The sequence below is a fragment of the Diadema setosum genome, chromosome 17 (assembly GCF_964275005.1).
Source record: "Diadema setosum chromosome 17, eeDiaSeto1, whole genome shotgun sequence".
Taxonomy (NCBI): Eukaryota; Metazoa; Echinodermata; class Echinoidea; order Diadematoida; family Diadematidae; genus Diadema; species Diadema setosum.
The window spans coordinates 36,933,791-37,005,879 of record NC_092701.1 but is presented as its reverse complement, the minus strand read 5'-3'; the positions used below and the strand labels follow the sequence as shown (position 1 = coordinate 37,005,879).

General features: G+C 40.1%; 6 protein-coding genes across 6 annotated transcripts; 5 read left to right on the top strand and 1 right to left on the bottom strand.

Moving 5' to 3' along the window:
- The first annotated feature begins 6,596 nt into the window (after nt 1-6,596).
- LOC140240666 (retinol dehydrogenase 11-like) lies at nt 6,597-18,699 on the top strand. Its single transcript, XM_072320420.1, has 7 exons — nt 6,597-6,837; nt 7,935-8,137; nt 8,867-9,038; nt 11,522-11,638; nt 15,978-16,142; nt 17,115-17,273; nt 18,112-18,699. Exons 1-7 carry the CDS (start codon nt 6,597-6,599, stop codon nt 18,258-18,260), a joined length of 1,206 nt encoding a protein of 401 aa, XP_072176521.1. The 3' UTR covers nt 18,261-18,699.
- An 11,027-nt stretch (nt 18,700-29,726) lies between these two features.
- On the bottom strand, nt 29,727-71,741 carry LOC140240665 (uncharacterized). The gene is made up of 25 exons (XM_072320419.1): nt 71,514-71,741; nt 66,688-67,319; nt 65,847-66,028; nt 65,045-65,212; nt 63,639-63,824; nt 62,972-63,120; nt 62,206-62,357; nt 61,380-61,529; nt 59,878-60,203; nt 59,389-59,520; nt 58,576-58,719; nt 57,524-57,845; nt 56,586-56,828; nt 55,741-56,111; nt 54,570-54,746; nt 53,552-53,812; nt 38,910-39,053; nt 37,044-37,219; nt 36,529-36,748; nt 35,855-36,036; nt 34,278-34,547; nt 33,530-33,767; nt 32,427-32,605; nt 31,519-31,718; nt 29,727-30,006 (listed from the first exon to the last, which is right to left on the bottom strand). The coding sequence occupies exons 1-25, from the start codon at nt 71,739-71,741 to the stop codon at nt 29,727-29,729; spliced, it is 5,712 nt and encodes a 1,903-aa protein (XP_072176520.1).
- Nucleotides 40,369-41,316, top strand: LOC140241080 (uncharacterized). The gene has a single exon (XM_072320847.1). The coding sequence runs from the start codon at nt 40,369-40,371 to the stop codon at nt 41,314-41,316; it is 948 nt and encodes a 315-aa protein (XP_072176948.1).
- Nucleotides 41,461-44,847, top strand: LOC140241079 (uncharacterized). The gene has a single exon (XM_072320846.1). It carries the CDS (start codon nt 41,461-41,463, stop codon nt 44,845-44,847), a length of 3,387 nt encoding a protein of 1,128 aa, XP_072176947.1.
- Nucleotides 46,973-47,920, top strand: LOC140241078 (uncharacterized). Its single transcript, XM_072320845.1, has one exon. The coding sequence runs from the start codon at nt 46,973-46,975 to the stop codon at nt 47,918-47,920; it is 948 nt and encodes a 315-aa protein (XP_072176946.1).
- Nucleotides 48,065-51,451, top strand: LOC140241077 (uncharacterized). The gene has a single exon (XM_072320843.1). The coding sequence runs from the start codon at nt 48,065-48,067 to the stop codon at nt 51,449-51,451; it is 3,387 nt and encodes a 1,128-aa protein (XP_072176944.1).
- Nucleotides 71,742-72,089: the final 348 nt, after the last annotated feature.

The following is a 72,089-nucleotide window of genomic DNA, read 5'->3' as shown; positions in this document are numbered from 1 at the left end:
TTCCTTTTTTTTTCATCAGTTAATGTCAGTGCTGGTGTATTATTCTTGAAAAGTTGGCATCTAAATGTCCTCCAAACCAAGTACTTTTTACACTGTATAAAATTATATTCCTGTGAGTTACGTTTCTTATGAGCATGACAGATCTGTAGACACGTGTCATAGTGGTTACAAACACTAAGTTTCCTTTGCTTTCATCGTTATCAAGAAGCGATTTTGAACAATTTCAGATGTTCTGTTTTTTTTTCTATTTCGTTACGAAAAGGCAATAATGATTTCATGTAAAACATGTTAAGGAAAGTTGATAGTTTGGTTATTTTATCATTACTCATCTTCGTCTTCTCAACAAGAAGATGATACACATGAGCTCATTTGCTAAAGAAGTTGAAGGATGTTTAATTGCTGGTAGCCACGTAGGGGCTTTTGTCATAACATTTTGCATCTTAATCCCTCGAAACTAAGTACATGCAGTATTAGTTTATAGATAACATAGTATTTTTGTTGTTGCTGTGAGCTTATTCATATGAATTTTAGACATGTTTTTCATATGTTTCTGTCATATGCTTTACTGAAGAACAGCAAATGTTGAGTTTATTGGCAAGAGAGGTTGATCATTACTTTACATTTAAGTTCATTGAAGTGCCGGAGCATAAACTTGTCTTGAAATAGCATCCAAAACCCTCCAAACCAAAAAACGTGCAATACTAGACACGACAGAAATTCCTTGTTGTTGTGAGTTATGTTTCTTAAAAACACTGAGTTTTTCTGCTTTTGCAATGTACTATGTTCAAAAACACTCTTGAACAATTTTCAGATTTCGTTTCTTTCTTAAGAGAAGAAAACGGTGAGGTCATGTGAAGCATGTTCCTATAAGTTTTATTTCGTTAATAATTTTTCTTTAACCATCTCCTCAACCGTAAGGTGATACGGTACCTAAAAAAGTCATAGGCCAAAGGTGTTGAGCTTTACTTCCCCTTTTTAAAGTAAATTTAAGAGCTGGGGCATTATTTTTAAAAAGTTGGCATTTTAAGCTATGTACACCGAGGACGAGTCTTACTGAATGGATTTATTGTTGCAGTAGAATTGTATTCTTTTATGAGCTTGATGGAGTATTAGACAATTGTATAAAGTGTTTGCAAAAACTGTTAATGCATTCCCTTTTGCTAATGTCCAAAGAGTTCATTTTCCAAGTTTTGATTGTCTTTTGTTTCAATCATCAGGGGTTTGTTTTATCATGGTCATAGAGGAAAGAAACTTACTTATAAAAAAAAAAAGCCTTCATAATATAAGAAGATATACTGTAGGAGACAATTTCATCAAAAGTTGTGATTTCCAACATTTCCAAAATGCAATTGATGAATATTTCTCCCCAGGGCACAGAAAGAAAGTAGTTTTTGGTCTTGTTTTTTTTTTTTCACGTCAGTATGTTATAATACCCGCGGGTTTACGCCCATCCCACCAATTTCCATCCGGATACTGTACCCTGCCCTGTTTTTTTTTTTTTTTTTTTTTTTTTTTTTTTTTTTTTTTTTATACTGCAAAGAAAATGAGAACACTGATGTTTGAGAAAAATCCCGACATGTTTGATTGGGCAATTCTTTTTTGATGTCTATTATTCTTTCCAAATAAGTTTTTTGGTTATCACTGAGGACAAATACAGATATCCTACTTCTTCTACCAAAACCACAGCACTGTATATTCTCATATTTCTACAGTATTTCGTCTCAACACTTGCCCTATTGATATTTCAAAGCATGTTTCCCTGTGAGCTCAAGAAACTCCCCCATTAAAGGAGACCTCCGGGTGATTCTCAGATTTTAACATTTGTACAACTAGGAATTAGTTATACTGAGGACAGAGTTTCAGAATTTGTGATAATTGGGATGAAGAATAAGAATATTTTCAAAAAATAGAACAAATTGCAATGAACAAGGATGATGACATGGGAGAGTCACCATAAGAATGCATGAGTTGGGGCTCAAGGAAGCATAACAAAAGAATAAGGCATGCATAGACAGGTGAACTCGCAAGCAAGCGGTATAGTTATGGAATTACACTGCTATCATTTCTGAAATATGTGAACCTTATAGCTGGTAAAATTGGGTCTTTGAGAGCGTCTGGGGGCTACGCCCCACCACTTAAAGCGTCTGGCAACGGTCATGCATTTATTCTGTAAGTGTAAGAACAAGTTCCAGTGGGTTTCATGGGGTTACTTTCCTAATTTTCAGCTAGGCTAGCCTAGCTGGTAAGAGTTTGGTCTTTGGGGCGTCTGGCGGCTATTGTCTGGCAACAATCATTCAATTATCCTTTGAGTGTATCACAAGAACAAGTTCCAGTGGGTTTCAGGAGGTTATTTTTTCCAGCTATATATAGGCTAGTATAGCTGGTAAAATTGGGTCTTTAAGGGCGTCTGGCGGCTACCCTCCCCCCCCCCCCCCCACCACCACCACCATTTAAAACGTCTGGCAACGGCCATGCATATATCCTGTAAGTGTAAATAACAAGTTCCAGTGGGTTTCACAAGGTTACTTGTTCAGCTAGGCAAGCCTAGCTGGAAAAAGTTGGGTCTTTAAGGGCGTCTGGCGGCTACCCCCCACCACTTAAAACGTCTGGCAATGGTCATTCATTTATCCTGTAAGTGTAACGAACAAGTTCCAGTGGGTTACATTAGGTTACTTTTTCAGCTAGGCTAGCCTAGCTGGAAAAATTTGGGTCTTTAAGGGCGTCTGGCGGCTACCCCCCACCACTTAAAACGTCTGGCAATGGTCATTCATTTATCCTGTAAGTGTAACGAACAAGTTCCAGTGGTTTTCATGAGGTTACTTTTTCAGCTAGGCTAGCCTAGCTGGAAAAATTTGGGTCTTTAAGGGCGTCTGGCGGCTACCCCCCACCACTTAAAACGTCTGGCAATGGTCATTCATTTATCCTGTAAGTGTAACGAACAAGTTCCAGTGGTTTTCATGAGGTTACTTTTTCAGCTAGGCTAGCCTAGCTGGAGTTGGGCCTTTAAGAGCGTCTGGCGGCTACCCCCCACCACTTAAAACGTCTGGCAATGGTCATTCATTTATCCTGTAAGTGTAACGAACAAGTTCCAGTTGTTTTCATGGGGTTACTTTTCCAGCTAGGCTAGCCTAATTTTGGGGGGGTCCTTTTTGTGGCCCTCCTGGCCACACCCACCACCGATGACCAGCCAGACGTGCATTTCCATACTCAGGGGCATATGTACTAAATTGCTATACACATAAAAATTGGTAACCTTTTCAGCTAGGCTGACCCCCGCTGGCTCCCGGACTATTATGTAAACAACTTGCCCACTGATGGAAAGGCATGCGTGTAAGGTACAGTACAATGTACATGTACTGAAAATCGTGTTCTAGTTCGGAGGATCGAGGACTGACCATCTCAACCACACTCTACCGTTCGCCAGCAGCATAGAGGGGTCAGCAGTACGTGTATCAGGGAATTTGCAAGTTGTATGAAGAAGTGTAAATTCAGTCTTGTGGCTTGCTAAAACGCCACGGACGATCACAGCTCTGGTGAGAAAGTGAGGGAGACGTACAGTTCGGAGGTCCTACTCGAGGGTGCAAGGGTGGGTGTAACCATTATTAGCATTAACCATGTTAACCATGGTCGAGTCTAGTACAAGTACAACAAAGGTCCATGGACATGGTGTAACTGCGACCAGCCTCAACGCTCCCACAGTATAACTGTGTACAGCATACTACAAGGAGCGCCCCGGGGTTAGGGTGGGTGTAGATGTAGCAGATTAGATGCTAGATGCAATGTCAATGATGTTGATGTTGGATGATTTGTAGAATCTCACCCGCAGGATCTCGAGTTCTTGCCCCCCACGTCCACTGCCTCCCACCATGTGTGTATTTTAATGTGCACATTTGGGGTGTGGGGGCATATCCGGGCGAGGATTTGTTGAGTAGTACGTATCTATATACCTCATTGTATAGATTCCTCTCATCTGATAGTGATTGGTTAAATGTGGAGTCATGAAAATAGTTCGTGCCCCATTTTTGATCAAAATGACGTCATGATTTACTGTGCCCGGGGCATAGAATCAACTGTGCCCTGTAAATTGGTTTGGAGACAGTCGCAACCCGGCCCGTACACATAGATCACTCATATGTACGCACAAATGATATGACCGTTGGCTGTCGATCAGCGTTGATTATGAGTGCTGTAAAAGAGACTAGAATCTATATTTTCGGTATCTATATTTCGGAATCTATATTTCGGAATCTATATTTTCGGGATATATAACACAAATAATGACAGCTTGATAATCGGGGCACAGTTAAAATTATGTAGGCCCTCGGTGATGTGAAAACCATAACTATGCCCTCACCTTCGCTTCGGGCATAGTTACAATATGGTTTTCACATCACCTTGGGCCCATAATTTTAACTGTGCCCCTCATAGCAGTCATTTATACATTATTTGTATATCATGTAGGATTTCCTTCTTCATGTCATACTCATAGAGGACAGTTGGTTCTATGTGGAAATGCCAGAATGTGTTCATATGAGTGGTGCAGGCCTATGCACCCATACGCCATGTACGCTGACAACATCATCAACATGTTCAACTGTATAGCTGTACAGGTGCCTACTACTGGTGACTGTGTAATTTTTGACAATGTATTTTAGCATTGTTGGTCTCGGCATCCTGTAACTACTATAGTAGTAAATTTAGTAGATCACCCCATGGCCATAGAGATGGGTTTTGGCAGGAACACTGATATTTAGTATTTGTGCCTCACAGAATTCATCTTTATCCATATGAGACCATGACATAGTCACATAGTCTATTTATTTCATCCTTTGATCTGCCGCAGAAAAACAATTTCAAATCTAACCCCGGGGCGCTCCTTGTGCACAGTTATACTGTGGGAGCTTCACATTCGGGCTGGTCGCAGTTACTTCAAATCCACACTAAAGCTACCTCTCTAAAGCCAGGTTCAGTGTTTTCATGTTGTAGCAAAGTCTTTGGGACCAGTGATTTAAATTCTTTTGTGATATCGAAATTTCGTTATATTGTACCGAACAGTAGGCCCTGTAGTGTAAACATTATACAGATGATAACTTTGGGACCTGAATTTTGAACCCGTTGTTATGGGAATTTTGTTATACAGTATCGTGTAACCATGTTCGTTTTAACAGGATAGCATTGTGTATGAGTTTAAATGAGGAGACAGTTTGCCTCAGTGATGTGCTGTAGTACAGGGATTGTTGGATTGTAGGGGGCTGCAGCCCCTCCCAACATATTTGGCTCATAAGCACACACACACACACACACGGACACACTCTCACACTCACAAAACAAAACAAAACAGGTAAATAATTGACCAAAGAAAAGGAAAAATTCTAAGGGTAGGCTCCTACTGCCCAACTCCCCTGAGATTTTCCCAAGCTGGGGGTGGGGCAAGGAATTACACCTCAATAGCCACACACAGAACTTTACCCCGCAGTCCATGCTGTATCCTTATCGGCATAAATTTTTTCTGTGAAGATATCACCAAGAAATGGGTTTAGGTACCGTAAATAATTATGTATCAAGACGAGGGCAATGAGTTTTAGCTCAGTCGGTAGCGTGTCTGCCTCACGATCCAAAAGACTTGGGCTCAATTCCCGAGTCTCACTGAGCAATGATGTTGTTTATGTAATCATACCGTCCCCTCCAATAAGAGGCAAAAACACTCTGTCCCTCGGATAGGACATAAAATGGAGATCCTGTGTGTGAGAGAGTCGCAACTCACGCACTTAAAAGATCCCACTTCATTTATTCATCGAAAAGAGCAGGGTGTTTAACCTGGTGAAGTGGTCCAGCTTAACATCCAACTAGACCCTATGGAAGACCAGCTATTGCAGTTAAATATGGGCTATCCAGCCATCTTCTCAGATGGAAATGAAACAAACATTGTGTCAGGCAAGATGGGGAGATGAAAGCTGGGTATTGTGCAAGGACACTATGCAGAGAGGCACCATGTTCGATTTATATGCATAATCATTAGAAGAAACACTAAAGAATTCATAGGTTTATGGATTGTATTTAGGTATTGTTTTCATGTGTTGTGTGTATAAGAGCTACTCACATGTGTTTGTTTGTACAGTGTTATTATCTCAATACAATTTTTAGTACTTAGGAAAAGAAAATGAACACTGAGCAATGCCCTTGGGAACCTCAGATGGACTGCAGGTACATAAAGCCACACCTTGACATCATCACGAGACCAATATATCAAGCATGTTTCTGCACAAAGATTTGAGTATGATTTCTTTTACTCGTGATTGTGTTGTGCCAATTTTCAGTCTATTATGAGGTAAGGCTTAAAAGGAAATTAAACAGGATTTGCAACAAATTGAAAACAAATACACTTAAAAACATGTATGCTAAGAAGTAAATTCCCATGTACAGATGAGATGTTAACATCTAAAGAGATCATGAGAGGGATATTTACGATGTACATTAAATAAGGAAAAACAAGTTTGCATTTCTCTTATTATAAGTTTGAAGTATGTTATTTGTTGACAAAATCATACCTGCCTGCCAAATTATCATCTTCCACAGCAGGGATATAGGAGTCAACAATGTCTGCCGCTGAGCAAGTGAACACTTCCTTGGAAGTGTCAGACCAAGAACCAACCACAAAGGATGAAAACTCTGCTGCTAGCCCAGCTGGACCTGGCCCAGAGACAGCAGAGGAAACTAAGGGGACGAAAGTGAAAGAGGAGGATCCACCTTCTGGCACAGCGGAAGATAAGACTGCTGTATCAGGTTCCACTCCTACAGGGGCAGAAGAAACACAGCAAGGTCCCAACAAATCAAAAGGTGAAAGGTCAAAACAAATCTTCAATACTGATGAAACTGTCTTGTGCTGCTTCCAATGATTCACCAGCTGTTTTCACAATATCAACAGGTCTGAGAAATGTTCAAGTGACAGACGTTCACGTCTTGATTGCATGTGCTCCAGGGTAAAAGTGCGTCTGTGTACATACATTAATCAATATTAACATTTGAACAAGCAAATACAATTAACATTCACAATTTGTAAAGTAAATATAGACTTAGCATTATGATATCATTACACAGAGATAAATTGAAGTAAAGACTGTGCTTTGCTGGAAGGTCTTACCTTTAAAAAAAAGGGGGGGGGGGACTAAAAATGCGAGTAGGCAGAACAAATGGAAGAATTTTGAAGAACATGTGTCCATTTTATCTGGCCTCTAATGTTTTTTATTCAGAAAACTGACGGAGTGGCAATTAGTGTAAATGGAGACTCCATTCTATGTTCAGATGATGAGAATAGATACTCAGAACAAAAGGCAGTAGTTGGAGGAAAGGTCAAGTTTTGAAATTCTAGAATTTCATACTGATATCTACATATTGAAGCAAGCAGGAATTGTTAGCCATGGGGAATGTGAGATTGTAACTTCACTTTTTGTAAATTGCATTGGGATAATTACAAGGCCCTCTGTTCTATGAGAACACAAACCTTTTAAACTGTGGTAACTTTGACTATTTTTTTTTTGTCTCGTGATGAACTCACTTTTCTGATTTGTCATGTAGGTAAAAAATGAAAAAAAGAAGGAAATATAAAACATTTGTATGTATTCCAGTAGGAAAGTAGTAAGGTGAAGAATTCATTACCTCATTCAGTTTGATTGTCTAGCAAAACATGAGACTTGCTATGGTAACATTCTTGTTGAAAACAAGCAATTGTTAAACAGAGGGGTGAAGATAGAGGTGTGATTTGTCTATAAGTTTAAAAATTTCAATCGTAGAGGGAGAGAAAATGAAGAAAAATCACACCTCAACATTCTTATTGTACGTCTCGAGATAAAACTTGTACCATGCTGTTTGGTTGGTTTTACTCTATTAAAGTTAGCATTTTGTGGAGGAGATTTGCTCTTTTGATCCATGTACAGAGGAAGAACCCCAAACTGTATTTGAAGGAGAGAAAGTCGTCATCATCACTGGGGCAAACTCAGGGATTGGTCTGATAGCAGCACAATTGTTTGCTACGAATGGCTGCGACACCATCATTGCATGCAGAAGTGAGGAAAAGGCCACTGCAGCTATTGCACAAATCAAACAGAAGGTGCCCAGTGGAAAGGTCACATTCATGAAGGTATTCTATTTCATTTTTTATTTTCCATATGATATCTTGCCCAAGGTTTCTCATTACTATTCTTCATAATGCACCCATTTTGTGTTATGGGGGTCCTTCATTTTCATAGGTTTCATAAACTATTCTCAGTTAACTAATCCAATGAGGACGGACTGATTTTGCTACAACACACATTTCCCGTATGTAGACACTTGCTCAAGTAAACTCGAGACTTGTCCTCAATGGGTTAAGCAAGCAAATCTCATTGTGATAAATGGACTTTGATCAGCTTTGATAAGAGATTAAGAAAGACGATATCCTGAGTGGGTTTTGATAGAGAAGTGGAGTCAAAGGATCTTTGAAATCACTGCCCATTATGATTTTTTTTTAAAAGCCTGTAAGATACAGACAAGGTATGGTTTTACATCAACAAGGAATGGATGTCACTTTGAGGAGATATTTGGCCAGATGTGAGATTGAAAAAATGTTAGCGGTGACAGTCACATTCAAATGTTCTGCTATGAAAGTATTATCTATTTCATCTCTTTGCAGGAGAAAAATCAGTGATTTCTCACCTTTGAGTATGATACACAGTACATTTGTGTTACAGAAGGGAATGTTGTTACATTTTGTGAATATGAGTCAACTTGTGAAATTTGTGAGAGTAAAAAAAAAGCATTTATAAATGTGCATTGCTTTGAAGTGAGGAGAAGATGACAGATACGTTTTTGTGTATCCTGCCCTTCTTAGCTTGACCTCGGTTCACTGCAGTCAGTCCGGGAGTTTGTAGACGCATTCCATGCCATGGAAAAACCCCTCCACATTCTCTGCAATAATGCCGGACTTACGACAGGATTTTCTGTGAAGCAGAGAAGTGAAACGGAGGACAAGTTTGAAATGACATTTGGTGTCAATCATCTTGGTGAGGATTCCATATGATTTTTTAATATCTGGTCCCAGTGTGCTGCAGCCCTTGGGTCAAAGGTCAGGGGCAGATCCAGGAATTCTGTTAAGGGGGGGCGTGACTAATTATTTCTGGTGCCACTTCCGGGTTTCATTTCATTTTTTTCTTTTTATTTCTTTTGTATTTAACGAAAAATAAAGGGGGGGGGGGCGTGCGCTGGTTGCGCCCCCCTCTGGATCCGTCACTGAAGGTCACTATACTTTCTCTATTATGGCATATTTTTTTTCTGAAAAGGCAGTTAAGATGAAGGTCAGTGACATATCTATTTGCAGGTTTTACCATGTCAAGTCAAGTGAGTGAGTGAGCATGCTATAAAGATTATTGTGGCCATGTATGACCCCGTTTACAGTGCGAGGCTCGCCTTCATTTCAGTGTAAATGCGCAAAAGGCCAAATGCGGGGCCAAAATTGGCTGCGCATTTGACCACGCTATGGAGGTGGTCTCGGGAGCCGCGGCCGACCCCCGCTTTTTCTCAGTGTAAACGCAAACTGGGCCAAATGCGCGGCCAATTTTAGTCTGGCTTCCAAACCCTCTGCCCGTACTATTTCGCTATTCAGGATATTAACCCCCTCAACGTCGAAAACTAGTATAGTTTAAGGTGGTTTTTTTCCTGCAAAGGATTTTTCCTTCGGCAAAGGCCTTGTCGCCACAGAATTCAGTTGGCAAAGGGTCTGAAAACCAGACCATACCAAATTGTGTTTGTTTACAAGCAGAGCGCCACTACGACAAAATATTGAAAGGTTTGAATTAACAGCGCGGCCGAGCCTGGCAGTGTAAACGGACAAAATTGCGGGGCTCGGCCTCGCAATTGAGGCTGGGCTCAGCCGCGGCTCGGCCCAGCCCCGCACTGTAGACGGAGTCATAGTCTATTCAATTGTAGAATGTATCAAGGTTAAGACTTTGTGTGATTGTAGATCTATTTGTCCTGACGTTGGTTTGATTAAGTAATCATGAAAGTATGGACCGTAAAAACTCAGATTGCATGGAGTATTGCAAGAGATTAAGAATTTCATGACTTTATTCTCAGGTGTAAAACTGATTCTTCAATAACATTTTACAGTTGTATTCTATGTCTGCATAGTTGAAATATCATGTATTTTGGCATGTTGGCAGAACTCTACGCTGTCATGATATACAGCTCTGTATCTTGGATAGACACGCACATGCATGTGACCTGGCTTTAGGTGTGGCAGTATGGAAGCCCTACATAATGTATGATTGAAATCTGCTGAAACTAGTTAGAGAAGGAAAATGAAGACATTGAATGTTGCTGACGTGGGCTTGAATTCTCTTCTGCTGAGCATTTTCCTGCTGAGCATTATGTTTTCGGGTCGTCCGTCCGTCCGTCCTGTTTTGTTTTTGTCGATATCTCAAGAACCGTGTGGTGGTTTTACATAAAACTTGGTATGAGGGTAAAGCCTGGGGGGATAATACTTTGTTTGGATTGTAGGGTCACGGGGTCAAAGGTCAAAGGTCACAGATTATTTTGTGAAAAAAAAGGTTGAAAATTCATGTTTTTCTCCATATCTCGCAAATGGTTCAAGGTATCTTCATGGAAGTTAGTATATATGCTTGTTCCAATGGGCAGTGATTATCTAGGGAAGTTGGGGGTCGTGGTTCAAAGGTCAGGGGGTCAAAGGTCAAGGTCAACTCCTCAAAATATCACTACTTTCCTTATATTTATGCAATGCCTGAAGGTGTTTTTTTTTTTTTTTTTTAACTTGATGTATGCATGTATTACCCGTATTACCCGATATATATTCTGTGGGAGGTTTCTTGCCAAAAGGTCAAAGGTCAAAAGGTCAAAGGTCAAGTGAAAGTGAAAATGGTTCAAGATATCATCATGAAACTTACATATTTATGCATGTTCAACCTAACAGTGATTCTCTTTGGAACTGTGAGGTCAAAGGTCAAAGGCCAGGTTTAGATAATGCTATTTTCCCATTTGATACTGAAATTATACTTTTTCTTAATACCTTAAAAATTACTCAATGCATAAACTTATAAAAGGGTCAAAAGTCAAGTAAAAATCATCAGTTCCCCAAATACCTGCACTCTGACATTTTTAATCATTCATCCAATTGAACCTAGTTCCAGGAAAGTGAACATTCAGCACATTTGTGGCAAACCTGTCATTTTAATATTTTGCCAATTGTGTGAAACTGTCATCACATATTGTCAAGACATTGTACTATAGACCTAATAGGAGAACCATGCATTATGGCGGAGGCATATCAGTCGCTGTAGCGATATATCTAGTTTTTCCATCAATCCAAACCATCTGCAATAAATTTGTGGAAGTAGATTTTTTTTCCCCAAAGAATTTTCATGTAGGCAAGTTGCTAGTATAGCAGTTTTGATTATGCAGGAATGTTATGAATCATGACCATGCAGAAACCTTAGTGTTGATGATGGATTATTTTTTTTTTTCATGTGAACAGGGCACTTTCTATTGACCAACCTCCTCATGGAAGACCTGAAGAAGACGGCTCGTTGCCATGGAGAGGCCAGGATCATCTCCACCTCATCCCTCTTGCATGATCCTGATAGAGCAAGAGGTAAGCAGAGTAGTCTCTCTCTTTAGGTGTTTCATTGATATTAGGCATGGCTATGGAAGATGCTTTTCTTATTATATGGAGACTTAACCCTAATCCCACCGGGTTTTTTGAGGGACTTGAAACCACGGGGGGGGGGGGGGGGGGGGGGGGGAGCTTTTTTGACCCCCCTTCAGATCTCAGTTGTGAATAGCGCGATCCTCATGAAAATTTGCACTACTATATAAGGTAGAGGCCAATGTAATCTACAAACTGTATAGTTAGATTTTTCACATTTTAATTTATGTATTTTATATTAATTTATGCTAATTTATGCAAAATATATATATTTTTTTTGCCTATTAATCAAAAAATACAGCTCCAAGACTTCTAATTTTTGGTGAACATATTCTTTTCAATATCCTTGGCAATAATATTGTAGCAAAAATTCGGCTTCATAATTATTTCTTATATATTTTATTGTTTATTGAATGTCTTATGTATTCCTATGTTTTTTCACTTTTTGTTTTTGTTGTAAAACAAATCTATGATTGCTTTTCTTTCAAATGCCTTGTAGCTACATTACTGTAAGTGCATGAATTTTGCAGAGTTTACACGCAAATCCAGTAGGGAACACTGCTTGCTGGTCAGTCACCTCAATGCTACCTTTATGTGAGATGAGCGGAATCTCAAGAAACGCTTTCATTATGTAGCATTTGGCGACTTATCGATAGGTTTGGGTGGGTTTGTGCGTTTCAGCAGAATATGCGAAGTTGGCACATCGTTGTCTTAGTCAGGCATGCGAACGTGGCACATAAAGAGTTAATGCATTAACCACACTGCCATTTTAGCTGCCCTCACTGGTTATGGTCAGTTTGTAACAGTAAGCAGAAGTGTTTGAAATCAAATATTGACTAGATATGATTGAAGATATTTGATTCACAAAAAAAAAAAAAAAATGGGAAGATATGTAATGCTAGCAAAGAAAGTGTTAGCACTGTTGTCAAGTACTGAACACAGTCAAGTTCCATTGATAGTTGATGAACCAATTCCCCAATGTGACTTGAATTTGTGCCCTCGTGTTTGCAGTCTAACAGCCCCTACCACTAGGCCACATAGAATATCAGTGGCATATCACATATTTGTCTGTATACATTTCTGAATACACCACAAATATTCATTACTGGTGTGTAAATGGGTATTGAATGTTATTGTTTTTATGTGTGTTAGTTTTGTGTGTTTACAGGGAGAAAAATATGTCAAACTTGATGAAGTACAGTTTTGTGATATGGCTTTATCAGGCACTCAATGAAAAGTGGATGAGAATCACACTGTTAAATTTTAGTATCTGATGACCTTGTATACTGCGTTGACCTACAATACTACACAAATCAGGTCTTTATTTCCACCATCGTAGCTTGAAGAACTTTTGCAAAGAATAGAATGCATGAACCCTTGCAAAAAACATAATTTTCTGCACTAGCTTTAATGTAAACCCTACAAGGACTCTGGCGTATGTTCTGGAAATTTCTTCTTCTTTTTGGCAGTGATTTTCTGTGTGTCAATCTTTGTTCTCTACACTTTGATTCCAGCTGTGTGGAGTTCAGACATACCAAATTATGTCAGATTACTCTTTGTAGATTGCATACATATCCTTTAACTCACTGAGGATGGTTTGATTTTGCTACAACACACATTTCCCATAGACGCTTGTCCGAGTATACTCGGGACTTGTCCTTCATGGGTTAAGATGACGATGTGCATAACAGGCATTTACTCAGTTTTTTTCTTCCTCTCAAGTCAATGTTATGTTATAATACCCTGTACCATTTCCACAGATTATTCACATGCCACAGCAGATTTTGAGATAAATGTATGTTTAACAGTATGACCAAGTTAATGCCCCAAAGGCCCACTTATTATGTAACAAGCATTTCACTGTAATAAATAAAAGAACATATCAGAACCATACATCTCCAAAATCAATCCATAAATGAGCCAATTTTCATACATGGAAGTCCAACTTGCTTGCAAGATCCATTAGGAGTCCTGTGGCTGTGAGGAACTACGAACTCACTCAATGCCCAAGCCCCATTAGTGTTAAGCTTCCCTAGGTTGTTCCTTGAAGTTTGTCTGTAATTCAAAGATTGATGTCTGATGAAGGACAACTAGAAAAGAGATTCACATCAGGTTTCCTATGTCTGAGACTGGAAACACTATGGCCTTAACATGAGAAGAAGCTCTATCACCCACCAGGTCTTCCCAATCTATGTAAAATATTGGCAATTTCCATGCTAAATGTCAATGCTTACTGAAAAAAATAATGATTGTAATTTGAACAGTTTTGAACACTAATGAGGGACTTACTGTCATAATGGAACATTTAACTGGAAGAGGGAGGGAGAGAGAGAGAGAGAGAGAGATGAAGACATGGGATATTCTGAGAAATAAGGACACACCAGTTCCATCAACCAAAGTGTGTTCATGTTTCTTGCTTGTGAAGTTGTTGGAGGAGTCAATTTGTTTTTAGACTGCTATCTGCCCTACATGTTGTCGTTGTGTGAGAAAGTAGAGGTATCCAAGTCGGTGATGCACTGCAGTTGAGTGGCTCATAATAAACTAGTTTTCATCGGTGCATATTTTTTCACTGGGCTAGCAGCGATAGAGGTGCATAAATTCTGCCTGTACTGCCCTAGTTAGCATGTATGAGACACTCTTGTGATGAACCAGCAGTGGGGAAAAGACTTTGTTCAAGTGCTGGTCATCTTTAACAGATAAGCTTGTTTGCCCATAGGCTACTCATGGTGACATGCATGGGGCTAGGTACTGAATGTAAATTGATGTTGTAGTCAGACCTTTCAGTATGTGTACACTCGAAGATTACTGGGATGATTGCTCATTTAGCTTGATAACAATGTCTGCGTGCACCTTTAGCCCTAACCTAAGAAAGGTTAAATCAAATTGTTTAGCAATAATGTGCATTTGACCTGTAAATCGTTAGCCGATTGAGAACCGGAAGGATGGTTTCACGTTTTAAGATTTGAACACATACAATGTATATAGAATGAAACAATCAGTTCTCATGAAATAACGAGTTAATTCAATCAAATGTGGATAGATTATAAGCACACTGTTCCAAATATCAGGTGAAGAAGTGCCCTTGTAAATAAATGATTGTTAACATTTTACTAGAAATGAAAATAATATAAAATTGACGCCATAGTTTAGAGGAGATTGAGCTCTACAACATGATGCCAATAACTCAATACCCCCCCCCCCCCCAAAAAAAAAAAAAAATATATATATATATATTGTGATAATGCCCTTTTGGTTCTCAGCCAATAGTATGATGGAATGACCCAGTCCATTTTCAGACACTAGGACTGCTCCTTCAAAAGCAGCCTTTAATTGTTCCTGAATGAAGAATTTATTGTGTGGACTCTTTTAATATGCCATGGTTTCTTGTAATGGTTGAATAAAAGTTGACCTCTGTTGAGTTGTATTTTATGGAATTTTATTATTTTAGATACATGATGATTGGAGAGGTTAGGAGAGTTAACATCTGGAATACTATCAGTTTATTTAAAAGTGAATGAAATACATTAACAAAGCATAAAGGAAAAAAAAGCCATTAGACTAATCTGCCCTACTTTGGCAAAAGGCAGCAAGTGACAAAAGTGACATTTCTCGTAAAAGAGCAAAATGTGTCTGTCATATACACTGATATCAATGGACCATCATGATGTCTTATCTAACATATCTCTTAGTAGGATGAGTGTTTCTGCATGAAATTTGGCCTGGAAGAAGAGCTCATTATGTGAATTATGAAAACATCAATAACTTAAATTCGGATGGTATGTCACCTGCTTCCTTTTGCCAAAGTAGGGCAGTAATGCTCACATGTGATGTGATCCTTGTGATTTCCAGTGGCTCTCTCTCTATTTCTTTTGGTTGATAATTGTCATACTATGATATACAATGTATTATATTAAATGGGTTAGTCAAATACCAGTTAGTGATTGGCTAAACACAGTCATGTGATGGAGGAACATTCGTTATGTTCGCCCATGGGAAAACATTTTCATGTACCGGTAACAAATGACAGAAGGCCTAGGACCCCTCAGGGTTTGAAATGCTATTTCGGGAGGCTATAAGTCCCTCGACTTCGTCTTGGGACTTATAACCTCCCTCAGTAGCATTTCAAACCCTTCGGGTGGAACATTCATTATGTTCCCTCCCCCGCCAGTCATCATCTATATAATAATATGTATTGAAGCTAGAGACGGTATTTTTCTGAGCTGTTTGTTTGTCTTAAGTGTCATCAAGCCTCATGCAGGACCAATTATTATTTAAATTTCTTCAGGAAAGAAAGCACATCTGGACTTTGACAATTTGATGATGGACAAGCCTGGCACGTTTGATGGAGAGGTGGCGTACTGTAACTCAAAGCTGGCAAATTGTGCTTTCTCTGTTGAACTCTCAAGGAGGCTTGACGGCACCAATGTCACCACAAACACAATCTGCCCAGGTATTCTGTTTTCAAATTCTGTTGTCATTTTGTTTGAATCATTAAGCTATAAGATTCTGATTTTGTACCTAAATTCTTAAATTTGATAATGTATGAGAAAAGAGATGACTGGATTACACTAAGAAGAGTTGGCTTACTCCATTAGAAGTTATATCTACTTCTTAATCTGTAGTGCTTTTCCTCTGAATGCTAATGCTAGTACAGTGAACTCCCATTATAACGAAGTTCTCTGGAACGGCAGTTTTCTTTCATTTTATCGAAATTTTGTTATATCCAAACCATTAAATTGCATGAAGATATATATACATGATAATAATTTTGGGAACTGAATTTTTGCTTCATTATAACAAGAATTTCATTGTAACAGTGCTTGTTATAACAGGAGTGCACTGTATTCGTTATTCTGTCATTGTCTTGGCTGTTATATCAAATATACGAAAGAGCAGCATTTGAAGTAGGAGACCACATTCGAAATAAAAAAAAAAGAATTTTATGAAAAATAGGGGTAGGGGAGGAGACTATTAGTCCATTATGTCCAGAAATGATGATTCATTGGATAGTTGGTGTCAGATAGAATTCACTGTAAGGTCCTATTAAACTTCTCATTCAATTGTTAAAAGGACCTTTCAATCTTGAGGAGTTAGCAGATTCAAAACTGTCACTGAAAATGAAACGCAAAAGATTAAAGAAACATTCGATTCTAATTTTTCATTCTCATTAGTGTGTAGATGGTTGGAACAAATTTGGGAAAGTTTGGAACTGATATGTGGAAAAGTTCTTTTATCACTCAGCTTCTTATAGGGAATAGTTCTGATTACCGAAAACATGTAGCATGGTTTCGATGAAGGAATGCTGTAGGACTTATATCCATTGATGTTGACTGCAGAAGGGCTTGAATTCTTTGCCCTCAGCATTCACAGGTCAGTACTTTTTTATTTATTACTTTATATTTCTTTGACCACTCTTTCAAAGGTTTTATTCCATCCACTGGGCTTAGCCGCAATGAGTCACTAGGTACCAGGATAAAGCTGACCATTGTCATCCCACTGCTGAAGTTGTTTGGTGTCACTCGCACGGTGCAGCATGGGGGCAGTCTTCTGTATGATGTGGCCACTAATCAGCAGTGGAAAGGTAAGAAGTGAGAATTGAAAGGGTGATCAAGTGGTGGTACCCAGCTGGAATGGAGAGCAGACAGATAATCATTGTGATATTATCAATATCATCATTATTAGTTGTAGTACTGTAGTACATTACTACTACTACTAGCAGTAGTAAATATTGTAGTAGTAGTAGTAGTATAGTAGTAGTGGTAGTAGTAGTTGCAGCAGTAACAGTAGGAGCAGTAGTAAGTAGTAGTAATAGAAGTTGTTGTAGAAGTAGTAGTAGTAGTAGTAGTAGTAGTAGTAGTAGTAGTAGTAGTAGTAGTAGTAGTAGTAGTAGTAGTAGTAGTAGTAGTAGTAGTAGTAGTGGTAGTAGTGGTAGTAGTGGTAGTAGTAGTAGTAGTAAAAGTAGTTGTAGCAGTAGTAGTAGTAGTAGTAGTGCATGGTAAAAGTAATAGTAAAAGTAATACTTCCAGTAGTAATATTAAAATACTGCTATGGCTATTGCTACTGTGGTAAAGACAGAGCAAACTAAACTCTGTCTTTATTGCCGTATGATACTATAAAAGTGGATATTTTTTGCTCGAGTAATTTTTCTCGCTCAGCCGGGTAAGATGAATTTGGCATGTTTTTGATTCTTTTTTTTTTTTTTTGGACACAGGACATTAACTACTGGAACATAAGGCATGTAAAAATATTTGTGTGCTTTTATTTTTGTGCTAGCTTCTTGTTGTGCAAGATGCGTGAAAATTTCCACACCTCAAAAATGTCCACTTTTACAGTAGAGATGTACTAAAGAAACTTTTTTTTACCTTGCTCTTGAGGTATAATTAGTTTAACCTGTTTTCTTCATGCATGTTTTCTTCCAGGTGTGACTGGCAAACATTTCTCAGACTTCAAAGAGATGTTGAGCTCTGAGGAATCCAGGGAGGTGGAAGTAGGAAAGAGGTTGTGGGATGTCTCTGCTGACCTCACCAACTGCCCAGAGGCCAAGACTTTGGGAGTCCAAGGTTCATAGGGTCATTCTGAAAGGTTTGCTCCAACTTGTGACAAGTCAGATCTAGAGAGAAAAAAAAAAAGAATGCGTTCCATTTCTGCCCAGGTAGTTGTTTGATAAGGTCATCATTATCATTTTAAGCCAAACCATTTCTATTTCTACTATGGTATACTGACTTTGTGATATATTAAGCCTAGAGATGTCTATTTTGATGTTGTTTAATAAGTGGGCCTATGTAGTATGATCCTGTTATAAAAATAACAACAACAAATGAATCTTTATAAGACAAAAGTAACCTGCGAGAAGGTAACCACTATAAACAAGCACATGTGTCAATTTATTCCAGGCTTGAACGTTTTGAGTGCTTAAAATATTTTATATCTATTGTTTCATTCACCAAAATGAAATGAACAAACAAGAAAACAAAATTACTTGCAAAATGGGGCATTTTCTTCTCTGTGTGGCAATGCAATGGGCCGAATGCATAAAACAAGCAATTGCTTGTAAGCAATTGCTTCAAGCAAAAGCACAAGCTCGTCTAGCAAAAGGTCTAGCTCAAGCAATTGCTTAAATCCATATGCATAATCTTTTGCTTATGCCAATACCTTTTGCTTGCCCCGCACAAGCAATTGCTTGCATTTTCAACAAAAGGGATGTCACGCCTGTGCGAACACAAGAACAAAGGCGAGTGTGGCAGCATGTATTTGAAAGGGCATGTGTGTGTGGAAACATTTCCTGACATAGCAGAAGAGCTATGAAATGCACACACAGACACACACACACGTATTACTGGCTGATTCCCATCACTGCAGCTTACAGCAGCCCGGATCTGCCAGATCGCACGTGGAGAGAGGTCTCCTCGCTCTTCACCGAAGTCAGACATCCTACCTGTTTTTCATCACATTTTGCGTACTAACCACTGGACATTTCCGTTGTTGAAATGAAAAAGTTTCTTACACTACTTATGAGTAATTTCTTGTAGATTTATACCACTCCTTCACAAGTGTGGTCTTTCTTTTATAAATATGAAAATGATACTTAAAAGGGAACGTTCCGGTTAAGCAAAAGCTCAAGCTCATTTTACAGCGCTTGGAAAATCGTAAGCAATTGCTAGCAAGAACTAGCAAATGGTATGTTTTATGCATACGTTTTTCAGCAAATGCTTGGTCTCTAAGCAATTGCTTGCGGGCAGCAAGCAATAGCTTGTGCTTGCTAGCAAAAGCTTCTGCTTGCAAGCAATTGCTTGTTTTTATGCATACGGATTCAAGTAAAAGGCTAGCACAAGCAATTGGTAGCATTTATGCATTCGGCCCAATGGATTGACCAAAGTAATTCCTTTGTGCTTATGAGACCCAAATGTCTCAAGTAAACTCTTGCATTCATTCACCGTCCAGCATGTGTCGATGTGCATAAACTGTTTAGATTTGCAGGGTTTTCTTCTTGAAAATCCCGTGAGAGATTTTCACCAAACTTTACATATGACTACAAGTGCTCAACTGCCATTTCTATACAAATTATCAGGGCTATTTTTTATAAGGTGAGTGTGCTATACCGCTGGCAGGGCTGTGCTGAGACGTATGTGTGCTTATTGATGTATACAGTAAACATACAGATTTTCATGCAAATTGCAACTTACCTTGTGTGTAAAGACGGGCCAGTCGAGTGTGGTGTCCTTGTGTTTTGGTCATCCATTTCATCATACTCTAAACCTCACAAAGGCTCATAATGAATTGATGTAGAGTCTTGGATTAGATTCAAGAAATTAATGTTACCTTTGCACAGTAGGCCTGCATTTTCTATGGTTTAATTGGGACTCTCATGATTAACAGGAAGACTGTGGTTCATATGAGAGACATCAGCATTTCTGAGGAATTTTCTCTGAATATTCAGGGATTTTATAGGGTATTGCATCATAAAACAATTTGCAATAAGCTTGTCAGTGATAGATCATGTGTATGAATGATTCAGAGTGCAGTAGGGTCTCTTGTATTGTGCTTTGTGTAATATACTGTAAAATATTCGCGGCATGAATTTTTCGCGAATTGGAGCCAACGGCCTTTTTTGCGGCATGAAATTTTCGGGAACTGCCGCTGGCATTCAATGCATAAAGTGTAGATAAGAACTTTCGCGTGCATTTTAATTTCGCGAATCTTGACGCTCGCGAAATTAAAATGCACGCAAAAATTACTCGTTTTACAGTATGTGTCTTACTAGAGAGGATGGTGTGATTACACACAACATAAAAGAATGGAGATAAAATGTACCCAGACTTTTGACTGGGTGTGTAAATGTTACTGAGACAAACAAAAACCAAGAAATGTTTGGTTGTTAGAAAGCAAAATATAAAGTTGTAACACATAGGCCTACAACTCAAAGCTTCAGGCAGTTTATCTTTACAACTATTTACTAGTCCTTCAACACTCATGTAAGTGGTATAGTTGTTTTTATTCTCTTTATGAAGATGTGAGCACCTAAGTTAGTTTTATATTCATATGTAACTGAATGCATTTAGTAAAGCATATGAACTGTCTCATAGTTATTGTAGAAGACGAAAAAACACATGTACAACTGCACAAAGCTTAATGCCATTTATTCTTAAACTCCTCACTTGTCAAACACTCCTTTAATTGTAACAGATGTCTTTATTTACCTAATTTGTTTGTGTGTATGTATATACATACACCCACATTCATACATTTCATGTATTTTAAGGGGTTTAATTCTTTTTTAATGAAATTATTGTATTAAGTGTTGTAAAATGTTTTCTTTTTTTAGACAAAACACAGTAATGGAATACTGTGTACTTGCCTCACATACAATCTTCATTTTGCAGTATCTCAATTCATGGGTTTATTTGGAGATCTGGTTTATAATTACTGATTGTTGGAATTTGAATGATAAAACACTGTAAAAGCAAGCACATATTTGGCAGTTTAGATCCTGTGCTGCACTTTATGTCTTGAAAATTATTTTTATACCCCCGCCAAACGAAGTTTGAAGGGGGTATATAGGAATCAGCGGACGGTCGGGCGGTCGGTCGAGCGGTCGGTCGGCCGGTCGGGCGGTCGGGCGGTCGGTCCGTTGCAAATCTTGCGTCGCGAACTACTTCCTCAGTTTTCGACCGATTCCCATAAAACTTGGCACAGATGTGTGCCTTGGGTTGTAGATGTGCAAGACGTATTTTTTGACAGTACCCAAAAGTACGTTGCCATGGTAACGGCATATTATGGGCAAAAATGGGTACAAATCTTGCGTCGCGAACTCCTCCCACAGTTTTTGATCAATTTTTATGAAATTAGGTACAGATGTTCATCTGAATATGTTAATGTGCAAGACACATATTTCCGCAGTGGCAAAAAGTGTGTTGCCATGGTAACGGCATGTTATTGGTAAAATATAGGGCAAAATGCTTCATGGCAAAACTGCTTCATCAGTGTTCTTCCAATTCTCATGGAATTCATATTGAATGTTTGTCTTAGGATAAAGGTCAGCATGACACATTTCTTGACAGTGACAAAAAGTATGTTGCCATGGTAACAGCTCACATATTATGAGCCAAAATGATGGAAAATTTTGTGTTGCAAACGACTTCCTCAGTTTTTGCCCAATTTCCATGAAACTTGGTACAGATGTGTGCCTTTGGTTGTAGATGTGCAAGACGCATTTTTTGACAGTACTCGAAAGTACGTTGCCATGGTAACGGCATATTAATGGCAGAAGATCAAGGAAAGATCTTGTGGATTTAAGTACTTCCTCAGTTTTTTGACCAAAGCTTATAAAATGTGGCACACACCTTGATCTTGGTGGGAAGATGTGGAAGACATATTTTTCGGAGCTGCGTTGCCATGGTAACGGCATATAAATGGCAGAAGATCAAGGAAAGATCTTGCGGATTGAACTACTTCCTCTGTATTCGACTGAAGCTCATGAAATGTGGCACACACATTGGTCTTGGTGGGAAGATGCGCAAAACATATTTTTTGGACATGTCGGAAGCTGCGTTGCCATGGTAACGGCATATTAATGGCGGAAGATCAAGGAAAGATCTTGTGGATTGAACTACTTCCTCAGTTTTTGACAAAAGCTTATGAAATGTGGCACACACAATAGTCTTGGTGGGAAGATGTGCAAGACATATTTTTCGGACGTGTCGGAAGCTGCGTTGCCATGGTAACGGCATTTAAATGGCAGAAGATCAAGGAAAGATCATTCCTTGGGTAAGACTGTCGTCACGGGGCGGGGGTATTAATCACCTTAAGTGATATTTCTAGTTTATCATGATATTTCATCAAGGATACATGTAGCACTCAATACTGGACACATGTCATAATGGAGAGTTCCAGACAGGTCAGAAAAAAATGTTTATCTCTGCATGTACTTATAAATCATTAAGAGTTGTTTAGAAGGAAAATGTGATTCCAGTTGATATGCTAAGGTCTAATTTGGAAAGAGCAAATCATGTGAATTATAACTTGTGTGTAGGCTACATGAGCTTGAGTGCACTCTTGGCTATAAGATGATCAGTTTCCTTTACACATTTTATCAATTTTATGCTGTGTGTATGTATTCATGCATCATGGGAGAAATGTATTACAGTCTCTACTTATCAAATTCTTAATAAGAAGCAATACATGCAATAACAGACATTAAAGATAGTGACTTCTGCTACAAGCCTGAATTCACCAGATGATTGATTACATGTATTGGAAAAGTATGAAATTGAAATTTTGCAATAATTGCTTTTATATTTGTTACCGACAGCCATTTTGATGAAATTTATAATAAATATATAAAAGGAGGTACTTTAATGCATTTGTAATGTGTTAGACTGTCTTATTTTTATTGTTACCTTTGTTCTGAAGGAGTCTGGTGTGTTTGCTTGTAACTGTGAAATAGTGTTGTTTGAATATGTCACCCAAGTAAAATTGAGAAATATGTCCCCAAGGTTCATCAATATTGTCCAAGTTTAAACAAATATTTTGTGAATGTGAGTAAATATACAGGATAGAATAGTACAGTCGACTCCCATTATAATGAAGTTCTTCATAGGACTGGCAATTTCTTTCATTGTATGGAAAATTTGTTGTAACCAAACAAATAACATATATAAAGATAGTAGCTGATAGAGTGTAATTTGGGGACCTCAGTTTTTACTTCCTTGTAACCAAAGTTTCATTATAACCATGTTCGTAATATTAAATGGGGATGCACTGTATTTTGTCCTTGAAGTGTATTTGAATAGCTGTTATGTGTTTACATGATTGAGATGTTGCGTCAGTCTGTCTATTTGCTCTATGTCAATAATGGTTTCTTTTTTCTTCATTCTACTCAAGATGAAGTCAGGACGTATGTCTTATGTACCTTGTTACCATAACTTCCGGCAACAAAAGAAGCTGAAACCTTGATGCAAAACCAAGTGTATTCAGGAAAACAAACTTAAGAAATCAATTTTCTTTTGGTATAGCATAGGCTACAAGGTTCCTTCAAGGAAAGTTTGAAAATCATACAAACAACAAAGTGAAACAAAATGACTGCAATTCTCTTCATCATTTTATTTCATTTAATATTTTGCAAAGCAACTAAACTATACACTGTATCCAACTTCCTGGTAGGTGTTGCCACGTGTACCCACACTAATACATGTATGATCTACATATATACTTTAACATACAGCAGAAGATACATGTAGACCCATTTAAAGGGTTTCATGGATGGCAGATTTATATTGTACATTGTACACAATGGTTTGGTTTACTATACACTGAACAGGGGCATTCACAATGACAACATGACAAGATGATATATCGTTTGGTCTACTCCCACTTCATCTAATAGGCAACCCATGTGGTATAATCCCATTTTGTCTACAACCAGTTCGTCTAATGACCATTTTGTTCAATTGCTACTTATAGCCTCATTACCAGTTGGCCTACTTCCATATGGGCTATGCCCATTTCATCTAATACCCACAGTTTATTAGACAAAACAACGCCTCAATAGAGCCAGCACGGCCTTCAGAATGTTGAACAACGTATGGAGGTCAAAACAGTATAGCACAAGAACAAAGCTGAGGCTATACCAAAGCTGTGTCCTCTCCACTTTGTTGTATGGATCAGAGTGCTGGAGAATAACAGAGAGAGACGTCAGAAAACTGTCAGTCTTCCATACACGAAGCCTCAGAAGAATCCTTCAAATTTTCTGGCCCAATAAGATATCTAATGAAGAACTGCTCTCCAAATGCAACCAAGAAGACATGAGTACTATTGTTCTGAGACGACGATGGAAATGGATTGGGCATGTACTCAGGATGGATGCTCAAAATATCACTCGTGTGGCACTTCACTGGACACCCGAAGGGAAGAGAAAGCGGGGACGTCCCAAGACCACCTGGAGAAGAACAGTGGAAGGAGAATTAAAGGCCCTAAAACATACTTGGGGATCTATCCAGAAAATTGCCCAGGACCGTCAGAAGTGGAGGATGTTCGTTGCTGCCCTACATGCCAATAGAGGCATAATGGGCAGTAAGTAAGTAAGTAAGTATTAGACAAAACGGCAAAAAATTCAATGATACAACAATTGTAATTACACCATCTGGTTATTAGACTAAACGATGATTAGCCAAACTGGGCATTAGGCCAAGTGAGAATTGGATCAAATGGGCATTAGACGAAATTGATAGTAGACCAAATGAGTTTAGCCGTAGTGGTGTTAGATGAACTGGAAAGCAGACCATCTGATATCAAACCAAGCGGCAATGAACCGGTGACAATATCAAGTTGAAGGAGCAAAAACATGACTTTATACGGTGTGCTTTGATAGTCAGTTCCAATTACAGTTTACCTACTGCAAAACAAACAAACATGACAACACAAAAAACAATTTGAGAGAACCGATTCCAAGGGTCGGCTGAGAGAGCAAGATTCGTGATATGTATTGAAAGAGCAGGCTTGGTTTGTGATATATGATACAAAAATGCTTGGGCTTTAGTTTCATAATTCAAGAAAGTTATGTTTGATGACTTCACATGTACATGTATAAAGATTCAGGTCTTACAATAATGTTAAAGTAGGAGTATGAAGAACAAAACTCTGTTTTAGGAATGCCAATTTCCATCTCAGCAACACACACATAGCATCTTTGTGGTTTTTGCCACAGGCCTATGAGCAATAATGCCAAACTGAAAAATAATACCAGGTAATTATCCAAAATGCTATTAATTAGTGCCTTAGACATACAAGATTAGGAATACGTCATTTCACATTTTCGCCCTACAGAAGTATTGACACAGTACGTTCATATGCAAATCAATGCATAGACATTATTCTGATCAAACTTTGAAAGACCCAACAGGCCAAGGCTACAGTACACGGCACAAAACATTTTCTACAGTGTTTTTCAAAAGTATATTGTACACTATATCTGCACTTCTGTAGTGAATAAGGTCTGTAGTCAACAAGGAAGACATGTCATTCAGTATTTCAAATTTAGCTGCCAAAATTGCTAAGATTTCAGATGACCCTCAATGATTGCATTTCAGTTTATTCTAGCTCTCTTGAATAAGAGAAGATGCTAAATAGTGTCTATATCAATGGCAATAGGAGTGAGTTCATCATGTAAGAGCTGTTCCTGGCATTGTGCACATTTAGGTGTATTTTGAATTCTTGCCTTCTGAATTGTCTTTATGACATACATGTAGTAGTCTTGAAAGAGTGGACAAAAAGTGAATAAAATGTGCTGCAGTGGGTATGACATTTGACAGAGCTCTGTAAGATCAGAATTGACTTATACCACTAACCATTAATTTTTATGTACCAGTGATATCTGTATGCATTTCTATTGCAGTATGAAAAGACAATCTTATAAATTGATGCTGGCAAGTTTCTTTGTGAAGAAAGCCTCATAGTGCGAAGGAGAGAACAATATATTGAATGTAAAAGAAAGCATAAACTTCTGTGAAAATATGTGAGCAGTCACAATCAGTGGGAAATGAATGGCGATATCAATTCAGTGACAATTGACATGCAATATACAGCCATTTTAGTCTGGTCTAATGTAGGAATGTAAGAATAAGCCTAGGAACCGGAAATCTTGGTCAAAGTAAACATTAGGAACATGTATGTCTATATCATGATGAAACAAAACTATCTAGACCATGACTTTCTGTTTCCATAAAGTAAGTACAGTTTCTGCTTATATTACTATTGGAATGTGGTTTAAAATGACTTCATTGTTGACAATGGATTAATTACTTTCTGTTGCTCACTGTCACACCACTGATTGAAAGCAGCAAGGGTTTTAAAAAGTGTAACAAGTCTGGAGAATAAATGTCCTGGATTAAGCAGTAACCCAGAACAGTAATGGTTGTCATGGCAAAAAGTACTCATTAAACAGTAATCCTTCGCATTCTGCATCTAGAATCAACAAGGGCAAATTTTCACATTTCTACACAGTATATATTGAATAGCTATACAGTTCTTGCGTATACACTGCACCCACATGTCTAATATACAATAAATAACTGGTCTAAAAAGACTTTCAATAAATTATGTGTACCTAAAAACAAAAGCAGGTAAACAATATATGCTGTGCACAAAATGTAACTAATGTCAACTAAGAATGTCAAACATACTCATGAGGGACTAGGAATAAGGAATGTACCAAAATTACCTACAATCATGATATGACAAGACAATACATTCTTCAAACTTTTTATAAAACTTCTCATAGAATTACAATATGTAGTACGTCAGATCATTAATCACATCAAAATAAGAAAAGAAATACCACATATGAATGCTGATTTCTTCGTAAAATCTGGCAAAAACTTATTTCAGTTCAAAAGGCAGTCTGCTCCTTCAATTGTGTATGCATTTGTTCATTTACATGGACTATACAATCATGTACCAAAGTTACAAAAGTTACACATTATTGTAAGATATAAAATTACAAATTGCCAAATTTCACTGTAACTATTATCATATGTTGTACAGTAAATCATTCCATTATTTTTTTTTCTTTTTTCTATAAAGCAATTGTAATCACATATCATTTTTGTTTTTCCTGTAAAAATAGATCATTCATAGAAAAATCATTGCCTGTTAGCCTAAACTTGCTAACATACCCTCAACATGTGAATTATGTAGACATTGATACAGGCATACCTACCTCAGAGCTATTTTTCAAAACATAAATCACGTCAGAAATACTGAAATGAAGTATTCATGTCTAACTTGGTAATTTACACACCACTCTGTTTAATTTGACACACAATAAAACAATTGAGCATACATAACATTTTTCATCTTTTCCCTCACTGCACAAATATTAGCACACAAAATGTTTGATAAAAGCAAAACACATGACACAGTGGTATGTAATATAATGCACTTAAATACTATACATACAAAGAAAAAGTAGTAAGAAAACATCTTGGGCTCCATGAAATATAGCAAAACATGCAATTTCGCTGTGCTGTATTCCTGCACAATCTACACGATAATATCACAGTCATAATTATTTGAAAGTACACTCAGTACAAGCCTCATGAAATGTTTCTAAAAGCCTTTGGTTGCGCGTAGATGTTCTTTATACACCTAAACTGCATTGCATCAATGTCCAATGAAAACATAAAGGTGTATTAAATATCCCAAATAATCAATTTCAACAACACAATAACACAGGAATTCTCATACGCATGATTTTTCAAAACATGTCTTTGAAAAACAGAAATACAGTGTACTGTACCACAGGCACAATCTCACTGGAACGATAAGTTTGGAAACATCAGGCTGATGAAACTAAAGCCTCCTTGTTTTCATACGATGTAAATTCTGTTTTCTTTTTATTGTACAATATAAATTCAGCCCTCTTTAAAATTTTCAGATTGTTACTACAAGATAAAGTCAGTCCTGTTGTTATCATAAGACACAAATTCAGACCTCTTCTTCAGTGTAAGATATGAATTCAGCCCTCTTGTTATCATATGATCTATAAAACTTTACTGTGGTTAAGAAAACCACTACTGCTAACATCATTGCCCTCTTTTTGAACACTTCCCACAATAATGGCACATTTACAAAATTTGAATATTTACACATCCATAGATGAAAGTTGCACATTTTAGAACTTGATGAATATTGTGGGTTTTTGGTTTTTGGTTTTTGGTTGTTGTTTTTGTTGTGTGTGTGTGTGTGTTTTTTTTTTTTTTGGTGGGGGGTAACTAGAATGGAAAAGCAAAACACAAATCATATTGACATTTGGTAAAAAAAAAAAAAATGCAAGAATTGGACTTTTATTTAAAGCAGCCATTCGATCATACTTAGAAACCACCAAATGAAACTACCCATGGAATTTGAGGAATTTGAAAGGTGTAATGATGGAAAATCCTGTCCCGTAAAAACTACTCCAAAATTATGCTGTGAAACCAGAGGGAATTGTAAATGTAGCCCTGCAGATATTTCAATCTCAATCATCTGTTCTACTAGTTCCCCTCCTTCAATTTCTCTGGTATCTGATAACAATCAAAGTAAAGAGAATGCCAGGGAAGAGTAAAATTCACAGCACATGAGGATGTCCATGGTGGTACCATTTTGCTCGTTCACCCTTACATGATTATCCATGCACACCTACACACTAATGCAGTTTGTTTTATTCAGAAAAACAAATTCAACAACATAACAATAATAGCTTTAATCAATTGACTTTTTACTCTTGGTTGAATGGTCAATAACAATATTCATACTTAGTCCAATGATAAGAGACTATAACTTTCAATCTGATCATAAAATCAGAAACTACAGACAGCAAGCAGGCCTGATACAGCCATGGCACTTTAATCATATTTTCATATTGCTTTGAGAATGCAGCATGTCATATCATGATGCCTTCAGTTCTGTTCATGGGAGAGAATAATTTCTCCAAGATCTGCTAAGATCTATTCACTGGCAAATCATTCCTTTGAGAAGCAATATGAGATCTATCCCTTATGACATTGTTCTGTCTCAATAGGATACATTAGACAGGGCTCGACACTAGCCTTTTTCTCTGATGGGCCATTCAGGCCACTAAATCCTTAAAACTTAAAATCTTGGTGGTCCCAAAAAGTACTGTAAAACACAATATTTTCACGGCATGAAATTTTAGCAAATTGGAGCCGATGGCCTTTTTCGCGGCATGAAATTTTTGCAAGTTGCCTCTAACATTCAATGTGTATAGTGTAGACAAGAACTTTCACATGTATTTCAATATCGCGAATCTTGGCTCTTGCGAAATTCATGAAATTAAAATGCACACGAATATTCCTCGTTTTAAAGTAATGTATTGGCCCCGAATAAAAGGAAACGTAGCAATCCACTTTGAATCCTCACTGCCTGATCGGGCCACCAAAAAATAACCTTTTTGGCAATTTGGTGGTCTGACATCAAATTTTAGTGGCCTTGGGCCACTGCTGATGTCGAGCCCTACATGACAGCTTCTTGCTGTACTTGTTCAAGGACCCACATTAAAGCTCTCCAACCCATCCAGCTGTTCCTGTAGGGATGTGATGGTTGCCTGTGTCTCTGTCAACCAGGCCGACTGCTCCTCGATCCCTTGCTGCAGCGAGGCAACGATGGCGGCGTAGTCCCGCTGCGTCAACAGCGCCCTCGCCTGCTGGATACGGACCTGGAGATCTGGCAGCTGGCTGGTGTCCACCTGTTGAATACTGGCGAGGATTTGCATCAAATTGGACACTCTGGTCTGGGTGTCCGTCACGGTGGAGGAAGAGACTCTGTTTGACTCTGAGAAGAAAATTGGAGGAAAAACAGGGAGTGAGTGATAATCTCACTTTTAAATCTATTCTGGTGAAGCTAGCACCACCTACATTCACATATTCACATACATTCATTCAAAATCATATCTGAAGTTGAACCTGGATTCACAAGATTCAAACAGCTAGGTACATACAGTGTTTTAACTTCACCCTATATAAATCAACATTAAAGGGAAGATAAACCCCAAGAGCAATGTGGATTGAGTGAAAGCAGCAACATTAGTAGAACACATCAGTGAAAGTTTGAAGAAAATCGGACAATCGTTGCAAAAGTTATGATTTTTTAAAGTTTTGGTGTTGGAACCGCTGGATGAGGAGACTACTAAAGGTTATGACGTATGAGTGGACAACAATACCAAGAAAATATAAAGAAAATTCTACAAAAATCCATTTTTCATGAAAATTACAAATTCCATCAACTTCATATTGACATATGTTAAGGGTAGCAATTATTCCCCCTGCTTTCTGAAAGAGGTTGGTCCATTGCTCTTTCATGATTCTAGAAAAGTGAATTTTTGTTGAATTTCCTTTATATTTTCTTTGTATTGTTGTCCACTCATACGTCATATCCTCTAGTAGTCTCCTCATCCAGCGGTTCCAACACCAAAACTTTAAAAATTCATAACTTTTGCATCGATTGTCCGATTTTCCTCAAACTTTCACTGATGTGTTCTATTAATGTTGCTGCTTTCACTCAATCCACATTGCTCTTGGGGTTTATCTTCCCTTTAACATTGAACAGCCTCCCACTAGGAACCTGTTTATACATCTGAGTAAAAATGATATATTATGACGGCAGAAACTTTCACTTCTCGTTGGGGTAATTTGAGTTAAATTCAAAAGCTTTTAATTTCAAAGATGAGAGTATTTCTGCATTTGTGTCGGTCTCCGAAAAAGAAATCAGTATGTTCTTATTTTGGTGTTAATTTGCCAAAACATGAAATTAGGGCAAATTTCCCCTTTACAAAACATTCCATATTTACAGTAGTAGTCTTTTGCTCAACAAGAGGACACTAGGACATCAGTTTGTCACGGTGGCTCTTGTCACGTGTCACTCACAACTGATTATTTATTTAGGACTTTCAAAAGCATCTTTATTTGGTGATGATTTTATAGTTACTATGTAGTGTGCACACTGGGCGATGATTTAAATACAGTATCTTGCATGATTCCTTGATTGTAGAAACTAAAGCAAGAGAGCAATGTAATTGTCTTCTTTTGTCTATTAAGTCCTAAAAATAGACCAAAGTCTCTGGTGTGATTTGATCTGGTTTTAAATGTTTTGCCAACTTTCTTCCATGTTTTCCTCTGGAGGGTTTGCTGTATAAATCCATAACATTACTACCATGGTGAAAATATGTCTCTTATAAAGTTAAATGCATGATTCCACCTACTGGTAGTCACACATCTACTGAATTACCCATTCATACTCTCTTTCTCTCTCCTAACTCTCCCTGGATCACACATCACGATTGCCTACCTGTTGCCATAGAGACAGCAGCCTCTAGGGCATCAATATCCGATTGGAAGGCATCACAGGCTGCCAGGGAAGGCACGATCATTTGATCATTGAGGGCGTCGACAGAGGCAGTGATTTGGTCTGCTTCTGTCAGACCATTGGCTGCCTCCATGGACAGCTCCTCAGCTCTATCATTGATTGGCTGAACTGCCTAGATGGTTATAAATAGCAATGACATCATTGAAGGGGTTATATTTTTTGTATACTCACAATATCGGGTTAATGTGAGACTCATAATGCATGGAAACACAATGGAGAGAATTGTTTGACTGCTAAGGTTTGCATACACACAGGAAAAAAGGAGTTCTCATTTGAGTATTCAATTGAGTAATTAACATGTATGTTACATGTGAACATAAATGTGACTGCTTTTCTAAAGGTGACCTAATATCAATCACATTTCCAACAAATTCTACTCCCTTCCACTTCATAAATCGGTAAAGAATAGACATTCTGTTGTCTAACATTGAGCACTTGCAACAACTTGATACTCCAAACATTCACAACAAAAAAAAGAACACAAAACCCCATCTGAAACAACAAAGATATATTCATTGATTATTGTCCTACTGTAGACTGAGTCAGCTAGCAATTTTACTATTTCCATGGTGCTGCCGTTACAAAGACATTTGGACAATTTCCATCAACCTTCATCATACCAAGACAAATCTCCTCAACTTTCTATTCTCCTCTTCATGTTACACTCGGACAGGACATAAACCACATATTGACTGAATATCTATGCTTCTTCCTATACCCCAGTGCCAAGGTCTTGAATAACAAGCTGTTACTTGCACCTAATGAGATGGTGACAAAGACAGAATATAATTGAAAGAACAAAGTTTGCATGCTGCCATACCTGTCTCTCACTGTCAGCTATGCTATAGGCTTGACTGGCCACACTCAATCCTTCTTGGGCGGCAGCAGCAATTGGTGTGAGCTGCGCCCTCAGCTGTCCAGATTGTGCCAGGTCATCGTTAGCCTCCTGTCTGATGGCGTCTGCTCCATCCAGGGCGCTGAGAGCAGCCCTCTGAGAAGCTGGGAGAGAAGAAACACTTAATGCATAATCTTATTGCAGAACCTCCTAAGTTTATCAGCTGCCATTTTTCTGACGATATCATGTCTTTTACCTTCGCTGCACATTTGTCACACATCAAGATACACTGTATGTTATTTCCTGATTATCATTATCTGTACATCTACAATACACAACCAGGATTCCACAACACATATAAAATTCTCTTATAAAGTGGGAGTACGTGTACACGTATGTACAACATACCGTAACCACAACACTTTTTTTTTAATGCATATAGTGTAGACAAGAACTTTTGTGTGCATTTTACCTTTGAGAATCTTGGCTCTCGCAAAATTCATGAAATTAAAATGCATGCTATCATTTCTTGTTTTACAGTAACTTCATATAAAAAAGTAAAACATTCAGAATAATGCACTGCCCCCTAACACTTCTATTAAAACAAAGGATATGGGCAAGATTCTTTCTAACATCTTTTTTTTTTTCTTCTTCTCATAGACACACACAAACAAAAAATAATTCAATGGAAGTCAGTTATCAAAAACCAGCTTTCATATCAGATCCAGCTGGTGTACTCTGTTTTGACCAAAGACATAATTTGGCCTGTTCAAGATTACTGCGAGCAGAGTTGGTTATCTTATGAAAATATCCTCTGTCCAACATATACAATGCACATCCGTTATAACAAACACAGTTATAACAAAATTCTTGCTACACCAAAGTAAAATTCCAGGTCCCGAAATTATCATCTGTATCTCATTGCATACTTCACTCTTCAGCTTAAGCAGAATCTCAATGTTAATGAAAGCAAACTTTCTGTCCCAAGGACTTTGTTATAACATGAGTCACCTGTAATATAATCACTATGCATCATAGCTCCCTGTAAGGGGAGCTTTGAAAATATATTTGTTGAAAGATGATCTTACCATCAACTTGATTATCAAAGTCTGTGGCAATGGCCAGCATCTCCTCCGCAGCATCGAAGGCATCTTGTGAGAGAAGAAGTGCATTGGCTGCTCCCTCATTGGCCGCTGCTGACCGGTCTCTACGGTCATTAACTTCTTGAATGGTAGCGTCCACCTCTTGGCGAGTCTGCGCTGTCTGACTGACCGCACCACTGACTGTATTGACAATGCTCTGAGCGCTGGATATCCGGTTTTCAGCCTGAAGTTTGTGAAGGTTTGTATACAACGGAAACACTTCCACTATAATGATTTTGTATTGACTGAAGAGTGCTCTCTAACCATGTCATGGGTGGATCTCTACTGAAATTTGCCACTCTTTATTCCATAACCTCAAATCTAGGGTTTGCTAAAAAATCTTGTAATCTGGTAATTATACTACCATATTAACAACTACATATTTAACATGATTTTTCAGTCTATTTTCTTCAAAGAATGAAATAAAGATATAAAACAGAATTGATATTGTTCACCAATCATAGCATATATATGGCAGAAAATGAACTCTTACTCAAAATATATCTTCGACAGTGAAAGAGTTTTACTCTGCCATATAACTTTCCATAAAACAACCAGGGAATTGGGCAAGAAGAAGTCTTTATTTCTGGTGTCCAACAAACTTGGTGATGAACACAGTGACAATCGGGAGGACAGTCATGAAAACAAAACTTAAAATTTGCCTCTTTATAGAGCACAGTTTAATCATGCTTACCGAGGCTTGAACATTTCCTGCCTCAGTAGTCTTTTCCGCAGCCTGTTGTATGATGTCATCAATCCTACTCTCATCCACTGCGGATTGTGTAGCTTCAACGTCAGCTAGCTTTCTCCTGGCAGCAGAGTCTACTTCTCTAGCCCTGCTGGCCAGGTCAGTGACCTCTTGAACAGTGACCTGACCCAGTTGCTCCACACTGGTCGCCCGGACAACCTCAGCGGCGGTCCTAGAGGTTGTATTGTCATGAACAACCTGTGCACTCTGTGCAGTCTGAAAACAAACAAAAGCAGTAAACCAGATAAATCTTTGGGAACTTGACAAACTTCCTACACGTAGATTGCATGTGTCAAATAGCAGAAAGAAATGCATTTGTTTGTTTGTTTATTTTATTTTATTTAATCACTGGATAAAATGGCCAAAATTGACAGAATTGTTTCATGTGATAATGCATGCAGTGTTGTCTACTTAAACTTCTCTAGTACGCATCAGTTCTACCTAAATCTTTTAAAAGCACAAGGCTGGACTGACACTATAACTGTTGTTAATATTCTGTGGGATAGGAGCTATAAGCACACACAGCATACTGGACATCATTGGTCTATCTGTATAAGCTTGTATTGGACTTCTTTCAAACTTTGTGGATCTATGGGTGGCTTTATCATGGATTAGTGTTCCTCCAGCCTAGTAGATAGCTTTTATATTTGGGACACACAAAAGATCCCTCCAGCTATTCTCAAAAGGTCATGTCCACATGCAACATGTGTGACTGTGCCTTCCATTCTCCTTAATATGCTTCATGTTGTCCAACATACAGAACATCAGTGTGAGGTGAAATATCTGGGAATGCCACGATACATGAATCAAATGGTACATTTTCAGAGCTGGGTTAAGAGAGTAAAGCAGGTACTGTAGCACAAACACACAAACACACACACACACACTCAAAAATACAGAATGGAAGGCTAACATAAAATATCAAAATCACACAGAATCCCCAGTTGACAAGCAACAGTTCACATACATGGTAATGAAGTCATAGTACCAAAGACAAAGCAACAACAACAACAACAACAACAAAATAGTTAAACAAACAACAACAACAAGCATCCCCTCTCCCTCAAACAAAACACACTGAAGGAACTGATAAAACATACTGGGTGATGCTTGTCATTCTGAAGGTTTGTTAATCTGAAAATAAAATAAGGTTTGATATTCCAAAGGTTTGTTATTCCAAAACACACAAAGTTCCTGAACCTAAATGTTCATTAATCCGAAAATAAAATAGGGCTTGTTAATCAAAACATTTGTGGTGTTATTTCAAAGGTTCATTCATCTGAAAATGAAATAAGGTTCATTATTCTTTAAGGTTAGTTAATCTGAAAATGAAATAATTCATTATTCCAAAGGTTAGTTAATTAAAAAAAGAATTAATGTTCCTTATTCCACAGGTTTACTATAATTCAACAAAATGAAATAAGGTTCGTTTATGCGAACCTTTGGAAAAACAAACCTTTGGACTAATATACTGTAACCAATGTAGTTGTATCAATGAAGTTAACCCAGCATCTTTAAATTACCTGAAGAGCCTCACTAGCTGAATCCATCGTGTCCTGAGTGATGTTCCTGATCTCTGATACCTGTTGCTCCAGCGAGGAAACATCACTGGCTGTTTGACCTCTGACCTCCTCAATATGTCCAGCCTGTTCTGCCAGGCTGTCCCTCAGGTCTTCCAGAATGCTCTGTGCAACTTGGAAAGAACCTGGAGTTGAGAGGGAGATCAAGTATGGTACAGTGTAAACTCTACTTACACAGTAGGCCTATCTGACTTATGCCACCACAAAACAAACTGATAAATCAGAAATGTATGAAAGTTCAATTTTGACCTCGGCTGGACACTTTTTTGGGTGATCCTAACTCTTGAATTATACTTTAGGTCATGCTGTGATCTTAGCACGAACAAATAAATCCATAAAGATACTCTATAAATTGTATGCAGATGGTGGTATGCTTGACCTTTTAGCTATGCACACGGCACAAGTACTGTCACCATTTATCATTGCATCATTTGAAAGAAATGAATACAGGTCTAGACTTAATACAATTATTCCTAATTCAATTCGTCAGTTTGTTGGTAAACCAGCTGCTACCTTGTACACTCAGCAACTTTGTCTGTGGATACATTACAGCAGACGATAGATTAATGACACCACAAAACTCAGTCCAGGATTACATTATGGTCACAAGGTCTCACCACTTGTAAGTACTCCATAAGCCTCTGTCAGCTCCTGGTTCACCAGTTCAACAGTTTCCATGGCAACACGTGCATTCTCCTCAGCTCTGGTAGCATTCTCCTGCGCTGTAGTGATCATTTCCCGAACGCCATCAAGTGTTTCCAGAAGAGATTCCACAACCATGTTAAGAGCAACGATGGTGCTCTGCAAATTGGCACCATCTTGGACAGCTGCACTTGTCTGTGAAGCACAAAAAATACTTGAAGTTACACACTATTTAAGGCTGGTACCAAGAAAAAGAATGGTAAGATGTCTCAAGTTTGACAGTGTAGCACTGTACACAATACAGATGACTAATACTAGTCTTCACATTTCACACGAGATACACTGTCTCCTCAGAGGACTTGAATGCTCCAAATGCGGAACACTCTAGCCTAGCACAGTACTGACACAGTACAGTATGATTCGGTTTGCTTTGAATGCTTGGAACACAGCCTTAAGAGTCTGCTTGTGCATAAGAGATATTCATACTCACCGCATCTAAAAGTTGTGTGAGTTCTGAGTTGGTTTCCTGAAGACGCTCATAAAATGGCGATGGAATGGAGGAGTTGTCCCTGTCTTCCAAGAATCTCACAAAAGCTGACAGGTTTGCAACAGAGATCTGAAGCTCCAAGTGGGCAGTCTCGATACCATCGTAGCAAACATCACATTCTACACAGAATCAGAAATGGATGATAGTCAACCCAATTTGCAGTCACAGGCAGTATAAGATATTACAGGCATAGTACAATATATATATATATATATATATATATATATACAGTATTCATCGCATAATCGGGACATGTTGGGAGTAGCAAACACGGCCCCTTTAAGTGGGGTGCCCCATTTCGCGATGAGCACTCACCGTACACTAACGGCATACGACATGTACATGTAGTGCACACACACACACACACACACACATGCATACTGACGTACTGTACATGTACATGAATAAACAACCATGCTACCCCTCGGCGCGACCCTCAAGCTCTCCCTGCATTCTCGCAATGATGTAGAGTAATCGCAACCGAGTTCTTCTTCTGTCACCTCTCTTCGAACACAAAATATGTGGATTAAAAGCTAGCACTTTCTTAAACATTCGTAGAATTCTTGGACACGTAGGGCCTTCCGTATAAATACATATCCACAACCATGGGAAATGATTACCCAGAACTAATGTGGGAATGTCAATGAAAAGTCTTTCAATCATTCAATCATCACGGCTTGATTGTTTACTTGCCGCGATCACTGCACTGTACATGTGTTGTCAATATGTAGCGATCTAGCTCGCCATATATACACATGTACAGAAAAGCGAAGGCGGGCAGCGAGCTGAAATGAACGTGTACTGGATGGACGGAGGTCAAAACACACCAGTCCGAAGCTTGCTTTGTAAGTTCGATGTAAACGACAACTGATAGGGAATCTTTGAAATATTGTTGTGGTATTTTGGTAGATTTTTTGTGTAAAATATCAACAAAGTCAAAGATCGCTTGAAGAAAAAATGTCCCGTTTATCAGAGGTCCCCACCCGATTATCCAGTGAAAATAACGTGCATTGGAAATGTTTCTGGGAAGCGTATGTCATTTAAGCGAGGTTCCTGATTATCAGATGCCCGATTATGCAATTTACTGTATATATATATATATATATATATATATATATATATATATATATACACTTGTACATCTGGCTGTTTTGAGTTTAATCATGAACATTGATGGTATATTTCTTTCTTATTTAACTCCAGAGAGACAGTCTATGTATGGTTTGACTAAAAAACAAAGACAATAACAATTTACAAAAAACATCACAAAATAAACAAGAAGAAAAATGTCTGAATTAAATGGCTCTACACGACTCTAAAGGCACAGGACTATGACTCACCAAATTAACTCTTTACCTGATTCACACGCATGTATCCCTTTCTTGTTCCTACTTTACCATTGGTCTTTAATAACAGTGTATCACTTTGTGCCTAAAACTTCGACATATTGCTATAGACAAACTGCATGATTTATATTCACATACACATATATACCCATATAACATGGTCATATTTACTAAGGATGGTCTCTTCCAACTCCCAGAGTTCTGCCACAATTACCCCAGCACTGCCAGGAGACTAGTTCTGCAGGCCTATGATATTGACTAAAGCTGGACCCTTAACACAAACTTATGGTAGACGAGCCACAATTTTCGATATTCCTGTAAAAAATACATCCTTGTTTCCCTTGGGGTAATAATAACTGAGCCTGACACTGGAATATGCACACACCCTGTTTTATAGCAACAAGACAAAGAGGCTATCAGTGGATAGCTTTCATAGTGGAATACAAGCCAATACATTACTTACTGAGGCAGCCAAGGTCATAGTTGTAGTAGTTGTAGGCACAGCCATCACACAGCCTGCCACCAAAGTTGCCCACACAAGGACACTGGCCACTGTTGTTATCACACTGAGTTGCACCTCCTGTTCCAGTTGTATTACAGTTGCACGCTTTGGGGCAAAGTTCAAAAGAAAACATTCATGAAGAGTTGGCAAAGCCGGCTACAACAGAGTAAGACAGGATCGTACATTTTAAAAGTCAAAATGGTGACCTTGCCCAAAATGGGTTTGTACACTCAGACTATCACACATTTAGACTGTTATCTAAATAAGATGTGAGCTCAGAGCTGAGAGGTGAACTCACATAAACAAATTAGGATGAACATTTGGGTAACCTGTCTCAGACAGAGCACAGTGTACTGTAAAACCAGAAATTTTCGTGTGCATGAAACTCTTTCGTGAGGAGCCAAGATTCGCAAAAGTAAAAAGCGTGCAAAAGTTCAATAAACACCTGTATCACTTGTGCATGTAGTATACTCATAACTTTTCAATGGTCAGCAATTCACAATTATAGTTTCATGCCACGAGAAAAGTAATTGGCTCCAATTTGCAAAAGTATCATGCCATGAATGTCACTTGATCTACAATATTCTCCTTTATTTGGCTGTTCAAGGCATGGTATACTTCAAAAAATGGATCAGGCTGTAAGTGATCTGAATATTTTAATATTTGAAGGGTTTCCGGGTTTCCCGAAGGGTCAAGGACCCACTGGTACTGCAAGAGGCAGGTGCATAAGGGCGTAGACTGTCGACCAGCTCCGAGGCAGTAAGGGAGCATAGACTGTCGACCGGACTTCATTCCTGGATGCTGAGGAGACACCGCTAAGACGTCCGTCGGGAGAGCGACCACGCGAACGGCAATCGCGAAGAGTTGCTACGACAGACCACGCGACAGTCCATCCCAGCACCATCGTAACGGGGCCCCGTCGTCGACCGACATCGTCATCGACTGACATTGTCACCGTCGTACGTCATCGTCATACGTCGTCTTCATAAGCCATCGTCAAACAACTTACATCCGTGACAGCGAGTTGCATAATCGAGGTGAAATAAGTCCAATTTAAGTTAAACATAATAAAGTCCTAAGAGCCAGAAAGCCACTGAATAGAAAGAATTTTATGTTCGTTTTTTCCTTTTTATAATTTGCTGTAAAACCAATAGTCAGTTATAGACAATTAAAATATTTGAGTTAACTGAATGCACATTGTTTCCTCCGTTTCATCTTGTATGAGTTACAGCCTGCCAACAGTTCTCAGAGGTTATGAACATTTCTTTGTTCCGTTTATTTCCATATAAAAGGATGGAAATCGGGCAAATTCTGTGACAATTGGGGGCTCGTCCGCTGGAGAGAACTTGGCAGGGTTTATTCATACAAGAATTTGAGACGTGATTTGTGTAACCTCATGCTGTGTGTATAAGATATCACAATGGAGTTAGAGAAGTACGTACAATTAGGTAAAGATTGTGGACTGCAAGGTGCAGAACTAGTGGAGTTTGCCCGCACAGAAAGAGACAAGTATCTCGAAGAAAAGAGACGAGATGAAAAGTTAGAAAGAGATGAAAGACAGGTACAAAGGGAAGAAATAACCAAGCAAAAGAGGATTGAGTTAGAAATAGCTCAATACAAGAGTGTCAATGTGAAGGCAACAAATAGTGTAAGGAGTAGCTTACCAAGCTTGCCGGCGTTTCGCGCTGACTCTGACGATTTGGACGCTTATCTGTTGCGCTTTGAGAGATATGCAAAACAAAGTCAGTGGCCAGAGGAATGCTGGGCTCCTGCATTGGGGAACCTTTTGACCGGGCGCGCTTTGGAGGTTTATTCTCTTTTACCGGCAAATGAAGCTGATGACTATGAAAGTCTGAAAGATACACTCTTGCGGCAGTTTGCGCTAACTGAAGAAGGCTTTCGCAAACGTTTTCGAGAGGCGCGGCAAAAAATGGGCGAATCATTTGGGCAATTTGCAACACGCATAACCGGATATGCTACTAGATGGGTAGAGATGTCGGGTACAAGTAAGTCCTATGAAGGGCTACTAGAGCTAACGGTGCGTGAACAGCTGCTCGAATGTTGTGATCGTGGATTATCTGTTTTCATTCGTGAGAGAAACCCACGATCGGTGAAGGAGATGGCAGATATTGCAGATCGGTATCGGGACGCACACGGGCATGGCGGCTCCGGTAAACGCGCACGCGACGATAATAAGTCTCGTAACCAGGGCAACGAAGCAAGCCAAGCAAAGAAAGGGGGCGCTACGTCACGTGACAACCAGGGTTGCTTTGTCTGTGGTAAGCAAGGACATTTTGCTTCTAAGTGTCCAGACCGTAAAACTGACCAGTCGAAAGTTACTAACAAGCAGTATGTGCCAAAGTCATAACAGACGGGGGCAACATGTGTGGTAGGAGTATGCCCTACTCATGATGCTCACGAGAGAGGGAATGTTAGTGGCACACCTTCTGTCAAACTGATGTGTGGTCACGAGTTACCCCTTCTTAGCGGTGGGTGTAACGTAGGCACAGACATGCCGACATGTGAAGGTATGGTGAATGGTAAAAGAGTTAAGGTGCTGAGAGACACTGGTTGCAACACCGTAGTGGTGAAACGTCAACTGATAGAGGAATCACAGCTGACTGGTGAGATTCAAACTTGTGTGCTCATAGATGGTACTGTGAGAAAAGTGCCATTAGCAAAAGTTGAAATCGACTCACCATACTTTGTTGGAACAACACATGCTTTATGTATGACGAATCCTATCTACGATCTAATCATCGGTAATGTTAGTGGTGCTAGGCAGCCTGGTGACGAGGACATCGGATGGAGCGGAGAGGATGCTAGGGAGAAGCCGTCAGCTGAGGAGATGACGACCTCCGGATCAGAGGCAGAGTCCGCGGAAGCAGAGTCTTCGAAAGGGACAACGCAGAACGGCATCACAACGACCTCCGACAGTCGTGATCGTCCCCACACTGACGAGAGGGTGAAGCAGTCACCGACACCCCTACCTACAACCAACGAAAGTGCAGCAGTAGAGACAAGAGGCATGAGGAAATCGAAGGAACGGCCTTGGAAGAGACTAGGATCAGCAGACCAGCCGACGATCACTGCAACCAGGGAGGAGATGATCAGAGAGCAGGCACGAGATGCTACACTGGAGAAACTTCGAAAGTTGGCGGAGAAAGGTGAGGCTAAGGCTGTAGGGAAAGGAAGTGAGGTCAGATATTTTTGTCGCGACAATCTTCTCTCCCGTGAATACAGGTCTCCCTACGTCGAGAGAGGAAAGACATTCACGCAGCTAGTGGTGCCCCAGCCGTATCGCAGTGAAGTACTCCGACTAGCTCACGACTCCCCTCTAGCAGGTCACCTGCAGACGAAGAAGACGGCTGACCGCATTCTCGCCCACTTCTATTGGCCAGGGATTCACGCCGATGTCAAGCGTTACTGTGCATCATGCGATTCATGTCAACGCACTACGCCAAAGGGTAAGATAGGGAAAGTACCCCTGACCATCCCCCCGTTGATTGATACATGTTTCCGTAGAGTGGCGGTCGATTTGATCGGACCACTTGAACCGATCACTGAGAGAGGGAATCGATATATCTTGACGATAATCGATCTTGCAACTAGATACCCAGAGGCGGTAGCGTTACCACGAATCGAAGCAGAACGAGTAGCAGAGGCGTTAGTTGAAGTGTTCTCGAGGTTAGGCATTCCTAATGAGATACTCTCTGATAACGGCACTCAATTTGTTTCAGGTGTGATGAAAGAAGCAGCTCAACTCCTGGGAGTGAAACAATTTCACACGACACCATACCACCCGATGGCGAACGGCGCCTGCGAGAGATTCAACGGCACGTTGAAACAGATGCTGAGGAGAATGTGCCAGGAGCGACCTCGTGATTGGGACCGCTTCCTGCCAGCTCTTCTCTTCGCATATCGAGAGGTGCCTCACGAAAGCCTTGGCTTTTCTTCTTTCGAACTCATGTACGGCAGAGTGGTGAGAGGACCCATGACTGTACTAAAAGAGCTGTGGACTAAGGAGATCCCTGAGGAGGAAACGAAGACTACGTACCAGTACGTCATCGACCTCCAAAACCGACTCGAACAGACGTGTGAACTCGCCAAAGAGGAGCTGTCCAAAGCATCAAGGAAGTACAAGAAACACTTCGACGTGAAGACGAAGGAGAGACGCTTCGAGTGCGGTGACAAAGTGCTACTCCTGTTACCGACGACGAGGAATAAGCTGCAAATGCAATGGCGAGGTCCATTCGAAGTCGTGCAGCGAATCGCCAGAGACGATTACCGACTGCTAGTGAACGGCAAGGAAAGGACCTACCACGCCAATCTTATGAAACGGTACATTGGGAGAGAAGAAGAGAAAGTCAACGATGCCGAAAGCGAAAACCAGGGACAACTGGAGGCGAACTACGTCAGCGTCGTGGACGACCAAGTAGATGATGATGGATCGGTGCCCCTCTCATTTCCCTCCATCGAAGCGTCGGAAAGCGTGCATGACGTGAAGTGCAGTGACGAGCTAGACGAGGAGAAGATGAAGGAGGTAAAATCCCTCTTGCTGGAGTTCTCGGATGTCATGACCGATGTCCCAGGACGGACCGACATCGTCGAGCACGCCATCGAACTGAAAACGAACGAGCCGATACGTTCTCGCCCATACCCAGTCCCCCGGTCACTGAAGGAGACCATCAGAGAGGAGGTCAACACCATGTTGAGGATGGGAGTGATCGAAAGGTCGACATCGCCATACGCATCCCCCGTGGTCCTTGTAAAGAAAAAGGACGGGAAGAATCGCTTCTGCGTCGACTATAGGAAGTTGAACGCCAAGACAGTTGTCGACAACGAACCAATCCCAAACATCGAAGAACCGATGGCAGAGATAGGAAATGCAAAGTTCTTCACCAAGATCGATTTGGCCAAAGGCTATTGGCAGATACCCGTGGTCGAAGAAGACCGGAAGAAGACCGCGTTTGTCACGCCAGACGGCCAGTACGAGTTCAAGGTACTACCATTCGGGTTAGTAAATGCCCCAGCAGTGTTCACTCGAATGATGAGAGCTCTGCTGGAAGGCCTGCCCCATGTCGTCCATTACATCGACGACATTCTGATCTACAGTTCCTCATGGCAGGAGCACCTGAATGACATCCGACAAGTCTGCCTCCGACTACGACAGGCTCACCTTACAGCGAGACCGACAAAGTGTCATGTCGCGTGTAAGTCCGTGGAGTTCTTGGGACACATCGTAGGACAAGGAAAGATGAAACCTACCCCAGAACAGATCCAGAAGGTGATGGCAACAACGCGACCGACCACCAAGAAGGAGGTGAGAGCATTCTTAGGGCTCGTGGGATATTATCGGAAGTTTATTCCAAACATGTCCACGATCGCCGCTCCCCTCACAGACGCGACGAAGAAGAATGAGCCTGACAAGATAAGATGGGACGAATCCCATGAGCAAGCATTCTGTACACTACGAGACAGACTAGTCGACTTCCCAATTCTAAGACTACCCGATGACGACAAGGAGTTCGTTCTACGGACCGATGCATCCGATGTGGGACTCGGCGCTGTGCTGATGCAGGAAAGCGAGGGGAAATACTTCCCCATCAGCTACGCTTCTCGAAAACTGCTGAAACGCGAGCGCGTGTACCCAATCGTAGAGCGCGAGTGTCTAGCTCTTGCGTGGGCGGTCAGAAAGTTCTCGTACTTTTTGTATGGCCGAGCATTCCAGCTGCAAACTGACCACTACCCGCTTGCTCATCTAACACACGCGCGAATGCAAAATCCAAGAGTCATGCGCTGGGCGCTTGCACTGCAGGCATATCAGTATCGTGTACAGGTAATCAAAGGCTCAGAGAATGTTGGGGCTGATTACCTCAGCAGATGCCCTACTGAGTAGAAATAGAGGTGTAAACAGCCCATGTTATCTCTATTATATGTGGGTTAATCAGAATGTAATTTTGCAATGAATTCATCGTTATATACATTGTATGCTAGGAGGTATATTGGAAAGCTACAGTATTACACACATTATGTATGCTGAGTATGAGGTAAGATATGCAGTTGACGCATACATCTCTGAAATTATTTGACTGCTCTGCATCAGACACCCCGGTATAAAACCGTGCATAAGAAGGTTTTGCACAGTACAATTTATTTTGTAGCAACAGCTAATGCACACAATATACGATTAGCACAGGTATCATAATGTTCTCCAATATTATACTGGCCAACAAGAAGAGTCTGTTGAAATTGTGCCGAAAGTGTCAATTTTGTATTGTGCGGTGCAAAAAAGGTAATTTTATTATTGAACTGTGGCTGGTATAATAATGCAACAGAGTGTTAAAAGAGATATGATGAAGTTTATATGTTATCTAATTGATTGAGTAAATCAGATTGTATAGTATACCATGGAGTTTGTTGGTTCGATAGAATACACATATAAACTGTCTCCATGGACAGCAGCCGATATTTGGAACAGTAGTCTGTCATGTATCACGACAAGTGAAGTTATGAAGCAGTGAATTGTTATTAGGAGTATAATGCTTTTGATTTAGAAGAGTAATGGTGAGAAAGTACTTACCTGCTACAGACATTGGATTTTTATTAGACAGATGAGGCTATTGTTTCAGAGCGACTGTCATCTTAAATGGGGGGTTATTTGTCACGAGTGGAGTGACAGACGCTCTCCTCCACTGAGGTCAATTTGCATAGAATTTGTAAATAAGCACTTAAGCATGTAAATTGATGCAAACTGTTTAGCATTTCAATAGAAGAAATTCCAGACCGCTCTCGGTAGAGCCACGGTAGTGCTATGTATGGCAAGGAGCGGCAGTATGACATCAGGCCTTGAAGAGGACATCACGCTGTGGTGCTGTCTCCGGGACACCATTGTATGAGAATGGCCACTCGGTAACGGTGACAGGGGCCGCCACCCCAGTCAGTACTAACTAGAGATACCCACAGATAGTGGTAAGTGCATTAATTCTGAAATGTTTATGTATTCAATTGGTATAATTCGTTTGTGTAACGGATATCCGAATTGAGAGTGAATTGTGATAAAGGTTTCAGTTAATATGTGATGTAGATACAATGGTTACTGTTAAACGCTCAAGTTAATATGTGATATAGAATATAGAATGGTTATTTATGGTTGCATGAGCTGAGATACATTTGTATATTTATAATGAGGTAATTGGAACGTTGATTAGGATAATATGAATGTGCTCAAGTGCTCTGGCTGTAAGTGATCTGAATATTTTAATATTTGAAGGGTTTCCGGGTTTCCCGAAGGGTCAAGGACCCACTGGTACTGCAAGAGGCAGGTGCATAAGGGCGTAGACTGTCGACCAGCTCCGAGGCAGTAAGGGAGCATAGACTGTCGACCGGACTTCATTCCTGGATGCTGAGGAGACACCGCTAAGACGTCCGTCGGGAGAGCGACCACGCGAACGGCAATCGCGAAGAGTTGCTACGACAGACCACGCGACAGTCCATCCCAGCACCATCGTAACGGGGCCCCGTCGTCGACCGACATCGTCATCGACTGACATTGTCACCGTCGTACGTCATCGTCATACGTCGTCTTCATAAGCCATCGTCAAACAACTTACATCCGTGACAGCGAGTTGCATAATCGAGGTGAAATAAGTCCAATTTAAGTTAAACATAATAAAGTCCTAAGAGCCAGAAAGCCACTGAATAGAAAGAATTTTATGTTCGTTTTTTCCTTTTTATAATTTGCTGTAAAACCAATAGTCAGTTATAGACAATTAAAATATTTGAGTTAACTGAATGCACATTGTTTCCTCCGTTTCATCTTGTATGAGTTACAGCCTGCCAACAGTTCTCAGAGGTTATGAACATTTCTTTGTTCCGTTTATTTCCATATAAAAGGATGGAAATCGGGCAAATTCTGTGACAATTGGGGGCTCGTCCGCTGGAGAGAACTTGGCAGGGTTTATTCATACAAGAATTTGAGACGTGATTTGTGTAACCTCATGCTGTGTGTATAAGATATCACAATGGAGTTAGAGAAGTACGTACAATTAGGTAAAGATTGTGGACTGCAAGGTGCAGAACTAGTGGAGTTTGCCCGCACAGAAAGAGACAAGTATCTCGAAGAAAAGAGACGAGATGAAAAGTTAGAAAGAGATGAAAGACAGGTACAAAGGGAAGAAATAACCAAGCAAAAGAGGATTGAGTTAGAAATAGCTCAATACAAGAGTGTCAATGTGAAGGCAACAAATAGTGTAAGGAGTAGCTTACCAAGCTTGCCGGCGTTTCGCGCTGACTCTGACGATTTGGACGCTTATCTGTTGCGCTTTGAGAGATATGCAAAACAAAGTCAGTGGCCAGAGGAATGCTGGGCTCCTGCATTGGGGAACCTTTTGACCGGGCGCGCTTTGGAGGTTTATTCTCTTTTACCGGCAAATGAAGCTGATGACTATGAAAGTCTGAAAGATACACTCTTGCGGCAGTTTGCGCTAACTGAAGAAGGCTTTCGCAAACGTTTTCGAGAGGCGCGGCAAAAAATGGGCGAATCATTTGGGCAATTTGCAACACGCATAACCGGATATGCTACTAGATGGGTAGAGATGTCGGGTACAAGTAAGTCCTATGAAGGGCTACTAGAGCTAACGGTGCGTGAACAGCTGCTCGAATGTTGTGATCGTGGATTATCTGTTTTCATTCGTGAGAGAAACCCACGATCGGTGAAGGAGATGGCAGATATTGCAGATCGGTATCGGGACGCACACGGGCATGGCGGCTCCGGTAAACGCGCACGCGACGATAATAAGTCTCGTAACCAGGGCAACGAAGCAAGCCAAGCAAAGAAAGGGGGCGCTACGTCACGTGACAACCAGGGTTGCTTTGTCTGTGGTAAGCAAGGACATTTTGCTTCTAAGTGTCCAGACCGTAAAACTGACCAGTCGAAAGTTACTAACAAGCAGTATGTGCCAAAGTCATAACAGACGGGGGCAACATGTGTGGTAGGAGTATGCCCTACTCATGATGCTCACGAGAGAGGGAATGTTAGTGGCACACCTTCTGTCAAACTGATGTGTGGTCACGAGTTACCCCTTCTTAGCGGTGGGTGTAACGTAGGCACAGACATGCCGACATGTGAAGGTATGGTGAATGGTAAAAGAGTTAAGGTGCTGAGAGACACTGGTTGCAACACCGTAGTGGTGAAACGTCAACTGATAGAGGAATCACAGCTGACTGGTGAGATTCAAACTTGTGTGCTCATAGATGGTACTGTGAGAAAAGTGCCATTAGCAAAAGTTGAAATCGACTCACCATACTTTGTTGGAACAACACATGCTTTATGTATGACGAATCCTATCTACGATCTAATCATCGGTAATGTTAGTGGTGCTAGGCAGCCTGGTGACGAGGACATCGGATGGAGCGGAGAGGATGCTAGGGAGAAGCCGTCAGCTGAGGAGATGACGACCTCCGGATCAGAGGCAGAGTCCGCGGAAGCAGAGTCTTCGAAAGGGACAACGCAGAACGGCATCACAACGACCTCCGACAGTCGTGATCGTCCCCACACTGACGAGAGGGTGAAGCAGTCACCGACACCCCTACCTACAACCAACGAAAGTGCAGCAGTAGAGACAAGAGGCATGAGGAAATCGAAGGAACGGCCTTGGAAGAGACTAGGATCAGCAGACCAGCCGACGATCACTGCAACCAGGGAGGAGATGATCAGAGAGCAGGCACGAGATGCTACACTGGAGAAACTTCGAAAGTTGGCGGAGAAAGGTGAGGCTAAGGCTGTAGGGAAAGGAAGTGAGGTCAGATATTTTTGTCGCGACAATCTTCTCTCCCGTGAATACAGGTCTCCCTACGTCGAGAGAGGAAAGACATTCACGCAGCTAGTGGTGCCCCAGCCGTATCGCAGTGAAGTACTCCGACTAGCTCACGACTCCCCTCTAGCAGGTCACCTGCAGACGAAGAAGACGGCTGACCGCATTCTCGCCCACTTCTATTGGCCAGGGATTCACGCCGATGTCAAGCGTTACTGTGCATCATGCGATTCATGTCAACGCACTACGCCAAAGGGTAAGATAGGGAAAGTACCCCTGACCATCCCCCCGTTGATTGATACATGTTTCCGTAGAGTGGCGGTCGATTTGATCGGACCACTTGAACCGATCACTGAGAGAGGGAATCGATATATCTTGACGATAATCGATCTTGCAACTAGATACCCAGAGGCGGTAGCGTTACCACGAATCGAAGCAGAACGAGTAGCAGAGGCGTTAGTTGAAGTGTTCTCGAGGTTAGGCATTCCTAATGAGATACTCTCTGATAACGGCACTCAATTTGTTTCAGGTGTGATGAAAGAAGCAGCTCAACTCCTGGGAGTGAAACAATTTCACACGACACCATACCACCCGATGGCGAACGGCGCCTGCGAGAGATTCAACGGCACGTTGAAACAGATGCTGAGGAGAATGTGCCAGGAGCGACCTCGTGATTGGGACCGCTTCCTGCCAGCTCTTCTCTTCGCATATCGAGAGGTGCCTCACGAAAGCCTTGGCTTTTCTTCTTTCGAACTCATGTACGGCAGAGTGGTGAGAGGACCCATGACTGTACTAAAAGAGCTGTGGACTAAGGAGATCCCTGAGGAGGAAACGAAGACTACGTACCAGTACGTCATCGACCTCCAAAACCGACTCGAACAGACGTGTGAACTCGCCAAAGAGGAGCTGTCCAAAGCATCAAGGAAGTACAAGAAACACTTCGACGTGAAGACGAAGGAGAGACGCTTCGAGTGCGGTGACAAAGTGCTACTCCTGTTACCGACGACGAGGAATAAGCTGCAAATGCAATGGCGAGGTCCATTCGAAGTCGTGCAGCGAATCGCCAGAGACGATTACCGACTGCTAGTGAACGGCAAGGAAAGGACCTACCACGCCAATCTTATGAAACGGTACATTGGGAGAGAAGAAGAGAAAGTCAACGATGCCGAAAGCGAAAACCAGGGACAACTGGAGGCGAACTACGTCAGCGTCGTGGACGACCAAGTAGATGATGATGGATCGGTGCCCCTCTCATTTCCCTCCATCGAAGCGTCGGAAAGCGTGCATGACGTGAAGTGCAGTGACGAGCTAGACGAGGAGAAGATGAAGGAGGTAAAATCCCTCTTGCTGGAGTTCTCGGATGTCATGACCGATGTCCCAGGACGGACCGACATCGTCGAGCACGCCATCGAACTGAAAACGAACGAGCCGATACGTTCTCGCCCATACCCAGTCCCCCGGTCACTGAAGGAGACCATCAGAGAGGAGGTCAACACCATGTTGAGGATGGGAGTGATCGAAAGGTCGACATCGCCATACGCATCCCCCGTGGTCCTTGTAAAGAAAAAGGACGGGAAGAATCGCTTCTGCGTCGACTATAGGAAGTTGAACGCCAAGACAGTTGTCGACAACGAACCAATCCCAAACATCGAAGAACCGATGGCAGAGATAGGAAATGCAAAGTTCTTCACCAAGATCGATTTGGCCAAAGGCTATTGGCAGATACCCGTGGTCGAAGAAGACCGGAAGAAGACCGCGTTTGTCACGCCAGACGGCCAGTACGAGTTCAAGGTACTACCATTCGGGTTAGTAAATGCCCCAGCAGTGTTCACTCGAATGATGAGAGCTCTGCTGGAAGGCCTGCCCCATGTCGTCCATTACATCGACGACATTCTGATCTACAGTTCCTCATGGCAGGAGCACCTGAATGACATCCGACAAGTCTGCCTCCGACTACGACAGGCTCACCTTACAGCGAGACCGACAAAGTGTCATGTCGCGTGTAAGTCCGTGGAGTTCTTGGGACACATCGTAGGACAAGGAAAGATGAAACCTACCCCAGAACAGATCCAGAAGGTGATGGCAACAACGCGACCGACCACCAAGAAGGAGGTGAGAGCATTCTTAGGGCTCGTGGGATATTATCGGAAGTTTATTCCAAACATGTCCACGATCGCCGCTCCCCTCACAGACGCGACGAAGAAGAATGAGCCTGACAAGATAAGATGGGACGAATCCCATGAGCAAGCATTCTGTACACTACGAGACAGACTAGTCGACTTCCCAATTCTAAGACTACCCGATGACGACAAGGAGTTCGTTCTACGGACCGATGCATCCGATGTGGGACTCGGCGCTGTGCTGATGCAGGAAAGCGAGGGGAAATACTTCCCCATCAGCTACGCTTCTCGAAAACTGCTGAAACGCGAGCGCGTGTACCCAATCGTAGAGCGCGAGTGTCTAGCTCTTGCGTGGGCGGTCAGAAAGTTCTCGTACTTTTTGTATGGCCGAGCATTCCAGCTGCAAACTGACCACTACCCGCTTGCTCATCTAACACACGCGCGAATGCAAAATCCAAGAGTCATGCGCTGGGCGCTTGCACTGCAGGCATATCAGTATCGTGTACAGGTAATCAAAGGCTCAGAGAATGTTGGGGCTGATTACCTCAGCAGATGCCCTACTGAGTAGAAATAGAGGTGTAAACAGCCCATGTTATCTCTATTATATGTGGGTTAATCAGAATGTAATTTTGCAATGAATTCATCGTTATATACATTGTATGCTAGGAGGTATATTGGAAAGCTACAGTATTACACACATTATGTATGCTGAGTATGAGGTAAGATATGCAGTTGACGCATACATCTCTGAAATTATTTGACTGCTCTGCATCAGACACCCCGGTATAAAACCGTGCATAAGAAGGTTTTGCACAGTACAATTTATTTTGTAGCAACAGCTAATGCACACAATATACGATTAGCACAGGTATCATAATGTTCTCCAATATTATACTGGCCAACAAGAAGAGTCTGTTGAAATTATGCCGAAAGTGTCAATTTTGTATTGTGCGGTGCAAAAAAGGTAATTTTATTATTGAACTGTGGCTGGTATAATAATGCAACAGAGTGTTAAAAGAGATATGATGAAGTTTATATGTTATCTAATTGATTGAGTAAATCAGATTGTATAGTATACCATGGAGTTTGTTGGTTCGATAGAATACACATATAAACTGTCTCCATGGACAGCAGCCGATATTTGGAACAGTAGTCTGTCATGTATCACGACAAGTGAAGTTATGAAGCAGTGAATTGTTATTAGGAGTATAATGCTTTTGATTTAGAAGAGTAATGGTGAGAAAGTACTTACCTGCTACAGACATTGGATTTTTATTAGACAGATGAGGCTATTGTTTCAGAGCGACTGTCATCTTAAATGGGGGGTTATTTGTCACGAGTGGAGTGACAGACGCTCTCCTCCACTGAGGTCAATTTGCATAGAATTTGTAAATAAGCACTTAAGCATGTAAATTGATGCAAACTGTTTAGCATTTCAATAGAAGAAATTCCAGACCGCTCTCGGTAGAGCCACGGTAGTGCTATGTATGGCAAGGAGCGGCAGTATGACATCAGGCCTTGAAGAGGACATCACGCTGTGGTGCTGTCTCCGGGACACCATTGTATGAGAATGGCCACTCGGTAACGGTGACAGGGGCCGCCACCCCAGTCAGTACTAACTAGAGATACCCACAGATAGTGGTAAGTGCATTAATTCTGAAATGTTTATGTATTCAATTGGTATAATTCGTTTGTGTAACGGATATCCGAATTGAGAGTGAATTGTGATAAAGGTTTCAGTTAATATGTGATGTAGATACAATGGTTACTGTTAAACGCTCAAGTTAATATGTGATATAGAATATAGAATGGTTATTTATGGTTGCATGAGCTGAGATACATTTGTATATTTATAATGAGGTAATTGGAACGTTGATTAGGATAATATGAATGTGCTCAAGTGCTCTGGCTGTAAGTGATCTGAATATTTTAATATTTGAAGGGTTTCCGGGTTTCCCGAAGGGTCAAGGACCCACTGGTACTGCAAGAGGCAGGTGCATAAGGGCGTAGACTGTCGACCAGCTCCGAGGCAGTAAGGGAGCATAGACTGTCGACCGGACTTCATTCCTGGATGCTGAGGAGACACCGCTAAGACGTCCGTCGGGAGAGCGACCACGCGAACGGCAATCGCGAAGAGTTGCTACGACAGACCACGCGACAGTCCATCCCAGCACCATCGTAACGGGGCCCCGTCGTCGACCGACATCGTCATCGACTGACATTGTCACCGTCGTACGTCATCGTCATACGTCGTCTTCATAAGCCATCGTCAAACAACTTACATCCGTGACAGCGAGTTGCATAATCGAGGTGAAATAAGTCCAATTTAAGTTAAACATAATAAAGTCCTAAGAGCCAGAAAGCCACTGAATAGAAAGAATTTTATGTTCGTTTTTTCCTTTTTATAATTTGCTGTAAAACCAATAGTCAGTTATAGACAATTAAAATATTTGAGTTAACTGAATGCACATTGTTTCCTCCGTTTCATCTTGTATGAGTTACAGCCTGCCAACAGTTCTCAGAGGTTATGAACATTTCTTTGTTCCGTTTATTTCCATATAAAAGGATGGAAATCGGGCAAATTCTGTGACAATCAGCCCCAACTCATAGGTAAAACAAACAAACAAACAAATAAAAAGGACAACAAACACAAGAAAATAAACTCTACCTTCACAGCCCCCACCAAAGAGGTCAGTCCCAAAGCCATAGTAGTCAGGGATACAGCTGTCACAGGCGGGTTCCTGGACGTTTGCAGCACAGCTCTCGCACAAGTCTCCCACCGTCCCCAGACGACAGTCTATACATACTCCAGAGTCAGGATCACAAGACGACGACCGACCGGTGCAATAACAAGGAACGCACGGCTCCGTGGGCGGGCCAAACGGATTCTGGCGCTTGGTTCTCGCAAGGCACATGTCACATGACAAACCTGTGTGAGGAAGCATCACATGACTATGGATGAATCTTTTTCAGGGTTTGATAAAATTCCTTGACTATAAGTGAACACCTACAAGTATGATGAATTCAAGGGCTTGGTCTCACAGATTCTATCTCATAGTGGGTGTGTAAAACAAACTATTAGTACCTTAACAGGTTTTCACCTTTTTCCTCATGAAAAGTTAATTGGTTCAGTTTGAGTGGTGAATCTCTATGACATGGGGATTCCATTTCATATCTTATGCAAGGGTTATATCTCTAAATACAGAGGGAATGGTATGATCACACACAACACTTATCATTGGGACTCACAGCAGTTAAGATCCTGGACCTCTTAATCAAGAGGGAATAATGCTATTGACTGATCCAACCTGCTGCTTTTATGAGAAGAGTATATGATGGTGATGTAGAAAATGTGCAAGACAGGTTTTTTTTTTTTTTTTTTTTCTGTTTGTCATGTAAGAGGTTAGTGGAAATCAAAGCCTGTGTCAAAAGATACAATAATGTGGCAGCATTTTGTTTTCTTTTTCATTATTCATTTTTGCTATCATATCATGAGTGCTACAGAAGAGTATCTCCACATACTATTGCATAAAATCAGAAACAAGCTATTTCCCTCATCTTCAAAAAATTTCATATATACTTGAAATTGGCATTGCAAAACCTAGAAAAATGGTGTGCAAACTATACATGAAACCTGAAACTTCAGTCAATGTCAGCATAGTATTAATAGAAAGAAAAAAATGTACCCATGGTGTTTGAGGAGATGTCACACACGCATTGTTCAACGTTTGTTGTAGTCACTGCCTCAGTTGCAGGGTTTGCATCATAGGTTGATGTTGCCATGGAAACTGAGTAGAAGGTGCTTGCAGTGCCAGCACCAAATGAGGCTCGAATCTGGATGCTTGTGACATCTGCCAAGATAGCTGTGTGAGATAAGTAGAAACAAAAACCATTTATGCCTACTACATCAACAATATTTTAATCTTTTCTGTGTCCAGGAACCTTGCTACAACATGCTAAGTTTTCTCATCAGCAGTTAGCTAATCTGTCTTCACTTGACCTCATAATAAGCTATAGCAAGCCCACTCAGGTAAAACAGTGTGTCTCATTCCAACTGAAAGGCTATGGTGGAAAATAAGATTATGGGTATTAGGAAATGCTCTGGCAATTATTTTCCAGACGTCTGTGCCAACCAGCGAATAAATCACACCAGTACACTTGTCAAGAAGACAATAAGATACATTAAGCTTCATGATTGCCAATATGAAAGTAGAAGTGAGAAAAGGACTATGACTACGTATTTGATATCTACATCCATCAGTTAATGTGGTGGATTTTTGCATATTCATCCAGTGATGATTTGCTCTCATCTAATCAGTATCAAAGAATGTTATTGTATTCTCACAACAGATAATACACCAATGTTTTATCCAATTCTGCTTTTCCTGTATGCTTATATGCCATAAACTTGCCAAGCAAAACCAGACATTGCTAATCTTAAGTTTAATGCACAAAGAAATTTGATGACTAGACTTCACTGTTGGCTTTTCCTTGAGTGTGTGTGTGTGTTGTGAGAGAGAAGGAAAGAATGTTTCTCCCTAGAAAGTGTAGTATTCAGTGTCCATGCATACAGCCATAATTTGTCAAGTGTTTTAACTGGCAGACAGTTAAATCCATTCAACCAAAGTTGGCCATAATGACACACAATTCAACCCATTCAGGTGTAAATGGGATAGTGCCACACTAACAAGGTCATTGTAATATAAGTACACCGTAGAGTCAGGATAACTTAATCTCTGTTCACTAACAATCGCTTGCAAGATATATGTGCAGCATGGGGTTAAAGACAGGCCAATATACACGTATTTCACAACTTCGTCCAAAGACTCATTAATGCAAATTCAATCAGTTTCATACCTAGGAAGTCCTGATCAGAAATCTCGCTGTCCCCTTCCACCTCTCGCCAGAAGCTTTCATAAAAGGTGGCAGTGAATGTTGCTGTCTGTAGGGTTGGCACAAAGGCCTCTTCGGTGTAGTAGATGCTGGTGTTCTGTGGACCTCCGGTCATAATGAGATACTGACCTACAGAGAGGTCAACTGTCCCTATGTCCAGTTTGGCCGAGTAGGAGAATGTTTGACCATACGAGCTGAGCTTGAAACCCAAATAGGATGATGGAGCGAAGAGATAGACTGATTCTCCACTCAGTAGGAAGGGTGGATGAGAGACACGGATGTTAGCAGCGTTGACATCCAAGGAGGATGCTTCAGAAGATCGCCAACCATCGGAACTGAAGATCAAACAACAGTGACAACAGCCAGTAATATACATGATTCTTGCTACTTGTAAACACTCATAACATCCTTTTGTAACGTATGGCAAGTTACAATGGCAGTTCAGAAGCATTCAAAGGCAGCCTTGAAATGAGCCCTAATGTGCTCCTTTAATAGTTTGTGAATAGATATCTAATTAGTTTGAGATAGGTTTGGAACACATAAAAGATGATTTCCGAGACTTTGTTCATCTTGTTATTTGTTCAGTTTTAAGATAAATCCTCTACCTGCATCAGTCTTCACAAGATCCATTATACAATGTAAAATGTCTTTCCTCTGTGCGCATAACAGCAATTAACAATACTAATAGTAATTTAGAATTGCATTCTGCACAAACATACTAACAAAAGGAACAAATTCAGTTAAACTATGAATCCACGAAAATCAACTGGAGTGTGGTCCAAAATTAGGAAATTCTACCCAGGACATACCTTCCATCTGTGAAGTCTGAGGTGATGTAATCCTGGACGTAATTTGGAGCAGCGTTGCACGCTGTCCCATGGCCATAGCAGAAGCAGGGCTGACAGCCAGCTGGGTTGGACATGGCAAGGTTGAAGGAGCCTGGTGCACACTGGTCACACTTTGTGCCCTGGACACTGGTCTTACAGGAACACACACCCAGGATGGGATCACAGCTGACTGCTAGAGACCCAGCCGGGTTGCATTCACACTCACTGATGAGGACAGGATAAAGAATACTGTCATCTACAAACACGTTAACTGATATCATAATGACAATTTGAATGATGTCTTTAATACTGCATTTCCAATGGTTAAGGCTCCCTCTGAGATAAAGACTTGTTACAAGGAGATAAAGTAACATGATTGTTCTAACTTCAAATGATTCTTTGCATTTTTTCCTTGCAACAAGAGATTTGGTCAGACATTACTCAGTCTTATTCCTTGTGCCTGTCTGAATACTTGAACCATTTCCTGTTAGTATCCAAGTACAACTGCCGGTGTCAAGAGCAAATAAATTGATGAAAATCAGAAGGAAGGCAATATTTGAAATATTTTTTGCAAGCCTTCCATGTAGCAAAGTTGATTAGAATTTCTAGCAAATTACTGTTTGCAAACAATTCTTTCCATAGCAAGTTTAGCACACATATCATGAAATCAATTCAGATGCTTAGACCTGATTTCTACCCTTTTTTGTACATAATCTGTCACCACTCTGCCTGCATCCTCATCACCCCCCTCCCCCCCCCAAAAAAACCCAACAACAACAAACAAACACTCACACCAAAAAACCAAAAACAAACAATGTGAAAAACCCATGATTGTGCCAAGGTTCCGAAGTAATTGCTGCCATTGTTTCAAACCTCTTTTTCTGAAATAAAGACAGATACATCCAGTAGTCTCTTCATACCTGCAACCATTGGCAGTGAGGTTGAAGAAGCCATCCAGACACCTGTCACACTTTTCTCCTCCCACAGTCTCCATACAGCTACACACCCCTTCCTCGTCACACTGGGGTGACAGTGACCCCACTTCCAGGCAGCCACAGTCCAGGCAGCCTTCCTCACCACCGAAACCATAGAAGCCCCTCAGACACACACTGCACTGTCTGCTGCTCTCCACCCCAAGGGAGTTCAGCTGACCCATGAGAGCCACACCGTCCTTGCATGGACACTGACCAGTCTGGAAGTCACAGGCCAAGGTGATTGACCCCTCTGAACTGCACCCACAGGCTGTCGAGCAAACAGTCAATCATTCATTTGGATATGAAGATTTTCTTCAACATACAAATGGTGTATACATGCAATACCTACATTGTCAAGCTGTGTGTTCTAGACATGCCATACAATTTCTGAGTTCAAAGTCTTCATTCAACTCAAGCATGAATTAGAATCGAGGATTAGATTCACTGGTTTTCATCAACACAAATCAATGATTATGTAATTTGTTAGCAATATTCTTACCCATACGCCTCTGTAAGTCACAGGATAAGTGTAATTCTTGTAACAAAAAAAGAAGAGTTGAACATGGTTTCATAACATGCCATTTTTCAGAAATATCATGAAAGGTTTAAGGAAAAATAGTACGATGTATAAAATATGATTACTTTTAACCAATGAAAATTTTGTCAAATACAGCAAGTGTTTGTGGATGGCCTGTAGTCATATAGAACACATCCTCTTTTGGTTTATCAACAAAGAAAGAAATACTCTATACTTTCCATTAATTCTCCTAGGATTTGAAATTATTCAAGCATTTTAATGCTCTTCCCTCCAAAGACATTCAGATATGACGGCAAAATTTCATATTTCAGTTATTACTATTGACAGGAATACCACGGATCACTTTTGGACACATGCACTCATGTTTCTATATATTTCTTATTGTGCTGTCAGCAGTTTACATCAGTACCAAAACTGTAGATCAAAGCTATGTAATGTCAGCTACATGTTTATACCCTACCTTGGCATCCTTCTGCTGTGAAGTTGAAGAATCCTGGCAAGCACTGGTCACATCTCTGACCTCCGACCCCTGGCTTGCACAGACAAGCGCCCCCATAGGTTGAACAGGTTGTCTGCAGAGATCCCTCTGGATCACAGCTACATGCTGAATGAAGAAAGAATTTATAAGCATATCACAGAAAGACTTTATAAGATATATTAATATAGGAGCAGAAAATGATCATAGTTCTCCCCATACAATAGCATATCCATGCTTTGATATTTTATCTTAAATCATTCCAATTTACAATGACTTACAGGAGTGAGATGGAAAGAGAGGTGGAGACAGATATAGAAATGAACAATTGCAGATGCATGGAATTGCATTGACCTAACCGCATTGACAATACACAACTTATACAAACATTCAAAGCATACAATTACATACTGTGCCAACAGGATCAGTACATTAATTTCAATCAAGCTGCTACAGGCGGAAAAGATATCCATTAAATGAAAGAAAGATATTATTCAAAGGGGTGAAGGTTTAGATGCGAGTTTCTTCACTTTGTCTCCCTCTAGGGAGAGGGAGAGGGAGAAGGAGACAAAGCGAAGAAACTCGCATCTGAAGATATCCATTGTTCTAACACAAGAATGCATGCACTTTCTCTTCCCTCAACCAGTCATTTTGATGAAAATCTCATGGCTCAGACTTGAAGATAACATTCTTCATGGTCAGTTTAGATTAAAATATCTGTACAATACTCAACACAAGCTTGTCCAGCATAGAACATTAGTTTGATTTATTCACTGGCATTTAACTAGTCAAACTTACGTAGTGCCTGCCCAGCAACTTCCAACATTAGGGAGTAGGTGAAAAGCTGACATGGAACGAGGGCAGCAGAACGCTCTGCTACAGATGAGAAATTCATCAAGCAGCTGTCATAGAAATCTCTCTCCTCAGCATCTGGGTTATGATATGTTTAAGTAGAAAAGACAAACAAACATTGTCAATCAGAAATTAGTGCTGATTACTATACCTGTGCTGATGCAATCTTATTAGCAACATTTCAACCATTTCGCATATGACTGCATGCAAAGCAGAACAAATGTACAACACAATGAAGACATGGATGATAAAACTCATTTCCAAATATATCAAATACTTACTATTCAGGTGGACTCCCCTGCAACTTCAAAACAATTCATTCTCTTCAGTATTTTTGTTTACACTACAAAATTTGAAAATTTTAGTACAATGCACTGAGTGTACAATTTATGAAAAAAACAACCCACAACACATATAATGAGACTACATACTGACCTGCCAATTGGTAGACAGTGAAGGGCGTAGGGTCTGGAAGTAAGACTACAGCATCTATTGAGATGGAATTTGCACCGTTTCCTGGACTGTCAAACTGCACCTCTACGCTGTAGGAACAGTCTCGGTGGAACGAAAATGAATCGTCTGAAATGAAGGACACCCCAACTCCAGCTTCCAGCGACAGAGATAACTGTGCTATGATGTCTCCTGGGGTATACGGGCAAACTAGCGAGGGGTCGTTGGCTCCTTCCACGGCAACGGTCAGTGCCACCATCAACCATGGGGCCGAAGAGTCGTAGGAGTAGCGAACACTGATAAAGTTCATCCTGTAGAAAATATATATAACAAGCCATACCGAGGTTAGGCATGTTGTATAAACAGTGGAAATTATGTGCACAGCACTGTGCATATTTGATATATCGTCACTGGGGTGACAAGACCTTGTATCTGCAAATTTGGTGAAAATGACTTGTTTAAGTTAATGGTCAGATAATCAGTTAAGCAATGTCCTGTCCAAATCCCAGATGTCTTACCCAAAAAATGAAGCCACCATGGCATGTCAAAGGAATGTCTATCCCATTGGATACAGTGCTTTGGCTGCCATGTTTTTTTTGCTCTCCTGAACATTTGACATTTTGTAGATATGAGGTCTTGTCGCCTCAGCAACGATATGACACTTATTTCCTGACCCTATAATAAAGCTATATTGAATATTGTAAACTGGAAGCTTTTTACAAGGTGTATATATGAAAATAATATTTCATGCTGGGTCAATTTCAGTAAACTTCACTTATTTAATTTCATCTTTGCTGAGAGGAATATATTCAGGCACATTTTGATACCAGAAATATATTCCCATCTCAGTACTTTTGCACTTGTGAAGTAGAGTGTAAAATTCACCCCCAAAATTTGAAACATTGAAATATTCCTCATTTCATAGTTGTCTGTGATTATTGCCTTGGCTGCTCCCCCGTTCCTATGGATGATGCTGAAAAGTTCAGTCATCAAATTACCTTTCAATGCAGATCACAGATTGATGATATTTATTACAAGATTCATCTCCCCATCTATTAAGTATCCAATGGTGGATTGAATCTTTGCTATGACTGATAAACAGAACAGACAGATTACATGTGAGCGCGATTTGCCTTGCAAGCATTACCTTAACATAAATTCTTCCTGGACAAAAATAAACACATGAATTGATTATTCATTCTTTCATTATACTTTCTAGAATCTGTAAGGTTCAGGTAACATTATAAATATACCTATGGCAAAGATTCTTGGCATTCTTGCTTAAAACTGTTACTAACTTCTTGATACATAGTGTGTAGATGCAATGATTAATTCCAGATTATATAAGTGAGGATCTGCTAATAGTCTTCCAAGAACTAAAATGACATATTCACATTTCAATTCCTAGGAAAGAATAGATTGCAATCCTTCTGCCCCTGACAGACGTTTGAAAAGGAAGAGTTTACTGACCAGGAGAAATATCTTACATTCTTTCGCTCTGATTTGAAAATGCTGTGATGCCATCAAAGACGATAGTGTCACCAAACTGGCAGACAAGATAACCCCGCCCGGTAAACTGGCTGGATGGGACATCAGACTGCTGGTCACAGCTGGAGTTGGCTTCCCATGCATCGTACCTTCCAGGAGGGAAAAATAAAACAGCAGTGGAAACAATGGTTACATGGCCATATGACGAAACAAGAACAGCAGGTCTAAAGAAAACATGTTCTGAATGGCTGTTGCACTATTTGATAAAGCACTTTTTTCTATTTAAAAGGGGTACTATTTCCTTTTCCTTCATAAGTTTGAATCCCAAATTAGCAACTGCCATCTACTGTTCGGATAGAATTGAACAGCTGCAATATGTGTCACATGGGCATTCGAGGTCCCAACACATACATTGTAAAACTTAAACAAAACATATGGTAGTTATTCAAATTCATGAAATTCTTCCGTCGAGATGTTTTCATTGCAACTGATTGACAAATTGCCCTACATTGACGTAAATAAGCACCGAATTGATCAGTGTTGATCAATTCAGTGCTTATTTACATCAATGTAGGGCAATTAGTCAATCAGTGCAATACCGTAGTTAGTCCCTTCAGCTTATTTGTCCACTTTGTGACATCACAATCTGATAACAGCCGAAAAGATTTGAATATAAAATTGGACTTGTTTTTGTGACAGTTATGATAAAACAGGATGGATTTGAAGTGAATGGAATTAAACATGATATTTTGGCAAGGTGGGGGGGGGGGGGGGGGGAGAAGGATGACACAAATTCCCACCATGCTCTTTTTAAGGCCACCTTACCGATTGTGGTCCAGCTGAGGATAGTAATATCCGCTCTGAACGTCCCTGCACTGACGACCAATCACAAAGCCCCTGCAATCGCAGCGACCTGTGACCTCATGGCAGGTCAATGACCTTGAACCTCCAGGGTCACAGTCACAAAAAGTGCACTCCTGTCAGGAAGGAGAAAACATTGTTACAAAATGCATATATTAACTTCCCAGAATGCAGTGCTGCATTGATTACATACAATGTGTCTGATGTTGCCCCTACTTTAACACTGACTGGATATTGCTGTTTGTTTTACATAAGCTCTTTTTTTTTTTTGTAACTATAAAGTCTGCAGCACTGATCACAATGAAGTTTAATTCCTTGAGAATGTCAGAATGTACGGTACTAATTACAATGTGCACTATTGGTAAATATCTTGATGATCCATAAACTGTTCACGGCAAGGCAGTAATATGTCTAGCAAGCTATAATCTATGGTTATCGTACTACGCTGAGTGATGGCTTTCTGTATTTTAAAAGAATATGTACTATATGCAAACTGGAACAAAATCTATGTCTAATCAGTGAAAAAAAATGAGAATACTCAAATGTTCCTTGCATTTCCTCTAAATGACTTTTATTCTTACAGAGGATATTGAGCTCTTTCAGACAAAATATCTCTTAAATTGATACATCTAGCTGTTCATCTGTATGCTGATGAGTGTCTAAAATCCATACAAATTTAAGAGATTCAAAATCAAACAATCTGATTTGCTTGTACTGTAAGTTCACTCACTTCTTCAGCATCGGTAGGGAAGCCATAATATTGTTCTCTGCACTGTCCACACTGTCTTGTGTCCACACTGGGCTTGCAGTCACACTGACCACTGAGCTGATCACATGACTCAGTGGCATTCACTGTACCAAGCACATTGCATCCACACACTATAAACAGACAAACAAACAAACAAACAAAAGACCATACTTGGAAATGTGTCTTGAGGAATATACAGAACAAATGATATAATATGGTGATCATACTTAACACTACAGTATCAATGTTTAAAAAATGTGAAATTGAAGCAAGGTTAAATTGAATGCAATATAAACACACTCTATTCAAGTTTCTGTGGATTTACATTTGAGGCAAGATAAATTGGTGATGGTCATTTTATGAAGGCTTTTTTTTTCTGTCACCTCTAAGCAACACTCCAATCATTTATCAAAACAGGAACAACTCTTGAATCTTCTGTTTCCATGAACATTTACCATTTATACGTTAACAGATTGAAGGACTCTGCAGCTATGGTGGACCTTATTAATATCAAGAGAATCTTTGTACCTGATTACATGAAGTGGGGTCATTATACTGTCGGCAGCTCTGCCATATTGTTTTCATAAACCTTTTTACACTTTGATATTGTGGGGGGGAGGGGTTGCAGCTTAAATGCTGCAATTCTTACCTTTGCAACGACCAGGGTTTGGATCCACAAGGAGGCCATAGTAGCCACTCTCACATTGGTCACAAGCCCTGCCTGTTACATTCTCCCTGCACTGGCATTGACCAATCGGAGAGCTTGTCTCATTATCAGCAAATTGGGCACATATCGTCCTGTTGAGGATTGTTCCTAGAGGCTCACAGTTACATTCTATATAAAGAAAAGAAAAGATCACAATTACACATATTATTTGGTAATTTAAAAACAAATCTAAATCATAACTTAAAGATAATCTCAAAGCAGTGTGAAAGACAAGTTTGCAATTAAAGAAACTTGATCTGTACAATGTCATCATAGAATGACTAGATATAACTTCAATTAAGAGTCTCAATGTTTACATTTCACTCAAACACTCCCATGAACACAGTTTTCATCTTTCAGTCATGCCAGCTTGTGTGGCGTGTAGTGGAGATTGACACAGACAGGGTATCCATGGTTCGCCAATAACATTTTTTTTTCTCTGGTGGCCCATCTGCCCTGCTAAAATCATTGAATTTGACATTTTGTAGTCTAAAAAAGAAATGCAGTGGCGCGATTATAAGAAACATGTCAATCCATTTCAAATCTTAGTTGCCTAATGGAGCTACCAAAAGATATGCTTTTTGAAAGTCTGGTGGCCCGACACCAATTTTTAATGGCCCTGGGCCACTTGGCCATTGACAGTGTTGAGCCCTGGGATATCTGATGTATACCATTCCAGTGATTGAGTGGAGTGTTTGTCCTGTGGGCAGTGTAGACTGTCAACCTCACTATTCTGCCAATTTTCACTTTCAGAAAAAATACAATTGATTTGCCCTTTTCTGTCAGATCTATTTGGCATTTATTTTTGTTCATGTTATTTCTGAATTTAAACAAGTATTATATGAAACTTGACATTTTCATATCCCAGTTGACTGTGGCATCCAATATTATGCAATTTGCTGTTTATTAGAATAGTCTTTGATTCAGAATTTTTAATCTGTTGAAAAGCAGCTCAATTGAATTAAGCCAATGGATGGATTACATGGTTTCACAAAATATGCAATTTGTAGACATCACGTGGTATTACAGAACTATCTCTTGATGCATCACTATCAGAGGCAAACTTTTCTCTACATCACCATAGTAACAATACATGTAGATGGCTAAGCTGTCACAATGAAGCTAATTTCATTCAAATTGAATTCATCGTTGACAATAAGTAGCAATTTTGTTCACTGCTGATGTACCGATGAACTAATAGAATGGAGTACCCCTCCCATGAAATAAAGGCAAAACATCTATAATTAGTGAGTCGATAAACCATGCAGAAAATTCAGATTGCAATTAACACCACACCCAGTGTGCACTGATTGAACCAATATTTGCCAGTTCTTCATCCATATGCCTACCTATGCAAACGTCTGGGTGGCTCATGGCACGCGACTCGTTGCGGTAGAATCCGTCCACGCAAATTTCACAGAAGTCGCTGGCCGTGTTGTGGTAGCAATCCTGGCACACGCCATAACCCAGTGTGGCATTGTACACACAGCTGTCAGCATGATCATTGCACAAGCACCCTGGCAAATAGACAACGTTTCACTTTACTTAGTCAACTTGAACCAGATGTACACTGTAATGTACGACATGTCTCACATCTCAGTTTGCATTTCAATGATTTGATTGACACAGTGCAAGCCGGTCTCATTTCCTTTTCTCACATACAGATTTCAGATTTTAAGATTTAAGCACACAGAGTTTACATGTAATTACCATGTTTTCCATGACAGTATGCTCGTTTGACTTTCAGACAGCCTCATTATGACATGCGTTACATTGTACATGCTCACGAACTGGCAGCTGGAATATTAAAATCTTCATTATTGAGCTCTTAGCCAAGCTCAGCTGAAGTAATCATCTCTAAACCTTGTTACTGTTTGTTGGCTTTCACTATCTGTGTGCATGTGTGTTTGCGTTTTCACAGCAGAATGGATAATACAAATATTGCATGCGATCTCGTTTCATTTCACTGCCACACATTAATTTTGTCTGAACACTTCATTCATCCAAGCTTGATAAATAATACCAATTCAAGTGCAATTGCCCATATACACAGAAATATTATCTGTCATTTTTTCTGTTGCTTTTGTTTTGGATGGTCAGAAATGTTTTGTTGTTGTTGTTGTTTTTTAAGATCATTTCTTACTGACTTACTTTCGCACTCATTGGCAGTGCCTGTTGGATAAGGGGTGAATGAGCCTGCCCTCCAGGGGCGATTGTTGTACAGTGGCTGACATTCCTCGCAGTTTTGACCCATGGTGTTGTGGAAGCACTCACAGACAACCCCATCGGTTGCCGAAGCAACACAGAAACGGCCGTGCTGGTTACAGTTGCAGCTGAAAGAAAGGCAAAATGTGGCAGAAAAACAAGCGGTGAAAATTGTGTGACTGTTGAATAATGATTATTTTAAAATACAGTGTATGTCTAACTGCATATTAAAGGGAGCTGGTTTAAAGTCTTGACTCAAAGATTTTTTCATGGACCAATATAAAGAGTGGTTCAAAGCTCTTTTACAATGCCCAGTATCTCCCTACAGATCTAAGCACATTAACAACAATACGAGGAAGAGTTTAATATCAAGCAAATTGTAGTGGAGAACACTACAATTTGCTTAGTATGAGCTTACTCACTTGACAATTTCACAAAAAGAGGAAAAATCCTCCAGCTTACAAAAGGAATACATTGTCTCACATACACAGTATTTGACTTGTATACTGTTCCACCCAAATCAAAGTGACTGGAGTGCTAGTCAAAGAATTAGTTTGTTGGGTTTGCAGTCAGTGGCAACTAGATCCTTTACATCAGTTTGAGTTCTTGCAATCATCTCTGCAACAAGTGAGGGTCTGTACTGTGTAGTGAAATGTAAAACAAGGAAAACATTGTGCATTTGGAGGAGCAAGATTTCTGAAAATGTCTGGCACATTGCAATTATACACAAGGAAATAATTCATTGCCAATCAATGGGTGTTATAATTAACACCAATGCTGTACTTACATGAGGTAGGTTTCAATGTTCGAGATGGCATAGTAATACTTGATGAGACTTAGCTGCTGCCCAGTTATCTCCAGGCCATCAGTGGCTGGGTACAACAACCTCAGCCGAAGGTCTGTCATCGTCAGCAGACTGCGGAAGGCAACGTCGTTTTGGTACGCTGCCACTTGCTCTGACGGCAGACGACTGTCCGAAAATAAAAGTGCCAGCCTGGCCTCCACCCCATACACAACAACACCATCACTGTACGGCAGTGTGCCGCTAAAGTCTGAAGTACAGAATACAGACGTTGCACTGGCGACATCTCCTGCACTTATATCAGGCAGACCGAAGTCACCCTGGCAGTCTGTTGAATAGTACTGGAGCGTTTCCCAGGTAACCCCTCCGTCATTTGACTTCTCAATGATCATCTGTTTGGGACGTCCCGATGCAAACGTGATATCGACATTGTCCACGAGGGTATAGGAATGGTGCAAGGATAACGTCACAGAGACCTCGAGCGGCACTGGGTAGTCATACCATGATATCGACTGCCACCATGTTGGGTTATCTCTGTCATGACTATCTATCATGAGGTCTGGGGGGTGGGCAAAGGAACTGTTGGAGGCATCACATATGCCGAAGATATCATAGCCCTGGTAGAAAGAACAACATGAGAATGATTGTTTTAATCAAAATTCTGTGAATTTGTTATTTCAATGAACATTAGACCAACTTGGTAATTTAATGTAATATTTTGACTCAGGTGCAGCATCTCTTTCAATGATATAGAGTTATTCCTGACATCACAAAGATATGGGTATTCCAAAACTTGCATTTCTTATTATTTTAATTAATCTTTATTTATTTATTTTTTTTTTCAAAATTACATTAAGTACGTAAATACTTGCATGTAAAAACACAAGACTTGGGGTTGCCATTTTGTACCGTATACTGTACATATATGTACTGTATAGCGTACAAAGTGTATGTGTGCATAAAACATTGTGTAATTAAGTGAGAGAAAGACTACACAAATAAGGGAAAATTGCCAATCTGTTTTACTGATCAAATGAAAGAAAAAGATGTGGTCTACTGGAGAGTTGTGAAGAAGTATCCATCTAGGTACAGGATGAAATTTTAATTTCTTAGGTAGTGTTTGTCACTAACATGATTGATGATCATGTAAATCTTTGAATCAAAATTTTAGAATCTTAAAATACTTCATCTCACACAAAAGAATTTCAATGGAATATCAAACCTGCTCTGCAAAACATCTATTCAGCAATTGCACTACTTAAAATTTCTTTAAAAACAAAAAACAAAAACAAAAACACACACACAGGAAATTGTATTGTCAGGTCATTTCCAGCACTATTGATATTGAACTTGCTGAATTAAAAAAAAAAAAAAGAAGAAGATAATTACATACTTTAAAGGATAGAGGGATAATTTGATTTTACGCATTGAGGGTTACAAGTATCTAAATATAAACCCCATGATGCAGGATGTCATATAATGAATAACAAAGGATTTGTTTATTGTACAATGTACATTGTTGGATAATAGAAGTTTGGGTGCATCCTATCATGACCTTGTCTATCTCTATCAGTAATGAAACCTTGGCAGATCGCTCTCCAATCAATGTCTTTGGACTCCTAATGCATGGATGTCATTAGTCTTAAAATAGAACCACTGTCTCAATTCTATTTTATATCTCTTGAAACCATGTATCCAGTTTGTATAGTAAAGATCAGTTAAACTTACAGTTTAATAAAAAAAAAAATTGGCTTCAATAACTCCTACTAATGAAAAGTGCATAAAGACAGATTCAGGTACATCATTACTTGGCTCATACACACTATAAATATGTTTATGATTAACAAAGGTTTGGAGCTGAGACTAGTAGAAGCTAATGAAGCATGGAGGCTGCGCGGTGCAGGATACTGTGTGTGCTACTCCCATCTAATGAAACCTCCCCACCCAATATATGAATCAGCACCAGTTGGTGTATCTTTACAATCACCATGGCAACCATGTATTGACAGAGCATAACAGTAACAGTCGTTGATGCAATGTGACACCAACATCCACTGAGTGCTTTGGTCACTTGAGGCATCATAACTTGCTATGTACCTATATGTACATTGTACAATCGTAAATTGTACTGTACAATTAAATGTTTAAATTAGTTTTTATCTATTTTAGTTTACAAGCATTTAATTGTATGCAATGTCAGCATTGTAGCAATTGCCTTGTATGTGCACAGCTTTTAAAAACATACACCTTAAAATGTGCTCATCACTGTGAGAAACTTGAGTTTTGATAACAGATTATGGCAAATTGCCATTGCCATACAATCAATCTATGTGAATAGCTATTTGAATGCTTGAAATCATTAATCATCAGCAAATGCATCATTAGAATCTTAGGGATGATCCAACAGTAAAGTTTTCACAATATTATGCGCTTCTCTGTCTGAACTAGTCTGGAGATTCCAGTATGTACACGTACCTGGTACTAGATGATTTATTTGGGACTGAATAGTACTTTGTGTCAAGTTGTCGCATTATCTAACTGATGCAATACAGTCAGTCAAAAAGAATGTCATAATTTTAATTAAAAGATAACATTTCTCTCATGTGTAACAATAGATGGAAAATGCACTATTCCAATTCAAATACAAAGGCAGAGCATACATGGTACCCATTACATTTTACATTTTTTTTTTTTGGTTTTGTTTTAAACCTGGTAGGCAGCACTCAATGGTGTTTACTCTACATCTATGTACACATTGAACTTCAAGGTGATCAGTCTGTCATTTTCACTGCCCAAAATTGTCAAAACTGCCCTTAGAGCACAATGAAGACAAGATCGAGTGGTGATTGTGAGGGGCAAGTGCAGAAACTCTTACTGTATGACTCATTACAGTACTATCCGTGTAATCGGGTATCGCTTTCAAACGGGTACTAAATGTCAAAATCAGTTCCAATGCACATTAAAATTACCTGATCAATAATCGCGTTGCCTCTCCTCATAAATGGGTAAAAAATTTCATCTAATCTAATTTCTACCCACATATTATCGCAGACACTTCAAGAAATCAATAATTTGTCAAAATTTCCACGGCTAATCGCATTCTCTGTTTAATTTGCAAAGAAGACCGATCATTTGGGAAGTGATTAAACATGAAAACACAATGTACCAGTACCGACTTGCCACACGTAAACGAACATTACACATGCAGCTTGCACTCACAATTGCATAGACAGACATGAGTTGAACACACTTGTGCTCCTCCCTTGCTCCGCAACAAGATGTTTGCAACGAAAATCAGGTCATGCTCTAGCTCCAAAATTTTGCTTTTCCCCAGTCAGTTCTCGAAAAGGAACCCGATGAAACTTTTGAGGTACCAAAACTTTATATTATCTTTAAGCATATGGTGTAGGTGTTTGGTGCAGTGTACACGTACATACACATTGTGTGTGTCAATTGTGAATGAGAAGTGTTCTTCTGTTAATCGGGTACTCCGCTTTTAATTGGGTAAGAAACGCTCTGCTCGAGCCTACCTGATTATGCGGAGAGTACTATACTAATACTTAATAAAATGGCAGTTACTTTGTGCGGACCTTCACAGCTCTACCAGGGAGTTGAACAAATTCCCAGGTTGCTTTATTCTATTGTATAATACACACACAATGACTCATTCAATGGGTGGGGTCCAATTTTCATCATCTCCATTATGCGGAAGTAAACATAATGCACAATGGCACTGGCAGCAGGTTGTACTGTACCGTGTCCCAGCGGAGGAGATCTTTCAATAATTCATCACACAATTTCAAAAAAAAGCTCCAGTTTCAATAGCAGTATTGCTATTGGTGTGAGTGTGTGTGTGTGGGGGGGGGGGGTGTATTGGGATGGTGACTTTTGCTGAATTTTAATGCAAAAGCTGTAAGGAGTCAATATCTAAAGAAAAAAATATGGCACAGCTGGCATTATGCAATCTGCTTCAAACTGCATGCTTGGCAAAATGCATTATTATAAACTCGTATTGGAGGCTCTGGTCGTCTGCAAGTTACTGTCATAAAGTCAACTCAAAGTCATCTCTACATGGGGGTCTTCAGCTGTATCTAAAATTAGCTGTTTATGTCAACACGATGTCCCTTGCATAAAATCCTTGACTGCTGTGCATATAGATGTATTCCAGATTTGATCACTCATTCTACATAATTTCCAGGTTTTTTTATTTTTTTATTTTTTTATTTTTTATTTTTTGCTTTGGTTGTATTCTATTTGGCTTCTGATTATCATGACTCCCCTCCTTCGTACTCCAAGGACTTGAAAAGTCCTGTCATAATTCACATAAGGTATTAAACTACACGTAAAAATGAGCAGAACATTGCATCTTGTCAAAGTAAACTCAAGAACCAGTATTTCCAGCTGAAGTTCTAACTAGTGAACTTAAACTTTTAAATCATATCTGGTACCAGGAACCTTGTTACATTAGAGATATTAAAACAAAAGAATAGAATCTGAAAAATTATCTTGTTACAGATATCAGGTATCTCGCTATACCTTCATTATTAAGAGGTTCCAAGCTTTGATATAAAATGGCTTCTAAAGTTGATACAGGAATTGCTCTTATCAGCAGAGGTTTGAACTTGATCATTATTTTGCATCATAGATCTATATTCACTACATTAATATACAATGATTATGTAAATGCTGTTTTTTTTTTTTTTTGGGGGGGGGGGGCAGCTTTTTAACACAGGGTGTCTCTAACAGGTTGTTTCATTCAAGTTTTGAATCAAATATGTCATACTGAAGTTGTGAGAGAAGGCTGTACTTACCAATGTGCTGAAGATCATTCTGGTCTGGTCTGGGCTGAGACCACACGTTGAGTTCACAGGATCGACAGCAACTGCCACATCTAGCTGTGAGAGTGCTTCTGAACTGGCCGTGCAGGCTAGGTACTCTGTGGTCCCATCACGGGATGTCATCTCACAGTCCTGATTTAAGTTCAGCCCACTACTCTGAGATTGCACTGATGTCATCAGCGTCCATGCACACACAAGCATGAGGGGTATTGAACCCCTGCCCCATTTGTTTAATGTCCTTACCAGCATCTTTGTGAGAGAAGGAATCGTTGCCACGATTCACGTTTTTGATGAGCAGCTTACTTCAGAATCAGCTATTCTGGGAATGTCATTTTTCCAATGTTATTAGGCCCTACATGTAGTTTGTGACTTGGAGTAAATTCACAGGTCACATCCAGTCATTTCTTGAAGAATTCCATGATGCTAGATTACATCATCTCTACATTGTAGATGCCATGGATCCATGGAAAATAGTGTGCCACAATACCTGAAAAAAAAACAAATAGAGAGCTTATTATTATACATTTCATGTTTTCTCCTTTCCAAATC

What these genes read in the sequence shown, in the direction of transcription:
- LOC140240666 (XM_072320420.1), top strand. Translation starts at nt 6,597, where the DNA reads ATGTCTGCCGCTGAGCAAGTGAACACTTCCTTGGAAGTGTCAGACCAA. An exon ending in ATTTGGTGTCAATCATCTTG is followed by an intron (nt 9,039 to 11,521) that starts GTGAGGATTCCA and finishes TCATGTGAACAG; the next exon opens with GGCACTTTCTATTGACCAAC. An exon ending in CACTAATCAGCAGTGGAAAG is followed by an intron (nt 17,274 to 18,111) that starts GTAAGAAGTGAG and finishes GTTTTCTTCCAG; the next exon opens with GTGTGACTGGCAAACATTTC.
- LOC140241080 (XM_072320847.1), top strand. Translation starts at nt 40,369, where the DNA reads ATGGAGTTAGAGAAGTACGTACAATTAGGTAAAGATTGTGGACTGCAA.
- LOC140241079 (XM_072320846.1), top strand. Translation starts at nt 41,461, where the DNA reads ATGCCGACATGTGAAGGTATGGTGAATGGTAAAAGAGTTAAGGTGCTG.
- LOC140241078 (XM_072320845.1), top strand. Translation starts at nt 46,973, where the DNA reads ATGGAGTTAGAGAAGTACGTACAATTAGGTAAAGATTGTGGACTGCAA.
- LOC140241077 (XM_072320843.1), top strand. Translation starts at nt 48,065, where the DNA reads ATGCCGACATGTGAAGGTATGGTGAATGGTAAAAGAGTTAAGGTGCTG.
- LOC140240665 (XM_072320419.1), bottom strand. Translation starts at nt 71,741, where the DNA reads ATGCTTGTGTGTGCATGGACGCTGATGACATCAGTGCAATCTCAGAGT. An exon ending in GAATGATCTTCAGCACATTG is followed by an intron (nt 67,320 to 71,513) that starts GTAAGTACAGCC and finishes TCTTTCTACCAG; the next exon opens with GGCTATGATATCTTCGGCAT. An exon ending in CAGCTAGTGAGGCTCTTCAG is followed by an intron (nt 34,548 to 35,854) that starts GTAATTTAAAGA and finishes GTTTGTTTTCAG; the next exon opens with ACTGCACAGAGTGCACAGGT.